Below are 72,089 nucleotides of genomic sequence, written 5' to 3' on the forward strand. Positions count from 1 at the left end.
ATGTTGGGGAGGGATTTAGATAGTTCCAGTGGTGGTGTGTATGTTGGGGAGGAATTTATATAGTTCCAGTAGTGGTGTGTATGTTGGGGAGGGATTTAGATAGTTCCAGTGGTGGTGTGTATGTTGGGGAGGGATTTAGATAGTTCCAGTTGTGGTGTGTATGTTGGGAAGGGATTTAGATAGTCCCAGTAGTTGTGTGTATGTTGGGGAGGGGTTTAGATAGTCCCAGTAGTGGTGTGTATGTTGGGGAGGGATTTAGATAGTTCCAGTGGTGGTTTGTATGTTGGGGAGGGATTTAGATAGTTCCAGTGGTGTTGTGTATGTTGGGGAGGGGTTTGGATAGTCCCAGTAGTGGTGTGTATGTTGGGGAGGGGTTTGGATAGTCCCAGTGGTGGTGTGTATGTTGGGGAGGGGTTTGGATAGTCCCAGTAGTGGGTATTGCAATGCAGAAAGTTTGCAGCATATTATGTATTTTATTTTACTGCATTTATCCAGAGATGCTGAGGACATGCAAGTGTCCAGTAAAAATACTGTTAGGTGCATTACCTATGAAGCTTTACTGAATGTGTATTAGTATTTATTTATTTTTTTATCATTATTTAATAATAGGCTGTATTTTTGGGTAGATCTATATGAGAGTTTTTGACTTTTGGATATGCTTTCCATATTTAACTCCCCTGTCATACATCCTTAAGGGGCCAATCTACACCTGAATTTTTATTGTTTAAAAAGATAGATAATCCCTTTATTACCCATTTCCCAGTTTTGCATAACCAACACAGTTACATAATTACACTTTTTTCCCTCTGTTATTACCTTGTATCTAAGCCTCTGCAGACTGCCCCCTTATTTCAGTTCTTTTGACAGACTCGCATTTTAGCCAATCAGTGCTGACTCCTAGGTAACTCCATGTGCGTGAGCATAATGTTATATGACACACATGAACTAACACCCTCTAGTTGTGAAAAACTGTAAAAATGCATTTAGATAAGAGGTGGCCTTCAAATTAGCATATGAGCCTACCTAGGTTTAGCTTTCAACTAAGAATACCAAGAGAACAAAGCACATTTGATGATAAAAGTAAACTGGAAGGTTGTTTAAAATTACATACCCTATCTGAATCATAAATGTTTATTTTTGACTAGACTGTCCATTTCAGCCCTCAAGGCTGCTTATTAGTCATATATGTTGTTATTGTTTTTTTGGGGGTTTAAAAGAAAAATCACAATTAAAGGGACACGGTACTCAAAAAAACAGAAAGTGCATTATTGTGTACAGCCGGGAACTCTACTACTCACTGGCTGATAGGGGCAACTCCCACAGAAAATGTTGGTTTATTCAACACAGGGACATCCATTTAAAAGTAAACTCACTGTAAATTAATTTTTAAACATTTTCTTTTAGGTGGAACAGTGAAGTATTTGAGCATCATGGGCGCTATCCGATATACGGCGTAGTTTGCGGCGCAAGCGAGGGAACCCGCGTCACCCGCAGTATCAGCTCGCATCTCGAGCTATCCAATATACGGCGCCGTCAGATGCTAACGTGCCGTAAGTCGGATAAACCAGCGATGTCCAGAAATCTGCGCAAGTACAAATTTCTGGCATCGCCAGTGACTTGCGCCACGTTAGAAACTGCCGGCGCCTACAAAACCTGACTAAAGTATGAAATCACCAGCACTGTCTAACACGCCTCCCTAACATAGCCCGACAAGTCTAACACGCCTCCCTAACATAGCCCGACACGTCTAACCCTCTATCTGCTATCCCCCCTCACTAGCCTAACAATAAAATATGTATTAACCCCTAAACCGCCGCTCCCAAACCCTGCCGCAACATAATAAAGTTATTAACCCCTAAACCGCCGCCAGCTATATTAAATCTATAACCCCCTAAAGTGAGCCCCTAACACCGCCGCCATCTACCTTACCTACCCCCTAAAGTGAGCCCCTACCCCGCCGCTATCTATTTTAAAATTATTAACTCCTAATCTAATCCCCCTACCCCGCCGCCATCTATATTAAATTATTTAACCCCTAAAATACTAAACTATCCCTACCACTAAACCTAAGTCTAACCCTACAAATAGCCCTGAAAAGGGCTTTTTGCGTGGCATTGCCCCAAAGTAACAGCTCTTTTGCCAGCCCTTAAAAGGGCTTTTTGTGGGGCATGCCCCAAAGAATTCAGCTCTTTTGCCAGCCCTTAAAAGGGCTTTTGGCGGGGCTTTGTCACAAAGTAAACTGCTCTTTTGCCTACAATCTACATCCCCCTACATCGCGGCCACCTATAATAAATGTATTAACCCCTAATCTAATCCCCCTACACCGCCGCCAGCTATTTTAACTATATTAACCCTAATTATATTAGGGTTAATATAGTTAATATCGTTATTATATTATATATATATATATATATATATATATATATATATATATATATATATATATATATATATTAAGTATAATAACCCTATCTAACTCTAACATCCTAACTAAACTCTTATTAAAATAAATCTAATATTAATATTATTAATTAAAATATTCCTATTTAAATCTAAATACTTACCTATAAAATAAACCCTAAGATAGCTACAATATAATTAATAATTACATTGTAGCTATGTTAGGGTTTATATTTATTTTACAGGTAAATTGTTAATTATTTTAACTAGGTATAATAGCTATTAAATAGTTATTAACTATTTAATAGCTACCTAGTTAAAATAATTACCCAATTACCTGTAAAATAAATCCTAACCTAAGTTACAAATACACCTACACTATCAATAAATTAAATAAACTACAAATATCTATCTAAAAATACAATTAAATAAACTAAACTAAATTACAAAAACAAACAAACACTAAATTACAAAAAATAAAAAAAAGATTACAAGATTTTTAAGCTAATTACACCTATTCTAAGCCCCCTAATAAAACAATAAAGCCCCCCAAAATAAAAAAAATTCCCTACCCTATTCTAAATTAAAAAAGTTCAAAGCTCTTTTACCTTACCAGCCCTTAAAAGGGCCTTTTGTGGGGGCATGCCCCAAAGAAAACTGCTCTTTTGCCAAAAAAAAACCACAATACCACCCCCCAACATTACAACCCACCACCCACATACCCCTAATCTAACCCAAACCCCCCTTAAATAAACCTAACACTACCCCCCTGAAGATCTCCCTACCTTATCTTCACCACGCCGGGCCGAACTCCTCATCCGATCCGGGTGATGTCTATCCAAGTGGTAAAGAAGAAATCTTCATCCGGGCGATGTTTTTATCCAAGAGGCAGCAAAGTCTTCTTCCATCCGCCAGCATCTTCCATCAAGCGGCATCTTCAATCTTCTCTCCACCGACGCGGAGCATCCATCCCGGCCGACGACTGAACGACGAATGAGGTACCTTTAAATGACGTCATCAAAGATGGCGTCCGTCGAATTCCGATTGGCTGATAGGATTCTATCAGCCAATCGGAATTAAGGTAGAAAAATCTGATTGGCTGATTGAATCAGCCAATCAAATTTAAGTTCAATCCGATTGGCTGAACCAATCAACCAATCAGATTGAGCTCGTATTCTATTGGCTGTTCCGATCAGCCAATAGAATGCGAGCTCAATCTGATTGGCTGATTGGTTCAGCCAATCGGATTGAACTTGAATCTGATTGGCTGATTCAATCAGCCAATCAGATTTTTCTACCTTAATTCCGATTGGCTGATAGAATCCTATCAGCCAATCGAAATTCGACGGGCGCCATTTTGGATGACGTCATTTAAAGGTACCTCATTCGTCGTTCAGTCGTCGGCCGGGATGGATGCTCCGCGTCGGTGGAGAGAAGATTGAAGATGCCGCTTGATGGAAGATGCTGGCGGATGGAAGAAGACTTTGCTGCCGCTTGGATAAAAACATCGCCCGGATGAAGATTTCTTCTTTACCACTTGGATAGACATCACCCGGATCGGATGAGGAGTTCGGCCCGGCGTGGTGAAGATAAGGTAGGGAGATCTTCAGGGGGGTAGTGTTAGGTTTATTTAAGGGGGGTTTGGGTTAGATTAGGGGTATGTGGGTGGTGGGTTGTAATGTTGGGGGGTGGTATTGTGGGTTTTTTTTTGGCAAAAGAGCAGTTTTCTTTGGGGCATGCCCCCACAAAAGGCCCTTTTAAGGGCTGGTAAGGTAAAAGAGCTTTGAACTTTTTTTAATTTAGAATAGGGTAGGGAAATTTTTTTATTTTGGGGGGCTTTATTATTTTATTAGGGGCTTAGAATAGGTGTAATTAGCTTAAAAATCTTATAATCTTTTTTTTATTTTTTGTAATTTAGTGTTTGTTTGTTTTTTGTAATTTAGTTTAGTTTATTTAATTGTATTTTAGATAGATATTTGTAGTTTATTTAATTTATTGATAGTGTAGGTGTATTTGTAACTTAGGTTAGGATTTATTTTACAGGTAATTGGGTAATTATTTTAACTAGGTAGCTATTAAATAGTTAATAACTATTTAATAGCTATTATAACTAGTTAAAATAATTAACAATTTACCTGTAAAATAAATATAAACCCTAACATAGCTACAATGTAATTATTAATTATATTGTAGCTATCTTAGGGTTTATTTTATAGGTAAGTATTTAGATTTAAATAGGAATATTTTAGTTTATAATATGAATTAGATTTATTTAATAAGAATTTAGTTAGGGGTCTTAGGGTTACCTAGAGTTAATATAGTTAATATAAATACTATAGTAACTATATTAACTATATTAACCCTAATATAATTAGGGTTAATATAGTTAATATATATAATGTAATAACTATATTAACTATAATATACTTAGGGTTAATATAGATAATATAGCTGGCGGCGGGGTAGGTAGATTAAATTAGGGGTTAATAATTTTAATATAGGTGGCAGCGGTGTAAGGGGCTTACATTAGGGGTTAATACTATTAATATAGATGGCGGCGGTGTAGGGAGGGCAGGTTATAGGGCAAAAAAGCTGTTTACTTTGGAGCAAAGCCCCGCAAAAGGCCCTTTTAAGGGCTGGTAATAGAGATAATTATTTTAGGGGGATTTAATTAGGGGTTAATAATATTAATATAGCTGGCGGCGGTATAGGGGGATTAGATTATGGGGTTAATAATTTTTATATAGGTGGCGGCGGTGTAAGGGGTCAGATTAGGGGATAGATAAGGTAGATGGCGGCGGTGTAAGGGGTTCACATTAGGGGATAGATCAGTTAGATGTGGCGGTTTTAAGGGTTCACATTAGGGGATAGATCAGTTAGATGGTGGCGGTTTTAGGGGCTCACAGTAGGGGGTTAGTTTATGTAGATGGCTGCGGTTTAGGGGTTAAATACTTTATTAGGGATTGCGGCAGGGGATCGCGGTTGAAAGGGAGATAGACATTGTGCATGCGTTAGGTGTTAGGTTTTATTTAGCAGATCGCGGTTGACAGGTAGATAGACATTGCGCATGCGTTAGGTGTTAGGTTTATTTAGCAGCCAGTTTAGGAAGTTACGGGGCTCCAATAGTCAGCGTAAGGCAGCTAGGCTTCTTACGGCTGCTTTTTGTGGCGAGGTGAAAATGGAGTAAGATTTCTCCATCTTCGCCACGTAAGTATATTGGATACCAAACTGCGCTGGTTTGGTATACCTGCCTATGGCCCAAAAAACTACGGGCGACGGCAGAAACATACGCGCGTAACTTCTAGGTTACGCCGTATATAGGATACCAAACCCGCGCAAATATTGGCGTTGCCAGCTTTTGCGGGCGACGATTTTTATCGTATCGACCCCCATGTCTCTTTAAGCATTTTCTTCCCATTTCAGAAAACCAAATGTAGAATTTAAAAAGCAGATGAACATTTTTATTGTGCTGATTTTCCTGATTTCATATCTTGGTAGTTCAACACAATATGTACTGCACAGAGAATACTGGTAACTGCCTGCCTTTTTAGTTCTACACAATATGTACTGCACAGAGAATACTGGTAACTGCCTGTCTTTTTAGTTCTACACAATATGTACTGCACAGAGAATACTGGTAACTGCCTGTCTTTTTAGTTCTACATAATATGTACTGCACAGAGAATACTGGTAACTGCCTGTCTTTTTAGTTCTACACAATATGTACTGCACAGAGAATACTGGTAACTGCCTGTCTTTTTAGTTCTACACAATATGTACTGCACAGAGAATACTGGTAACTGCCTGCCTTTTTAGTTCTACACAATATGTACTGCACAGAGAATACTGGTAACTGCCTGCCTTTTTAGTTCTACACAATATGTACTGCACAGAGAATACTGGTAACTGCCTGCCTTTTTAGTTCTACACTCACGGGACTTAAAATTGGAACATGCGCTTTGTTATGGCATTTTGTCTTATTTGAACCATGATGTCTTACTGTACTTTGTTGAATGAACATTTGTATTTAAGCATTTATATTGCGCGTTACCTTTCTTTTATTACTGATATAATTCAGTGCCTGACAACAAGCTGAGCTGCTGTTTTGTGATCCAAGTGAATGATTTAAATCCTTGTAGTATTTTAGCTATGAGGCCACAAGTGTAATTATTGGCAGCATCTCTATATTCTTTTCATATTTAGTGTGTAACCCTACATTCTAACTTCATGATTCATGGTGTCCAGAGATGTATTTGAGGTATAGGTCAGTAAAGACCGGTGCTAGAGAAGCAAATTGAAAGATCATCAGACAGTCGGTTAGTCTGCCTTGCTCTGTACAGTGTAAGGCGATGGGAGTGGTGAAGGAAAAGCAACAAACGAGTATAACAAAGAGACGAAGAAACAATTAACCCACTGTGAAACAAGATATCAATATGTTGTAGCCTGCTCTGGCAACTTGAACTTAGGAGTTAAAAAAGCATGCAGATTGAGGTGGGGAATAACACAAGAAAAGAGGATCATGGAGAGAACAGAAAAGAAATAATGCACAAGGAACAGTCCTTTTCACTGCCCTTAGAGAATCTGGAATACGTCCTGCAGACTGTAGATTACTTGACCCTGCAACATGTTACAGTTATTTAAACCTTTACTTAGATGGTCACAGCAAAAGAAATAAAATAATTACCAGTCAAAAGCTTTTCCAAGAGTATGTCCCTAGGCTACTCTGTAATAGTAAATTATGCAATTGTGGCTAACACAAAGACAGTTTTCAATGCTTTTAAACCATTTATATAGATCACAGGTCTTTTGCAATGTAGTGTTGAATTGTTTATATATACAATACACATATATAAAAATGAATTTAATGTTCCTTTTTTCTTAAACTTCACTTAAAGATTCTGTAAAGTTCTAACTTGTCATTTTATTTTATGTTTTTCTATTTTATGATTCATTTCATTATACTGTTTGCTATATAGGTACAGTGCTTATAAACTATAATTAAAAGGGCATTATTAGGTAACAATAAAAAGCTTATTTAAGAAACAAAACAAAAAGCTTCTTTATCATTGTAACTTTAACCCCAGCAGTCAGTCTAGAAATGGACATGAGTGACACATTTATGCCACTTCTGATTGGCTCACTAATCTTGTCTATCAGAAAATGTAGAGCTTGGCGACCGGGAACACAACTGTAACTAAGTAACAACGTTTCAAAAGTTAAACATATTGTAATAAACAACACAAATGAGAGCATTTTCTTTTTATTCTGGAATTTCACTTTAACTGGCAGAGGAGTTAAATAAACAAGGTGGCTGAATATAGTTCAAAAGCAGCAATAGTTGTTCTATAAATCTTGCCTGGTGCTCTTGATACAGCGTCTGACTTTATTTATATCCCCTACACATTACTGCTTGGCCTTTGCAAGTCCTGTAATGAACATTAATTGATTAGCTGGATTCAAGAGAAGCTTTAGCACTGGTAAGTACCATCCCAGTGGGTACACAGCTAAATACTTTATGAGGTAATTAGTATGGCAGTGCCTTTTCAAATGAATCATTTCAGTAAAGAATTCTCAGGGGCAAATCTTATTGGTCTATGTATATTTTTTCAGACACAACAGATAGGGAGTGTTGTTAAGAAATGGTACAGCAACAGTGTTTGATAAAGTAATGTTCCTAAATTTGCTTCTTCAGAGTGCTTTTTTCGCACCCTAAATAAATTTGATTAGTCTGGATTTTTTTTTTTTTAAACTAGGGAATTTATTTTATATTTCACAAGCTTTTTTTCTATATTGGTCATAAATTCAAGATTCCAGCAGTAGGTGATTCTAAACTGCATCAAATTCTGCTTATGTGATTTAGTTTTTTAAAGACAAAATTATAGGTTGACAACACCTGTTTGATTTTCTTTTTAGGTGGCCATGCAACGAAGTTGCAGGACAACCTATTGTTATTGTCAGGATTATTATTATTAGGTGGCCATGCAACGAAGTTGCAGGACAACCTATTGTTATTGTCAGGATTATTATTATTAGGTGGCCATGCAACGAAGTTGCAGGACAACCTATTGTTATTGTCAGGATTATTATTAGGTGGCCATGCAACGAAGTTGCAGGACAACCTATTGTTATTGTCAGGATTATTATTATTATTTTTTTTTTATTTTTTTTTATTATTATTATTATTATTATTATTATTATTATTATTATTCCGCCACTTTTTTCAAGTGCTTATAAAAACAACAGCATAACTCAAAAACTCATGAAACTTGGCACAATGCTAAAGATCTATGCTGTGCATAATCCTATGCAACATAAATCTCATAGGTCATGTGATCTAGCAGCCATATTGCTTTTTGCGACAAATTTCGACAACCGCTTGAAAATCTTCTTCTCCAGAACCGCTTATGTTACAGCTGTGAAACTTGCTGTGTGTACTGCTGTATTGACCTAGAATAAAGTTTGTTCAAGAGAAGTGATTTAGTCACATGACCTAGCTGCCATTTTGAAATGTGCGAAAATCTTTAAACATCTTCTTCTCTGCAACCGCTAAGTGCAATGACGTGCAATTTTGCACATGTGCTCCTTGCAAGGTCCTCTACCAAGTTTGTTCAAACTGTGAATTTTCCATAATCAACATAGCTGCTATGAGCCATTCGCCTTTTTATCGCCATTTAATTGCGTAAATTTGCACTTTATGCATTATGTTTACACTATTTAACTATATTACAGTGTAGCAGACACAAGAGTACACATAATCATGACCCCTAAAGGCAATATTGCAGTAAAAATTCGCACTGCGCAGTCGCCTTCGTGAAATAAAACATTTGCAAATTTTCATAAAACTTCTGCAAATTGTAGAGGTCTATAGTGAGCATTAGTATGTGCAATATGAAAGCCCTACAATGCATAGCTTGACGGCCATTTTATTTCGTATGCGCGGTTTTTAAAAACTACAAAAATCTTCTTCTCCGAAACCGCTTATGGCACAGACTTGAAATTTTGTTTATAGAGTTATCTTATGACTAACATTCAGATTTGTTCAAGAGAAGTTGATAGGTCATGTGGTTTGGCAGCCATTTTGAATTGTTCAAAAATGCTTAACGATATTTTTAAATTAATAATAAAACAAAAACCGTTTTACAAAAATGCTTTATTTTTGCCATGTTTATTGACATCTATGGTAAGAACAATTGTGCATAATATGGTGGCTGTATATCATATGATTAGGCAGCCATTTTGTTTTGCGCAAAATTTTTGAAAATCTATTTTCTCTGCAACCGCTTATGTTAGAACTGTGAAACTAGCTAAGTAACCTTATATTGTGACCTAGAATCACAGTTGTTCATGTTAAAGGAATTGGTCACAAGCTGTGGCAGCCATATTGGTTTACGCAAAAATTTAGAAAATGTGTTTTCTTTGCAACCGCTTATGTTAAAGCTGTGAAATTTCCTGTAAAACAATATCTTATGACCTAGAGTTACATCTGATCGTGATGAATGTATTGGTCATATGGCAGGGCAGCCATCTTGAAAAACGCAAAATTTTCGAAAATGTGTTTTTTTTTCCAAATGCTAATGTTAGAATTTTAAAAATTTCTATAAAGCTTTATTTTGTGACTTAGCTGCTTGTATGCCATTGCAAAGTCGATGCGCATGGCCACCTCTATCGCTGCTTGCAGCTATATTTATTATTATTATTTTTTTTTTTATTATTATTATTATTATTATTATTATTATTATTCCGCCACTTTTTCTATAGCCCATAACTTTTGAACTGCTAAAGCAAAGCTCTTGAAATCAGGTATGCTGGTACAGCCTATTGCTCTGCTACATCTCATGCAATATTGAACTCATAGGTCATAAGGTTACGCAGCCATATTGCTTTTTGCGACAAATTTAGAGAAACGCTTAATAATCTTTATCTCCGGAACTGCTAATGTTACAACTTTGAAACTTGCTGTGCTCAGTGCTGCTATGAAGTAGATTTGCCATTGCTCAACAGAAGTGCCTTGGTCACATGATGTAGCAGCCATCTTGCATTTTGCGAAAATCTTTAAACATCTTCTTCTCTTAAACCGCTTAGTGCAATAAAGCGCAATTTCGCAAAAAAGCTCCTTGCAAGGTCCTCTAACAAGTTTGCTAAAATTGCGATTTTTTCATAATCAACATGGCTGCTGTGAGACATTAACCTTTTTATCACCATTTAATAGCGTAATTTTGCACTTTATACATTAGTTTTACAATATTTAACAATATTACAGTGTAATAGACACATGATTACACATAGTCATAACCCTTAAAGACAATATTGCAGTTAAAATTCGCATTGCGCAATCGCCTTCGTGAAATAAAACATTTGCAAATTTTCATGAAACTTCTGCAAATTGTAGAGGTCTATAGTGAGCATTAGTATGTGCAATTTGAAAGCCATACATTGCATAGCTTGGCGGCCATTTTGTTTCATGTGCGCCATTTTTACAAACTATAAAAATCTTCTTCTCCGAAACCGCTTATGAGACAGACTTGAAATTTTGTTTATAGAGTTATCTTATGACTAACATTCAGATTTGTTCAAGAGAAGTTGATACGTCATGTGGTTTGGCAGCCATTTTAAATTGTTCAAAATTGCTTAGCGATATTTTTAAACTAATAATAAAACAAAAACCGTTTTAAAAAAATGCTTTATTTTTGCCATGTTTGTTGACATCTATAGTGAGCACTATTGTGCGTAATATGGAGGCTATATATCTTACGATCGGGCAGCCATCTTGGTTTACGCGAAAATATGGAAAGTCTATTTTCTCTGCAACCGCTTATGTAAGAACTGTGAAATTTGCTGTACAGTCTTATATTGTGACCTAGATTCACAATTGCTCATTAGGAGAGAATCAGTCACATGATGCGGCAGCAATATCGGTTTTATGTTTATCGTAATTATTTGTAATTCAATACTGCCTCTTTTGAGTCAATTGCTCACAAAACACAAATTACTTATGCTAAGCTCTTGAAATCAGGTATGCTGGTATAGCCTATTGCAATGCTTTATCTCATGCAATATTGAACTCATAGGTCATAAGGTTACGCAGCCAATTGTTTTTTGCGACAAATTTCGAGAACTGCTTAATAATCTTTAGCCCTGGAACTGCTTATGTTGCAACTTTGAAACTTGCTGTGCTTAGTGCTGCTATGACCTAGATTTGCCATTGCTCAACAGAAGTGCCTTGGTCACATGATGTAGCAGCCATCTTGCATTTTGTGAAAATCTTTAAACATCTTCTTCTCTTAAACCGCTTAGTGCAATAAAGCGCAATTTCGCAAAAAAGCTCCTTGCAAGGTCCTCTAACAAGTTTGCTAAAATTGCGATTTTTTCATAATCAACATGGCTGCTGTGAGACATTAACCTTTTTATCACCATTTAATAGCGTAATTTTGCACTTTATACATTAGTTTTACAATATTTAACAATATTACAGTGTAATAGACACATGATTACACATAGTCATAACCCTTAAAGACAATATTGCAGTTAAAATTCGCATTGCGCAATCGCCTTCGTGAAATAAAACATTTGCAAATTTTCATGAAACTTCTGCAAATTGTAGAGGTCTATAGTGAGCATTAGTATGTGCAATTTGAAAGCCATACATTGCATAGCTTGGCGGCCATTTTGTTTCATGTGCGCCATTTTTACAAACTATAAAAATCTTCTTCTCCGAAACCGCTTATGAGACAGACTTGAAATTTTGTTTATAGAGTTATCTTATGACTAACATTCAGATTTGTTCAAGAGAAGTTGATACGTCATGTGGTTTGGCAGCCATTTTAAATTGTTCAAAATTGCTTAGCGATATTTTTAAACTAATAATAAAACAAAAACCGTTTTAAAAAAATGCTTTATTTTTGCCATGTTTGTTGACATCTTCTGCTATGACCTAGATTTGCCATTGCAGAAGTGCCTTGGTCACATGATGTAGCAGCCATCTTGCATTTTGTGAAAATCTTTAAACATCTTCTTCTCTTAAACCGCTTTGTGCAATAAAGCGCAATTTTGCACATATGCTCCTTGCAATGTCCACTACCAAGTTTGATAAAATAGCGATTTTTCCATAATCAACATGGCTGCTGTGAGACATTAACCTTTTTATCGCCATTTAAAAGCGTAATTTTGCACTTTATACATTAGTTTTACAATATTTAACAATATTACAGTGTAATAGACACATGATTACACATAGTCATAACCCTCAAAGACAATATTGCAGTTAAAATTCGCACTGCGCAGTCGCCTTCGTGAAATAAAACATTTGCAAATTTTCATGAAACTTCTGAAAATTGTAGAGGTCTATAGTGAGCATTAGTATGTGCAATTTGAAAGCCATACATTGCATAGCTTGGCGGCCATTTTGTTTCGTATGCAATCTTTTTAAAAGCTACAAAAATCTTCTTCTCCTAAACCGCTTATCGCACAGACTTGAAATTTTGTTTACATAGTTATGTTATGACTAATATTCGGATTTCTTCAAGAGAAGTTGATAGGTCATGTGTTTGGCAGCCATTTTGAATTGTTCAAAAACGCTTAACGATATTTTTAAATTGTTAATAAAACAACAACCGTTTTACAAAAATGCTTTATTTTTGCCATGTGTATTGACATCTATAGTGAGAACTATTGTGCATAATATGGAGGCTTTATATTATATGATCTGGTAGCCATTTTATTTTACGTGAAAATTTCGAAAATCTATTTTCTCTGCAACCACTTATGTTAGAACTGTGAAACTTGCTGTATAACCTTATATTGTGACCTAGATACACAGTTGTTCATGTTGATGATAGAATTAGTCACAAGCTGTGGCAGCCATATTGATTTACGCGAAAATTTTGAAAATGTGATTTCTTTGCAACCGCTTATGTTAAATCTTTGAAATTTGCTGTATAGCTATATATTGTGACTTAGCAGCTTGTATGCCATTGCAAAGTTGATGCGCATGGCCACCTCTATCGCTGCTTGCAGCTATATTTATTATTATTATTATTCCGCCACTTTTTCTATTGCCCATAACTTTTGAACTGCTAAAGCAAAGCTCTTGAAATCAGGTATGCTGGTACAGCCTATTGCTCTGCTACATCTCATGCAATATTGAACTCATAGGTCATAAGGTTACGCAGCCATATTGCTTCTTGCAACAAATTTCGAGAAATGCTTAATAATCTTTATCTCTGGAACTGCTAATGTTACAACTTGCTGTGCTTAGTGCTGCTATGAACTAGATTTGCCATTGCTCAACAGAAGTGCCTTGGTCACATGATGTAGCAGCCATCTTGCATTTTGCGAAAATATTTAAACATCTTCTTCTCTTAAACCGCTTAGTGCAATAAAGCGCAATTTTGCACATATGCTCCTTGCAAGGTCCTCTACCAAGTTTGTTAAAATTGCGATTTTTCCATAATCAACATGGCTGCTGTGAGACATTAACCTTTTTATCGCCATTTAATTGCGTAATTTTGCACTTTATACATTAGTTTTACAATATTTAACAATATTACAGTGTAATAGACACATGATTACACATAGTCATAACACTTAAAGACAATATTGCAGTTAAAATTCGCATTGCGCAGTCGCCTTCGTGAAAGAAAACTTTTGCAAATTTTCATGAAACTTAGGCAAATTGTAGAGGTCTATAGTGAGCATTATTATGTGCAATTTGAAAGCCATACATTGCATAGCTTGGCGGCCATTTTGGATCATATGCGCAATTTAAAAAAACTATAAAAATCTTCTTCTCCGAAACCGCTTATAGGACAGACTTGAAATTTTGTTTATAGAGTTATCTTATGACTAACATTCAGATTTGTTCAAGAGAAGTTGATATGTCATGTGGTTTGGCAGCCATTTTGAATTGTTAAAAATTGCTTAACAATATATTTAAATGAATAATAAAACAAAAACCGTTTTACAAAAATGCTTTATTTTTGCCATGTTTACTGACATCTATAGTGAGCACTATTGTGCTTAATATGGAGGCTGTATATCTTATGATTGGGCAGCCATCTTGGTTTACGCGAAAATTTCGAAAGTCTATTTTCTCTGCAACTGCTTATTTTAGAACTGTGAAACTAGCTGTATAACCTTATATTGTGACCTAGCGTCACATTTGTTCATGTTGAAGGAATTGGTCACAGGCTATGGCAGCCATATTGGTTTACGTGAAAATTTCGAAAATGTGATTTCTTTGCAACTGCTTATTTTAAAGCTCTGAAATTTGCTGTGTAGCTATATATTGTGACTTTGCAGCTTGTATGCTTTGCAAAGGTGATGCGCATGGCCACCCCTATCGCTGCTTGCAGCTATATTTTATACTTTTTCTTGCAGCAAAGGTAATGGTTTTAAAGGGTCACAGAAGTGTGCAAATACATTTCTGTAATATAATTTAGCATTATATTGAATTATATTAAATTCATATTGTATGAAATAATATAAAATTAGCTTTTAAGGGGCATAGAAGTGTAAAAATAAAATACTCTTTTCAATTTAACTTTAAGGGACATGAAACCCAAACATTTTCTTACATGATTCAGATAGGGCATACCATTTTAAACAACCTTCCCATTTACTTCATTCTCTTTTAATCATTTATCAAAGGAACAGCAATGCCCTACTGGGAGATAGCTGAACACATCGGGTGAGCCAATGACAACAGGCATGTATGTGCAGCCACCAATCTGCAACTAGTTCCCAGCAGGGAATTGTTGCTCCTGAGCCTACCTAGGTATGCTGTTTAACAAAGGAGGCCAAGAGTTCTAAGTGAATTTGAAACAGAATTAAACTGGAAAGTTGTTTTAACTCACATGCTCTGTTTGAATAATGACACATTTTGCGTTTCATGTCCAATTCCCTTTAAAGGACCACTCAATGCAGTAGAATTACATAATTAACAAGTACATAATAAAAAGACAATGCAATAGCACTTACTCTGAATTTCAAATAAGCAGTAGATATTTTTCTGACAAATTAATTTTTTCTACCATTTTCAGCCTCCTGTATCATGTGACAGACATCAGCCAATCACAGACTAGTATACGAATACCCTACTTGTGCACATTCTCAGTAGGATCTTGTTCCCCAGAAAGTGTGAATATAAAAAGACTGTGCAATATTTGATAAAGGAAGTAAATTGGAAAGTTTCTTAAAACTGCATTATCTATCTGAATCATAAAAGTTTATTTTGACTTGAGTGTCCCTTTAATATTTCTTGATAGATCTAGTTCTGTGAAGTTGATGATTATTCGATTTGGCTGACTCCCTCTTTTGTCCAATGTATTCCCATTTACCGTGCCAAATCATTAGGGAGTGCAGACCTTTAATTTGTTTGCTTTTTAAGCACACTGTGGTCACTATCCACTATTTTTTATATTTTGTCTCTTTACAATGACACTGCTATTTCTGATGTTTTTACAGAAAATGTGCTTAACCTGGCAAGTTTCTTACCAAGATTTATAGCTAATGTCTAATTCAATCGGACCAATCTTCTAAGGCTAAGTGACCTATATTGTCAATTCTAGAATCTAGTTCAAAAATCTCACAGCAAAGCCAAAGTTGGAAAATTATTTCCGATAACCAGACCAACATCTTCCCTTTCCACGTTGCACCTCTTAAATTGCGCACGGTTTTATTTCAGCATGACACCGTGCTTTCATAGCAATCAATCTCAATGAACGACCTTTAGCTGAAATAGAACAGAAGCCTTCTTGGTAAAAGTTTAGTGTTTGTGCCTGGGTGAAGAAAAAAAAAATCAGTTTTATGTTTGAACCACAAAATGATTGAGTCCGCTTCACACATCATCACCAACAACTCATTAATTATATCTTGTTCCATGATGGATTTTGACTTGACAACGTCAAAAGAAAACACATTAAGAACATAATTAAGTATTTTAAAATGTTTTAGTGTAGTATGAACCTGCAGTTGTGCAATATGTTGCCATCTTAGTAATTAAAGAGACCAAGACTTATTTTTATTTTAATGTGCTACTTTATGGAGTAACTCATTTTCTATACAGTCAATATGTTTATTCTGTTCTACTCTTGTACTAAATCAAAAGTGAGCCAGTGGTTTCTCTGCAAAGTTAAAGAGACATTACATCTAAAAGACATTGATGGAAAAAAAAACTAGATAAAATAATATGTTTATGTGTGAAAAAGGTTATATTAAAGGGACATTAAAGTCAAAATTAAAGGGATACTAAACCCAATTTTGTTCTTCCATAATTCAGATAGAGCATGCAGTTTTAAACAACTTTCTAATGTACTCCTATTATTATTTTTTCTTCATTCTCTTGGTACCTTTATTTGAAAAAGCAGGAATGAAAGCTTAGGAGCCGGCCCATTTTAAGTTCAGCACCTAGGTGCGCTTGCGGATTGGTGGCTAAATGTAACCACCAATCGGCAGGCGCTATCCAGGGTGCTGCACCAAAAATGAGCCAGTTCCTAAGATTTAATTCCTCCCTTTTCAAATAAAGATACCAAGAGAACGAGGAATAAATGATAATAGTAGTAACTTATAAAGTTGCTTAAAATTGCATGCTCTGTCCGAATCATAAAACAAAGAAAAATGGGTTTAGTATCCCTTTAAACGTTCAATGTCCAGCATTCAACTTTAAGACAATTTCTTAAGAGCATGCAGTTTTAAAAGACTTATTTTTATTACCAAATTTACTTTGTTCTCTTGGTATACTTTGTTGAAAATCATACTTAGGAAGGTTTAGAAGCGGTGGTGCAGTACTGTGTGCTGGTGATTAGTGGTTGCACACATTGGCTTAACAGATGTGTTCAGCTAGATCCCAGTAGTGCATTGCTTTTTAGGGGCTGACTTTAACTATGCGTTTAGGTCCTTTGCATCAACAGATTAGAGTATTTTCTTTTTGCACTGTCCATTTAAAGCTATTTAAAGTATTATTTAAACAAACTGGCAATATATTTCTGCACAACACATCCCTAGTGATAGAATTACTAGCTGATAGAAGTACAGCTCTTTTGGTGGGCAAGAACATTAGTTTATAAGCATTTTTTTTTAAAAAAATGTAATAATTTTTTGTTGCAGCAAAGACAATAGCTTTAATGTTTCTTTAGGTCAATCAAGAGTGTAGAATTACAAATTCTACATACAATCAAAATAATTTTTCATGATTTTTGTCCAAAAGAAATAAATTTGATCAGTTTCTTCTATTATGTGTGAAAGAGATGATTTTATGGTACTGCTGTTTAATTATTTATTGTAATACAAGAGTTTATTTGTTTCCTAACAGCCAAAACAAAAAATGTAAACCCATATAAACTGTCCCACAACATTTATCAATATGTTTAGAGAAAAAAACAACAATATTTACTCTCTGATTTGGCCTAGATTACAAGTGGAGCACAAAATTGTGCTTTCGTGAGTGCAATATTTGCGCTCCACTCAGTAATACCAGCGCAATTAAATGTGCACTGGTATTCCAAGTTAGGCACAATGCAAGAACCTAGCGCAGTGCAGGTGGAAAGTCAATTAAAAATATATATGTGTATGAATATATACATAATATTTATGTGTTTATATGTGTATATACACATATTGACACAAATATATGTACAGTATATAAGCATATACATATATATTTCAAGTAAAAACACAGTCCCCATAGACTTCAATGTAAAGGTACTTTTCAGTGCTGTTTTCTTTTCAAACACCCCACACATCCCCTTACTTTAACCCCTTATATCTGATTTGTGTAGTTATTTAAAAAAATAAAATAAATATGCTCATATTTTTTTATTTTATAATAGGAACTGTACACTTTATTTTGGGTGCAATTGGGGAACATGTTAAAATAGTGCTCTACTTGTAATCTAGCCCTTTATGTGTGCATTGCTACATATTGTTTGTTACAAATGTAGGTTTCTTAATTTTAAAGGGCCATAATACCCAAATGTTTAAACACTTGAAAGTGATGCAGCATAGCTGTAAAAAGCTGACTAGAAAATGTCACCTGAGCATCTCTATGTAAAAAAGAAAGATATTTTACCTCAAAAGTTTCTCAGTAGCCACATCCCATTGTAAAGGACTTCTAAGCAGCATATCAGTATGTATGTGCCGGGACAGCCGAAGGGTTGAGCCTTGTGCACTCTCATGTTATTTCCCTATTCAGTGTAAGGAAGTTTACAATGAAATCTCATGAGAGTTAAGTGAAATCTCATGAGATCACAGTAAAAGAGTTCATGACCTCAGCACTGCTGATGCTGATTGGCTGCTGTTCATTTCTTCATTTTTTATTTTTTTTTACCTGCAGCTGAGCAGCTGCGAAGTATAACTTTTTACACAGAACTTACTCTGCTAAGCTGAGGAAATTGTGAGGTAAAATATCTTCCTTTTTTACATAGAGATGCTCAGGTGATATTTTCCTGTCAGCTTTTTACAGTTATACTGCATCAGTTTCAAGTGATTTAGCATATGAGTATTATGTCCCTTTAAATACATCTTGTGTTCTAATTTAATACATTGCGTTCTGCCCCTGTAAAGACACCTGAATATTTAGGAAACCTATTGTTAGTTATATATAAACAGAGTAATGTGCCATTGAAGGTCCATAAGGTAAATAAAATGCATTAGGAGGCAGCAAATGAGGGAGACAGGGGAAAATGTCTAAATAATAAAGAAACATAAACAGAATCTTATAGCAGTACTGGTGGGAGAATCTTAAAGGCACATGAGGAAAGGTCAAAGTCATTAAAAAAAAGTTCCATGCGCTAGGACTGTCTTTGCATTGTTTCCACCAGTGAGCATCATCCACTATAGCAGTAAACAAATCCATTCTCATGTAGACTTTATGGCAGTTTCTTTCTTAGAAAAGGCCAGTCCCAAGTATGTGTTTTACCTTCTTTGGTGTATAAACTACCCAGTAATGGATTGTGGTGATGAACCAGACCTTTATAGTCTACAGACCATAAAAACATTTTAAAGTCAAATTTTTTGATTGGCTATGGAGGCCAGTAAGGTAAAAACTTCCTTTATATAATTCCCCCATAATACTGGCAATATTCACTGTTTGCTATTGTTACTGCTAAGGTAACAAGCATTGTGTCAGGTTTATTGAAACATACATGCACCATATGTGCTTACCCTGAATTTTCTATATATGTACTGTAAATCATGCGTTCCTCGCATGGACCCTTTGTTTTCCTGTGAGGAAGTGGGATGGGATTTGGACTAAACAAGAGTTTTACCTTAAAATATTCTTGGAATTTGAGCTTTACAGGGAGATTTTGCCTTACAGAATCTGAGTTTCTTACCCTTTTCCTGCTGAAGGTACAGTATATTATAGGTATATAGTGCCTGATGATCTAAACCTCTCTGCTCTGGCGAGATGATCTAATACATTTTGTCAGTACCGTAAAGTCAATCAAACACTTTTAAAAAAGCAAAGTGCTGTTTATCTCTCTGTGCTGAGTTCTGGATGTGAAGGAGATACACCTACATTGCAAAATAATGCTCAAAGAAGGCCTCTAAGATTTGGCAAGATTTCTCTCCATACCGGTGAGTTTTTTTATCATCAGGCCCATAGCCAGGGCCGGATTTAAAGCCCAGGTGCTTGTAGGCGCCAAACTGTGAAGCGTCCCCAGCACTCCCTGCTTACCATTTATCGCTGTGTGAGCGACCTCAACGAAGGTTGCATACTCAGTGTAGTTTCACTGCTGGCTGTCATCTTAGTTAAGGTCACTGGCATTTATAATAGGCAGAGACAGGCACCCCTCTATGGAGGGTGGTTGTAGGCACTCGCCTACTCTGCCTTATTATTAATCCGGCCATGCCCATAGCCTCACTCCGTCAACATACAAAGTAAACAACTTGTAATTCATCTCACATGACATGACATTTAGATCTGCCTAAACTGGGTTTACCATGGAAGTGATGGCAAACATTTCAGACTATATAATCTGAATTAAATATTAATGTAGTGGTATGAAATCTATTATATTATTTTCACATTATTTCATATAAACATTTTACTTCATACACAATTCCCTTGTTTTTCCTATGTTTTGTATTACAGAATGTGTTTACTATCTGGCACCATTATGAATAAAAATAATAACACAAACGTATGTTATTTTTGTATCCTTTGCTACAGCTTTTAATTAAGGAAGATTCCTATCAGTGTTTTTGTATGATACTAGGATATAGTGAAAATACAAATAACAGAACCAAGATCTGGCACCTATCAGATGATTTGCTAAACCATTTAATAACTTTATTTGCCACACCCAAACTATACACAGCCTTTCAGTTTATTGTAACAGATGTCCTCCGGCACACAGAACAACTTATCCCACATCTGTGATGACACTAGGGGCCTGATATTCAAAATCTCACAGCTCAGGTGAAATGATCTAAGAAGCCTCTTTGGTACGGTGAGGCCCATACATTTTTTTAGAAAACTGTATAATGCCATAATTCTCATTTCAATACCTAACATATATACTTGCAGGCTCAACCCATTGTTATGGGTATGTCCTAGCTGAGGATTTTAATGAGAAAAAAAAAGCTATTTCAAATATAAAAATAAACATGAATGAACAATTTCCCATACATTGAATACCCTGCAGTAGGTATAACAAGTCATTTGAAACATATTAAGGGGAACCACATTTTATAGTAAAGTGTTCCTTTAATTAGCATTATTTTTTTTTAACGCATTGCAGGAAATGTTAATACATGTACTGTCCCTTGAAGCTTATCGGAGACATAGAAACATAGATTTGGACAGCATATAAACCAAAACCCAAATATTTCCTTCAAACATAACCTTATTTAATTCATAGGATAGCCTTATACAAGGAATTCTTGAATTCTCTTTGTCCTAACCATATCTATTAAAAACAATATTTAGGTTTTCTACACAACACAAAACCAGTTGGGACTTAAACATCACAGCTGCAAACATGTTGGAAAATTGCACAGTATTTTCGCCAAGAAAAACTAAAGTGAAAACCATAAACATTGGTCAATATGGTTAACAGTAGCAATAAACTTGTGTGATGTTGTGGTTAGAAATGCAAACCAGGAGACCTTGTGCAGGCAACTTTTTGTTCTATTTATAAAAAAAAAGAGATCTTTGTAGAATGATTTACAACATGTACGACAAGAAAAGCAACACTGTTAAAAACAATAAAACAAATCAATGTTTATTTTCTCTCAATTTATACAAGAAATGTATATTCAGGTAGTACACCTGCAAACCTGAAGATAAATTAGCTTTACCTAATGTGAACCTGGTCAGCCTTGTCTGATGAACTGCTTTAAACTTTATCATATAGTCTTTTGGAAGAAAAAACAAAAAACAAAGCATGGCTGTTGAAATCAGTTATCCTCACAATCGCCAGGAATGGATAAGGAGACATTTGTGCATATTGATAAGGATTGCTGCTCTCCCTGCAAGCTCAGCCCACTCAAATTAGATTGGGCTTCAATGAGCAAAAACAGATATTTAATGTACAAAAATAAGCAAATAGTAGTAATTTACCATGCATTTAATAATCTGAAGTTGTTGTAAACACATAAAGAGAAAAACTATTTTATAGTACAGTAATGAGGAGTAAGATATTCAGCACAATCTATATATCTATCTGTCTGTCTGTCTATCTGTCTGTCAGTCTATCTATCATGAATTTATCTATCTAGTTATCTCTGTCTCTCTGTCTGACTGTCTGGCTATCTATCTATCATCTATCTATGAGGGCGTTCTCTGTATAAGCTAGTCAGCATGTATACTGCAGTGTCTGTAATATACAAACATACTTCCCCTGTTACTTTAAATATAAGCTACTGTTACTTAAAGACACATGAAAGTCAAAATTAAAACTTTCATGGTTGACATAGATCATGGGATTTTAAGAGACTTGTCATTTTACTTCTGTTATCAAATTACTTTGTTCTCTTGCTATCCATTGCAGAAAAGCATACCTAGGTAGGCTTACTGGGAACTACCTGTGATTGATAACTACACACATGTGCCTCTTGTCATTGGCTCAGTAGATGTGTTCAGCTAGCTCCCAGTAGTACATTGCTGCTTTGGAGCTGACTATAACTTTATATGTTTAACCCTAAAGCTTTTTTTTTGTCCCATTTTTTGTCTTTTACTGCTGGTGTTTGTTAGCAGAGAAAAAGGAAAACTGCATTCCATTAAATAATATACATTGAAAGAACGACAGAATAGATTGGCCCATTTACCATTAGCTGTCAAAATCTGTGTTTCTAAAGAAATCATATTTAAAAACAAAATCTGTTGCTATTGCTATTAGATAACGATTCTCCTATTTACTTAAAGTTTGTTTCATAAATGTTAAGTTTCCTGATATCAGTGAGTATAAAAGTATTGGATAGTAATGTCGTTGTTAGGGGTTTACTGTATGTTTACTAGGTTGCTATGTAAATCTAATTCCCCACAAAGGGTTGAAGTGTTCAGTGAAACTGCCAGATTTTTCACAAGAAAAATACTTTTCCATGTTTCTGAAGTACAATCCAGTTGGCTATGAAGTTGGCTTGGAAGTCAGGCGTGACATCATTTTTGGCAGCTCTGTTAGATAACTGTTTATCTAACATTGGCAACACAAAATACTCAACCTCACCTATCAATAGAAAAGTCATCATTGTCAAATAATTGAGAACAATACATGTGGAGCTTTAAGATTATTTTATAAAGATTTGTCATTCCTCAGTATTCATTAGAAAACAATTATTGCCTTTAACCATGGCATATACCTATCAAGTGACACTTAAGTCAAAATGATTTAGAAAGACACTTTCCAATTTATTTCCCATATCAAATTTTGCACATTTTTTTTATTAGCACACCTTCTGGAGAACAAGATTCTACTGAGCATGTGCACAAGCTTACAGGATATATGCATACTAGTCTGTAATTTGTCAGAAAGAAAATCTACTGCTTATTTGAAATTCATAATTTGAGTGTTATTGCATTGTATTTTTATTATGCACATGTTGATTATGCAATTCTAGTGCATTGAGTGGTAATTCAGTTTATATCTAGTGTTGCAGATACATTTTATGATCATCAAAAAAAAAAAAAAAGTAAGATTAAAACTCTATTGAATTCTGGAAATTATGAGGAATATACAGTATATCATACAAGTAAATCCTATTAAAAGTCACAAAAATATTTATAGATTAGATTCAATGGATATTCTAATATAGATTATGATGCAGCTATGACAAACATGAATTGAAACGTGAAAGTATCAGTTGTATTCTTCAGATTAATGTTCATTGGCTGAAAGTTACTTCCTGCCAGAGCTGACTGGCTGATAAATACTAATCCTCATTGTACTTATCAGCTAATACAAATTAGTGGCCAATGAGTATGATAGGAAAGTTTGAATTTAAAATGAAAAAAAGTTACTTCACATTAATATTTCAAGCCATTTAGCAAGTATGTTTCTCTGCATGACAGAACATTTTTAGTACAAAGTAATTTTAAACTCCAAGATCTGCACCTTTTAGTGTTGCACTCAAATTATACGGAGAAACTGATTGGTGTTTATACAATTACATTTTAAAAACTCTGTCAAACAGAAAATATGCTGTGACCATTTTGATAAATATGGTGACAGAGAGTGTTGAAAGTACAGTTGGCCACGTATCACAAAAACAGGGGTAACTTTTAAAAGACACAGGTGCATTGCAAATACTATTCTAATCAAATTTGAAATATGCTCTTGTGATTCTATAAATTCAGCAGATTCAACATTCATGTCCCTTTAAATTTCATGGTGAAGATAGAGTGTACAATTTAAAGTAACTTTTACCTAGATTGTCACATCGAGGGTTTTCTCCCTGGAAAACTTAGCTCATTTCCATAAGAACATACTAAAGTACACTTAGGCATATGCTTATGTTCAAAGCCGTTTGTGCTTAACATTGTTACAAATATTGTTGCAAACACAGCGGCCATATTGTGTTCAAGACACGTTCATGCACTTGAGCGTGCTTCAGTGTGCTCTTGTGCATAGCAAATCAGTTTTAACAGAGGATACCAATAAAAAGAGGCAAATTTAATAACACATTTACATTGGAAAGTTTTTATTTTAATCTGAGTGCTATAGCTAAATCGTAAAAGTTTAAGTTTCATTTAAAGGAATTACACATAAGCAAAGCATCAAATACACAACAAATATGTATTTAGACACTAATCTGTATTTGCTTTTGCATACATGAGATGGGTATTATGGGAAAATATGGGATAATGCTTGCAAATGCATCCTTATCCATATAAAGCAATCATTAGTTATGCAAAAATAAACAAAATATGATTCAGAAAGGGAAACCATATAATTATTTTCATTTGCAGGGTTCTTTTATAAGAGTAAATAAGACAAAAAAGGATATATCCTCACATAATATATATTGCGGTTTTGCATTAAAAAATCATAAATCACAATTTAAAGGGACAGTCTAGTCAAAATTAAACTTTCATGATACCAATAGGACATGCAATTTTAAACAACTTTCCAATTTACTTTTAACATCAAATTTGCTTTGTTCTCTTGGAATTATTTGTTGAAAGCTAAACCTAGGTAGGCTCATATGCTAATTTCTAAGCCCTTGAAGGCCACCTCTTATCTCAGTGCATTTTGATAGTTTTCCATAGCTAGACAGCGCTAGTTCATGTGTGCTATATATATAAAATTGTGCTCACTCCCGTGGAGTTATTTATAAGTCAGTACTGATTGACTAAAATGCAAGTCTGACAAAAGAAATGAAATAAGAGGCTGCTGAGGCTTAGATACAAGGTGATCACAAAGGTAAAAAGTATATTAATATAACCATGTTGGTTGTGCAAAATGGTCGAATGGGTAATAAAGGGATTATCTATCTTTTTAAACAATAACATTTTTCAATTAGACTGTCCCTTTAAATAGACATGTCACATGACAACTTCTGATTTTATACCAAGTGCTCCCGTAAAGTGACATTACAGTCAAGATTATACTTTCACAATTCAGACATTTACTAAGTAATTTATATTATTGTATTTGAAATTAGCATGTAAGCCTATGAGCCCAGCTGTTTGTAGATCGCCTTCATAAGAGCCGACTACAACAGTGCAACTCTCGGCAGGGCCCTCTACCTATTTGATCCCTATAAATGATATCTTGTATACCGCCTATGTTTATAGCGCTTCAGAATCTGTTGGCGCTCTACAAATACCTGATAATAATAATTTAAAATACAGTGAGTCCTATGTTCTTTTTGTGACTGGATAATAAAAATGTTTCACTTTACTGCTTATTAGACTGCTTATTATTGGTCAGCCATGTGATTATTTTCTTTAGAAATATTGCAACATATTAATTTTTTATTGGGCTGCTTTTAATATAATAGTAAAAACTTGAATAGAAAAAGAAAAAAAAAACACTGTAACTGCCATAGAGTATTTTCTGTGTGTTATCGGTCAAATGATTTTAAAGCGACAGAAATGATGTGTGCGGTTTTTTTTACAGGAGAATGTGAAGCACCACTCAGTACTAATGCTCTGTGGAAGGGAACTATATTTTAATACAATTTTGTTGTAAAAATAGTATGTATTTTATAACAAATTTAACTAACATATCATTTATGTCCTTTTATCTCGTATCAGCACGAGGAAATTGGGTAGAAGGAAATAAGTAGTAAATCTTTTTAATGGTCAATGCAGATTGTGGTTAGTGATCATTGTAAACACACATACAAACACTGAGGTAAATATGATTTTTGTAATTGACCTTTTATCCAGTTGTTCAATTGCTAAAATATATTCAAAACCACATTCGTTCGTGCTTCACTACAGTATTGTGGTAGCTCATTGTGGGTAAACTACTTCATAATTCATGATATGTAATATGTTTGCCTCTAATAATACTTGTTTTAAAATCTGGTTAATTAGTCTCATACACAGGTTAACATAAAGGAAACATTTATAAACAAAACATACCTTATGGATAAAATTGCAGGTCATTTTTTTAATGTAATTGTATTTTTTTAAACCAGTCGTTACCAGTACCATACAATTTCATGTATCTCAGTTAGATCTTGCAGAAGACCAAACTGCAAATCTACTGATCTGTATTATTGTTTAACTTAAAGGGACAGTTTAGTCAAAATTAAACTTTTCATGATTTAGATAGGGCATGCAATTTTAAACAACTTTTCATTTCACTGTTATCATCAAATTTGCTTTGTTCTTTTGGTATTTTTAGTTGAAAGCTAAACCTAGGTTGGCTCATATGCCAATTTCTAAGCCCTTGAAGGCCACTTTTTTTCTCAATGCATTTGAAAGTTTTTTTCACTGATAGAGGGCGTTAGTTCATGTGTGCCATGTAGATAACATTGTGCTCATGCCTGTGGAGTGGCTTATGAAAGGGCACTTATTGGCTAAAATGCAAATCTGTCAAAAGAACTGAGATTAGGGTGCAGTCTGCAGAGGTAATCACAGAGGTAAAAAGTATATTAAAATAACCATGTTGGTTATGCAAATCTGGTGAATGGGTATTAAAGGGATTATCTATCTTTTTAAACAAAAACAATTCTGGAGTAGACTGTCCCTTTAAAAAAAACAAACGTAAATGAACATGAAACCCCAAAAAAGTCTTCCATTATTCAGACCATACAATTTTAAACAACTTTCTAATTTACTTCTAATAAATTTGCTTCATTCTTATTGTATTGCTTGTTGAAATGCTAGGTAGGCTCTGGAGCACCAATGCACTTTTGGAAGCTAGCTGCTAATTTGTGGCAGCACATATATGCCTCTTATAATTTGGTCACCTAATGTGTTCAGCTAGCTCCCAGCAGTTCGTTTGCTACTCCTTCAACAAAGAATACTAATATAATGAAGCAAATTTGATAACAGAAGTAAACTTGGAGAGTTGTTAAAATTGTATGATCTATCTGAATCATGAAAGACATTTTTGGGGTTATATGTCCCTTTAAAGTTATTGCCTTTGATGCAACAAAAATATATTACAGGTTTGTTTTTTGTTTTTTAAATGCTTGTTATGGAAGAATTTCTTTGTCCACTGATAAAGTTGTGTGAGAGATCTATTCACTAGGGATGAGTCGCACACAAACATGCACTTTTAGTTAGTTTTATAATAATCATTTAAACAGTGCAAAAAGAAAATGCGCTGATGTATATGACTATGGCCAGATTACAAGTGGAGCGCTAAATATCGCTTTAATTAGCATGCGCTGGTATTACAAGTTGACAGCAATGCAAACGCGAGCTCGCTTTGGCATTGCCGGGAAGCATTGCGCTCACAAGAGTGCGCATCCATAGGCTCCAATGTGAGCCTCGTTCTGATGCCGCCATACACGGAACAGAACCAAAGCGATGGCAGCACCTTGTAACTATATATGTATATGCTTATATACATATATATGTATGTGTTAATATGTGTATAAACACATATTAGCATATACAGTACATATATATTTACAGGGAACACACAGTTTCAATGCCGTTTTTTTTCCTAGTCAGCTTTTTACAGCTATGCTGCATTACTTTCATATGTGTCAACATTTGGGTATCATGTCCCTTTAAAACATGATAATCCATTTAAAGTGTAGATATTTTCTTTATATGATTCAGCTGCTTAAGTTGATTTACATGTTTCAAATAACGTTTTAAGATGGTTACCATTTGAAATTGAGCAAATGTGTCAAAGCCAATCAGAATAAAGTTAGATATTACCTTAGATAATCCCCCGTAAAGGTTAAACGCATAGGTAAATTCCTGCAAGCCTTGAAGTTCTCAAGCTGTGTGGTGCAATTACATAGTTATTTATGGTGAATAATGCAAAAATGCCATTCTCTAAGGAATTACATTATATAATTTTTGCATTGGAATATTCATTCAGCATAGGTTGGCTGACATGTTGGTTAAAGCTGAGTTGTTTCAAAGTCAATCCAGGTTTGCTTTAGAGTTGGGGGGGGGGGCATCACAAATTTGGGCTATTTTGCAGTGCTTTCTTTTGTCAACCTCATCCAACATTTAAAAAAAAAAAAGTTTACAAAAAAGAATAGATCCATGTATTTGTCTGTGTAAAAGAATATTTCATGTGCAATATAACATTTAATGAATCAAAACAATACAAAAACACAGATTTTACTTGAGTTTCTTAAATGATGTGGGAATCTATGGCAGACCATCCTGTGGCTGCTCATTGCATATGTTTCTACTAAACGTTTAATGCACAATTTTAATTCAGCTATTAATAACACAAATAGAAAAAATAACTATATTAATACTTGAGAATAAATCTTTAAGATCTTAAAGGGTTTATAGTATATGAGACTCCTTCCCTGATATTCATTCCACAAGCAGCCAATAAAATGTGATTAAATCTACAAAAACCTGTGAAACTCTCTACGTGGTACTGATGTGATGCACAGCAACATTTTACACGCTCCCACACACCTTTGCAAGAATTATGTCGCTTTTATTTCATCCAAGCGGCTAACTGTTCATGTTTATATGATTAAATGAAGGCTCTGTAAGCTATCGTCTACCACATCTGCATGAATAGTATCTTTGTGAGAGGATGAGGTCACTGCAGAAGGAGAATGAAGTAACAACGCAGCTGAATCTACAGGCTTCGCTTGTACATAGAGTGCTGTCTGCGAGCTGCAGCAGATACATAGGTAATCATTCATCAAAGTTTCTGGGCTGGTGCAAAACTGATGTCTTGAACAGCACCACATTTGACAAAGATATATAGAACTTAATTTGTTTTTAATTCTATTTGCTTTTTGTACTCCAACTATTCTATCATGGTGGATTTTTTTTAGGTACCCAGTATTTTAGTGGTTTCTATCTATTTAAAAATAAAATAGTTTGATTAAAAGACTATTTATTACCAGACTCAATAAGCTAGGGGGGATTCTAATTATGTCTGTTGTTGTATTGTCATGTGTGTTGTGTGAGACTTTGCCTTCACAAAAGTCAACACTCACCGTTCAGTTGCCTTTATGAAAACACAATAAACTTTTACTTTAACATTTCGGGGCCCTAGTGTTTGTTATATGGAACCTTCACTTTTTTCATATATGACAAATTAACATACTTTTATATTCTCTTTAGAATAGTAAAAACCCTTACTGAAAGGTTAAGCTTGTTGTAAAATTACCCTAGCTCTGCTTTTTATCTCAAATGTTCAGTTTCATTCAACATAGCAAACATATTTTTTCAGGTTGATATGTTTTGAGGTAGATCACTTGGCAACTCTAAAATATAAAATCAACAACAGATCTAAATCTACTAAACAGCATAAGAAGCTGAAAAATCTCACAAATCCCACTACTACAAATAATAGATTTTGGCAGTAAAAAAAAAAAACACTTTTCCATGTAATTCAATAGCAAATAATGAAAATGTGTACTTTTTTCATAGTGTACTCAACAGTTATGTAGCCAATAGAATAGTGTGAAATATGTCTGGTTTTAAACCCTTTGTTTGACAGAGAGACTAATATATCCTTAGTAGTTAAGCGGATAATGAACAAAATATCAAATTATAAGCACAAAAGTGTTTGCTCACCATATCCTCTAAACAAAAATTCTAAAAAAAAAGGGACAGTAAAGTCAAATCTAAACTTTCATGATTCAGATAGAGCATGCAATTTTAAATAGGTTACCAATTTACTTCTGTTATCAAATTTGCTTCATTCTCTTGGAATCTTTTATTAAAGAGTAAAACCAGGTGGGCTCATAAGAGCTCAGGAGTGTGCACGTGTCTTTAGTACTCTATGGCAGCAGTGTTTTGCAACATTATTTGTAGCTTTGTTAAACAATATTGCAAAACATTTTACATTACGTTTGAATATTTTTATTTTATGTAGATACATCTTAACCAGTTTAATACAAATGGTAGTACATAGCATTTCTGTGACATACCTTGAGTTGCTAGGCATTGCTATACAGAAAAACTGTCTGGGTTACTGAGGGAGTGCAGTAGATGAGGTGGTATTCAGATCTCATACAAAATGTGTCACATGATTTTTGCTATTTATATGACAACTTCAGACCTTAGATTAGATCCATGTCCCTGAAAGATATAAGTTCAGACCCATGGACTTGTAGTCCTATCAAATATATATGTCCACATAAGACCTAATATCATGCCACATGGATATATATACCCTGTCAAAATGCACTACAAACATACGTACGCACACACATTACACACACACACATTGGGCACTATGCACTACAAACACACACACACACTACAGACACACACATTGGGCACTATGCACTATAAACATACATACACACACACATTACACACTATACACACACACACATTACACACACAGACACTACAGACATATACACACTCTACACACTATACACACTAGGCACTGCAAACATAAACACACACACATTGCACACTACACACTCACACACAAACGACAGACATACACATTTCAAACTACACACACTAGCACTAGCAGGAAAAATAAAACAGTTATAGGAAACGTACATACTACACACGCAACATTTTCTAAATGTGTGTAGTATGTATTTTATACTAGCTTTGTTTATTATACAGGTGTACCTTATTGGCACTGTATTTAGGGAGACACTTACCTTTCAGTTGTATGATTAGTTTTTGGTGTGCAGCTAAACTTAAACTTGTGCAAGTTAGTCTTATATTATGTGTGGAAACAAAAAAGATATCATTTGCAAAAATAGAACAAAGTGACTTCAAAGTGTCCTTGTTCAAGAGAACAAAAGCTGCACAAATCCCTGTTAAAATGATGTGCTCTGCATAAAAGTCACGACGGCTGTGTTCACATCCAACCATGGAGAATTTAGCCATGAATTACTGCTTAAGAGGATATTAGCAGGGCAGCAGACTGTGCTATAAAACATGCTAGCACATTTGAACTTTGGTTAGTAATTATATACATACAGCCATGTGTCTGACAACTTCTGTACCAATTTTGTTATTTCAACAATGCTTTTTTATAACGCATTTGACACACAACACAATGGAATAATCAATAACCTCATGAAGAACTTTCAGCCTATACATTTGAGCTTTTGATGACGTTAGAACACCTTAATGAGTTATCAGTTTTGCTTGTAAAATTCACTGACTCTAGAACCTTAATGTAAAAATAAACTAAATTATAACCACACAAAAAAAGTTGCTTTATTCATCGAATTATTGTGTAAAGTACAGATATTGTAGATCTGGGACATAAGCCAAACGCAATCTTTTTTTACAAGCTGCTTTGAACTTGGTAAGTCTTTTTTATAAGGATAATATTTTGTACCAAGCAAAGTTTTTAATTAGTGGTCTTCGAAGGCAATTTGGCATTAAACTGAAGGCCCCTCAATCGATTTAGTTGCTGATTCCCAGGTTTAACTACTCACCTACAAATATTAGACATGGACACATTTGACTTATGTAAAGAAAGGCAATGCACTGACTTTTTAAATATGTCAACCATTTAACTTTCTGCTATCCAAAGGGTTAAAAGCTATGGACAGTTTCCAACAGCAGAGGATAGACATTTTCCAGTAAGAGAAATCTTTCAAATTAAACTTGTTCAATTGAAATTATTAACAAGTATTGAAATCTTGCTCCATATATTGAATATATTTCCTTTAAATAAACTTCATTAAGAGTCGTAATAACATTCATCTTGTAAATTATATGCAAACTGATAATTAAAAAAAAACGCATTTTCTCACAATTTTAATTTATCAAGAAAAGACCTATTAGACGGCAGTTGGGTGATGCACTACTGTCTCCTGATTGGCAGCTGACAGGTGTGGACCCTGCTGAGCTCAGTACAAAACTCCACTAAGCAGACACACGCCTTGTGCAGATCTCAGACCAGCATCATATTAACATTCTTGAAAACAGGTCATATCAGGTCACCCATAGCATGAAGAGGAAAATGCTATAAGTTTGGGTTTTATGTATTTTAAAAGATACTGGTTCAAACCCAGGGATATCCTAAAACCAATCAAGAAAAAAGTATTTGGTTGAATTTCCACAGTAGGTTTATATATTTATATATTACTAATTACTCTGGCACTATAGTTCACAATATGTGCTTCAGAAATTGAATTGCCTTGCTATTTTCTTATCCTTGTGCTCTGGGCCCTGTATAAAACTTTAACTGAGTATAAAACAATAAACTCCTTGAGGTTTTAACATAAAGAGAAAGATCTATCAAGCAATCTCTCCTATGTTTGCACCTAAAATTGGGCACACAATCTCATCCTCATATTTATCAACCTTACATGCTCCTAAAAAGATTGTATATGGATAGTTAAATCATACTTTACCTGCCACATTGCATTCGACTAGGCGCATCAATACACCCAAAAAATAGGTTAAATTAGATATCTTTAGTCGCATTTTCAATAGTACGACTGGTTTATTCAACTGGTATTTTTTTGCGCCCAACACATTCTTCACATTCTCCTTCATCTATGCACAAGAAAGTTCTCCATAGAGACTGTGATGCGTAAAAGATACGCTATGTGTTCTGTTGTCAAGTCAGCACTGGAAGTTAAAAAATACTCAATGGCTTCTAACCCCATGTTGTGGGGTATGCTGGAGTACAGCGAGACCACATCTATGGTGAGCCAGCTGTAGTGTGCATGCCACTCTATGCCCTCCAGCATACCCAACACATGCGTTGTGTCACGGATATAGCTTGGCAAGGCCAAAACGTATGGCTGGAGTATTCCATCCAACCAATCACACAAAGGCTCAAGAAGTGAGCCTATCCCTGAAACAATGGGACGACCCTTGACATTAGTAAGGCTCTTGTGAACCTTAGGCAGATGATGGAAGATGGGGATAATTGGATGTTTCACATATAAGGAATCTGCTGTTTGTTGGTCCAATATTCCTAATTCTACCCCATCATCCAGCATCTGCCCAAGCTCATGTTGAAAACGTTTGGTGGGATTCTGATCTATAATTGAGTGTGTACAAGGATCAGTTAATTGTCGTAAAGCCTTGTTGACATAGTCTACACGATCAAGTACCACCACACTGCCTCCCTTATCAGATTGTCTTATGACAATATTGTCATTATTCTGTATTGAAATGATCGCTTCTTTTTCTGATTTAGAGAGATTGTGCGTGGTTGATGTAGTAAACATACTAAGTTGTTTCAGATCCAAATTTTGGAATTGAGCTTTTTTATTAAATAATATCCATAAACTTTCTTTGTGAGCCGAATTACAACAAAAACACAAGTAATTAAATAACTATACATGCAACATCAAAAGTTTTAACTTTAATATAAGGTACATTAAATCCAATGCATATTAGATTCTTAAGTGTAAACATAAATACATCATAGTTACAGGTCTTATCTAGGCAGTATGTTGAACTATGTCGAAACCGGCTTGGAAGAAAGCTGCCTGATTGGAGTCACTGCAGGAGCAGTACGTTGTCGGCGGCGGCCGTAAGTTTCTGTTCCTGTTGAGTATCAAAATACAAGTAGTTGGAGCATCTGATAGCTTCATTTCCGCGCAATGTGGATACTCGTGAAAATCTACCACGGGTGAGTCTTTACGCTTGATAGCGTTTTTACACAAGAAAAAAGTTTAAAGTTTTGCATCGACATTAAACCATTTGTGCTCACAATATTGCTCTGATACCTATAGTGCTTATGCTCACGACTACAGAATACTAGGGGCTGTTGACTGCCTTTCTTTATATACTATACGGCCATTCACGGGTTAACCACAGAAAAACTTTTGTTATTTATCCCTATCTTATAATAAATGTAAACTTACCTTTAGAATTAAAATAAACTATATAAAACTATTAATTAACCTACCCTAACTATTATCCTTCAATTAAATTAAACTATATTAAACTATTAATTAACCTACCCTAACTATTATACTAAAAATACATTAAACTACCAATTAAATTAACTATATTACATATTTAAAAACCTAACCCTACTCAAATTATTTAAAAAGTGTCAAATAGTGCCGAATGTGTATTCGGAACATCTGTAATGACGTAAGCATTGATCTGTGTCGGATTGAGACCGGCGGATCATATGTTACGTCACAGACTTCAAATTTTGCCGGTCTGTAGGCTTTGATAACTAGGTCGAATCAAGCTCGCCACAATTACGTTGCGGAATTCCAGCATATTTCAGGTTGACGGCTTGATAAATATGCCCCAATGAATACATTCAAGGAAGCTGAGTACCACAGATGATTCTATCCAAGTCTGGGCTGTTTTGCAGCTCCACAGGTAGCTAACACTCAATAGCCTGGTATCTAACATCTCTTGCAAGGTACCACCTCAATTATAAAAGACCAAATAACAAATAGGTTAATTATACGTAAAAAAATCTTAGTCCATTAAATAAAAACTTTATTATGAGCACAGCAAACTGGAAGACTTGTACACACATACAGCTCCCTCTCCCCTTATTAACACCTTCATTTCTACCCTTATATTAAATCTTGCCCCATTCATGTACCCTATACATGCTCTGCTACTGCAGAAATGCCCCTTCGCCAACACTGCAGACATACCCCTGCCCTAACACGGATGACTGCGCTCAACGGAGGCCCTTGGTGCTAAACATTTTTTGGGAATCCCAAAGGTAACTCATTAGTAAGCAATAGTAATAACCTGCATGCTCCTTTGTATAATGATTTTGATGTTAGATAAATGATAGATAAATAGATAGATAGATAGATAGATAGATAGATAGATAGATAGACTGTCAGACTGCACTGATAAAAGGCTCACCTCGATGGTACACATTCTGCACATGCCTATGTCTAGATTAGCTGCTATGGGCCACCCAACACTTGGACCCTGGTGCCACAGCACCTACTTGAAATAGCATTGTTCTTCACTTAGAAGAAAATGTTATTTTATGTATATATATATATATATAAATACTGTATATATATATCCATATAGATGTATAGCTATATACATACATATTTTAAATATACATATATAAATATAGATACATATATGGAAATACAGATATATATTTAAAATAAAAATAACATTTTGTTCTGCTATTTCAAGTATTTCTTAATACACCTTTGGCTTACACACACTTGGATTAGCGCACCTTCAGGTTATCGCGAAAGCAAAAACCAGAGCATAGTTTTGTGGCACACCCCATAGAAGACTATGGGGAGAGGGACTTAGCATGACCATGTTGTCTGACTTTCAGATGTTAGAGCGCATGTGGCTTTTGCTCAAGTGAAAAAGTTTTCATGTGAGTGCAAGAATAAGAAAAGAGTGCTGTTGATTTAACTTAAAGAGTATTAGCGCTCAATAGCACTAATATTTTTTAGCTCCACTTGTAATCTAGGCTCAAAAGAAACTGATATGCTAACCTTCGTGTACGGGAGACACATATTTTTTACTGGGTAATCAAAATCACATATTGTTGTTAAACCTGAACTAAGATAAACAAAATATATAAACATATACTTACCCACAAGTCATTTCTGTGCTATGTGTGCACTTTCAAAAATATATACTTAACAGAAGAATAACATAGAATAAATGCATTACTGATGCTGCCTGCAAATACAAAACATGTATAAAATATGTTGCTTAGCATCACCTGTGCATTGAATGTTACATGGGAGAAAATGTTTCTGTAGATCACTCTTTGATCTTTTGGTAGATGAGGGGCTACTGGCAGAAAATTACCTCCAGAGTGTTTGCAATATGTGACCTTCTAAAACGTACATCCTCTTCATCCATACATACGGCGTCATTGGAAATATGATAAAATTTTAGAATCTGTTTGCAAGAGAAAACAAAAACTAGGCCATGGTAGCTGAAAAATAAGATTGGGGTGTCCTGCTAAAAATAGCCTCTGTAGATGTAGGTAACTGAGTACTGAGTCCATTTCCCCATATATGTAGGCTTTAAATCAATCAGCTGGTTGTTTTATAGTTGGTATATCTTATTACCAGGGAGGGTCCTAAATCTATCAAGGATATCAACATGTGACCTTGGTACTGTTTCCGGAACTCAGATCCTGAGGGTGAGCCAGTTCCTGAGGAAGAACCTTCAAATACTTGAATACATATAATGCCTGCTGTTTCACTGTGGAATGCAAAATAATCCCTAATTTTATGCTGGCTATTAAAGGGATACTGAACCCAATTTTTTTATTTTTTTTTATTTCATTTTCTTTCAGATAGAGCATGCAATTTTTTTATTTTTTTATTTTTTTTATTGGAAATCCAATTTGGGGTGCAGAAAAAATAAAAAAATAAGGTATTATCACATTATTTACATATTTGGGGATAAATTACATGTTGTTAGTTTTTATAAAACAACGATACAAATGTAACTCAAAAGTTTTTAAGCATATATTACATGACTAAAAATCAGCCGTGAGCTAGTATCCCCATTAAAGACCAATGAATGAAAAACAAAAACCAACATTGTTCATACTATTTTATCCAGATGGTCACCATAATGTCTACTTTGACCCCGAGTGGATACCATTTTCTAACACTCACGCAAAAAAAAAGGGAAGAAAAAAGGAGAAAACGAGAAAAAAAATGTAAAAAAAATGGGGGGTGACTCAGTCGTAAGACCATAGGCGAGGAAAAAGTAGATCAACTTCTTCCGGTATGTCCTGCTATATTACCAAATATCCAGTAAAACTAATTCAGAATTCCTAAATGGGAAAATAATATAGTCTATTTCCGTAGCCGGAAATGTTTTAATAAATACAGACTATTTGTTAAAAAGTTGTCTAATATGCATTTCATTATCTATATTAGTGTCTTTTTGTTCCAGTATACACTGCTTCTTTAATATGTTCTTAATCTCCGGAATACTTGGAGTGGTTCTCATTTTCCATTTTTTAAAAGTTAAGTACCTAGCTGCTAATATGGATAGAATTATTATTTTTTCATTATGCTGATTGCCTAAACTATTCTTCAGGCAAAATATAATCTGCATTGGTGTAAGAACCAGAGGGGGGATTTTAAGTGAATTATTCAACCAGTATTCTAATTTACACCAAAAAGGTCTAATTTTTGGACACTTCCATAGCATGTGTAAAAGGTCTGCCGCAGGAAAGGAACATTTGGGGCATTTATTAAAACTTAGATTGCAAAGTTTGAAACCTTTTTCAGGAGTGAAATATGTTCTATGTAAAAGTTTAACATGAGATTCTCTCCAAGTAGCAGATAAAGTGGTCTGTGCTATTTTATCAATCGATACTTGGAGAGATTTTGAGTCGATGTTATTCTGAGGTAATAGCAGATTCAAATCTAAAGCAATCTTATCTAGAGTTGGAGCTCCTTTACTAGCACCAGGAAGGTGATAACATGGAGTAATTGACATATATCCATTCTTGACTAACGTGAGCCAGCTAACTAGCTTGCCCAAAGCCCAGCTCCAGCCTACATCCTTAGTTAATTCTAAAATATAATGTCTTATTTGCAATTATGCAAAGAAGTCTTTATTAGTGATGCTGAATTCACTCTTCAGTTCTTCAAAGGTTTTTACGCATTTTTTTCCCCCTATCGATAAGATGGGATAAGATGGGATGGGATAAGATGTTTAAACCTAAGATGTGCCATTTTTTGAAAACTGCTGAATTTAGGCGTGCTTGAAATTTTGGATTCCCTATTAAAGATAGATATTTGGAGGCCTTACAATTAATTGAAAAGAGACTACATACTTTCCACCAAGCCTTTAATGGGTTGAAAATAGTTTTAAGTCTCTTAATTTCCGTTGGCAGCTCTTTTATATCGCAGTGGGTTAGTGCTATTGGGAGAAATGGGTTACAAATGTTTTCTTCCATCGCGTTATTAAGAACATAGTTACTCAAAAAAAAACAGATTATACTGTCTGCCACTATGCGTGCTAAAAAAAACAGATTATACTGCCTAACATTCGGCAGAGCAAGGCCCCCATATTCTTTTGAAAGAGAAAGTTTAGTTAGGAATATCCTGGATCTTTTCCCCTGCCATATGAACCGTCTAATCGCAGTATTAAGTAATCAAAAGTATTTTTCAAAAAGAAGTATTGGAGTGTTCTGTAAAACATAAAGCAATTTTGGGAGAAGAATTATCTTGAATAATGCTACCCACCCAGAGATAGATAGTGGCAGGTTTTGCCATATTTTTAATTTCTCCCTTATGCTTGTAATACTTGGATGGATGTTAAGATTATATAAATCGCCTGGATTGACCGGGATCCAAATCCCTAAGTATTTAAAAGCGTTGTTTACTGATCTAAAGGGGATGTTAGGGATAGAATCATGGTTTTTCCACATTAATTCAGATTTTGCAGCATTCAGAGAAGTTCAGGTATACTAGTTTTAGTATTTGCTAGAAGAATGTCATCCGCGTATAACGCAATTTTCAAGTTGTATTTGCCTATTTTAATGCCCTCTAGACAATGTCTGACCATGATGGCTAAAGGTTCTATAGCGATATCAAAAAGGAGAGGGGAAAGAGGGCATCCCTGGCGCGTCCCTCTTTTGAGTGTAATCTCTGAAGAAAGGATGTTATTCACTATTAACCTCGTACGAGGTTCAGTGTATAAATTACCAATGAATTTAAGGAACTTCCCTCTAATCCCGAACTTATCTAGAGAGGTGGTTATGTGATCAAAATACACAGAATCAAAGGCTTTTTCAGCATCTATTGAAACAATAGCAAGATCAGGGAGGTCCTTCGCCCCCTCCGATCCCCTCAAATTCGCAAAAAACTCCATTGTGATCAGTACCTCTCTTATTTTCGCTGAGGAATTTCATTTGTGCAGAAACCCTGCTTGGTCTGTGTGTATAATATTTGAGAGGATTGTCTGAAACCTGTCTGCTAAAATAGAAGATAGTATCTTGTAGTCTGAAATTAAGAGGGCTATAGGTCTATAGGACTCCTTTTGGGTAGGATCTTTCCCTCCTTTAAGAACCAACATTGTATAAGAAGCGGAAAAAGAGGATGGTACTGATTTACCATTGACCTACATGTCATTGTAAAATTTACATAGGTATGGAGCAATCTCTGAAGAGAGGACCTTAAAGAACTCATTGGGTAGCCCATCTGGGCCTGCTGCTTTATTTAAAGACAGAGCAATAATAGCGTTTTTAATTTCCGTTTTGCGGATATTTGTGAAGACAAAGCATCAGAGATATTAGCAACTAAATTTTGAATGTTTACTGTTTCACTCGCGGATGCTAAATTTAAAGGGGCTGGATCTATATCTGCAGAGATATCAAGATTGCCTTTGATTTTTCTATCCCTGTGCCTGGCCGCCATAGCTGGAGAGGGAGTCCTAGTGGGGGTGTGAAGAAATTTGTCCATATACTGTGCACTTACTTGGGGGGGGGGGCGGGGAAAGAAAATTCAATTTTGTTCAGTAGAGAATCCTCCTTGGTGAGATTAAAAAAAGTGAAGATTGAGGGAAGTGATAGGAAGCCTCCCGAAAGGGAAAAAAAAAGCTGTGAGCATAAGTGTTGGAAGTGATAAGTGAAGAAAATGTGTGTGTGGGGGGGGGTAACACCTATACATTATTTTTAAAGCTTTGAAATGAAGATTTTAAATGCTAAACAGCATTATAAACCTAATAAAATAATCACACAACACTGAATATATAATTAAACTAAGTTAAATGAACAAAAACATTTGCTAAACAGCATTATAAACCTAATAAAATAACCACACAACACAGACTTTACTTGCATTTTTCTGCAAACAGTTCTTTCTATGCATTCCAATCTGGACTGATTTATAGACAGGAAGATATTGTTCCTTTGAAATCTGCTTGATAGCTCAGGTCTGGTTAAACTGATTAATTTAAGCTTGCTTCGCTTTGCTGCAACACACAGCTCCACCTACTGGCTATTTTAATAAATGCACTGCTTCTCAATGCTTTTCAATAGCAGTCACATGACTGGAAAAAAAGGTTGTTATTCTGAAACGGTGTAAATTGAACCGTTGTAAAACGAGGGCCACCTGTACTAATTAAGTGAGGCAAAATCCTAAAGATAATTTCACGCCTGTAACTGGTCGGAAATACAATCAAACCATTTTAACCATGTATAGCACAGACTTTTGAGTGTGTTCAATCACTAGGTTCTTGTACCAAAAATAAGACAGACACTCTAACAATACTTAGATATTTCGCCTGTAGACTAGGTTAGCCTATGCCTATATCTACTGAATAATCAATTTAAAAAGATAGAGTATTCTACTGCAGCTTTTATCTCTAAGATAATTGAGAGATCTAGTCCTAAGTATATAGGACACTTAATATGGCACAGTATATATATTTCTAGTCTAAAGATAGAGCAAAACCCAGTTTTAGTTTAAATGACAAAAGCAAACAACAGTTAAAAGCTACAATGCATACCAATGAATACAGATTTTTAACAATTGCAGCCAATTAGTGATATTATGTTGCAGCTTCTCAGCAGAGTTTACTGATTATACACGAAGCTAAGAGTGTAACTTGCAAAAAAAGAAAAGAAAAAAGAAAAGGAGAAACAAACAAGTTACTTTTCCTTTACAGTCAATCTATTTTTGTGGCCCTATTTTCCCCCCTTTACTTTCCCTCTCTTAATGGGTCAGTTTGCAATTTTAGGGATGGGCAGTTCCTGTAGCTTAAAGTGAATGTACATTTTGATGCTAAAGTGCCCGGTTATTAAAACTTTGATTAAAAACAGGGGCACTTTAATTCATCAAAATTTACATTTCACTCCTGTTGTGAAAAAATACTTACCTTTTAAACTTCACAGCAGCTCCAGCTTCCTCCGGTCTCACAAGCCATTTCTGATGTCAGAAATGATTGATAGGTCATCCTCCAATCACAGCTTCCCCCCCGGGGAATCAGTGTCTGTTTCAATGCTGTGATTGGAGGAAGCCGGATGCCTCATTTTTGAAACGGGTGGAGGAAGCTGGAGCTGCTGTGAAGATTAAAAGGTAAGTTTTTTTTCACAACAGGAGTGAAATGTAAATTTTGATGAATTAAAGTGCCCCTGTTTTTAATCGAAGTTTGAAAAACCGGGCACTTTAGCATAAAAATTTACATTCACTTTAAGAAAGTTCAGCCATATGGGGCTGGGTCCTGTAGATATTGATTTGGTAGCAATAACAGAAACAAAGGAGTAACAAAACGTCACAGTACCTTCTGTTAAAAGTAACGACCAGCACACAGCCTGCTTCCGTTGTGCATAAGAAAGTTCCCTATGATTCGTGAAGAGCCAGGCTGCTGTTGTTTAATACCAGTGGATTTCTGTTTGCCGGAACAAAGGGAACAATTCAGGTGCAAACCTGCCGTGACTCCTTCTATAGCCCACAGTTCATACAGCCAAAGGGGAGGGGAGACGGAGAGATCCTCAAGTGCCAGCACCAGTCTAGCTCCATTAGCTGGATCGTCACCTGATGCGATGACCTCCGGACTTAAAGATTCAGCAGGTGAGAGCTCCACCAGACGGCTTCAATGTGCAGCCCAGCACAGATAAAGGAGGAAGCAGTAATACCTTCGCAAGGATCCCAGTGCGACGCTCTCCTAGGATACACGGCGGTCTCTTCAGTGTGCTCCTCTGCCACCCAGCCTCTTAGAGAGCTGGCGCTCTGCGGGTAGTGTACTTTTGTGAAGGGCTTGGTGAGGATCGAGTAAATAACCCTCAGGGTTTAAGAAGGATCTTACTACTTTTTCCTTTTAGGATAATGAGCAAGTGTATTAACAGTTCTCTGGACACAGCACCAATATAGCAAATGTCCCTACCCTCCTCCCGCGCAGCACCGGTGGGAGAGGAGGGAGATAAATTAGGTACCATTATTGTTTAATGCCGCCAGATATTGTAAAAAAACAAGCAAAGTACAGGTCCTTCAAGCTGGTGTCTTGCCAGCGCAGCGGGGTGAATTTCCGCTGATGCAGTTCCAGTAGCGTTGTATCAAGCTGTCCAGATAGCTACCCCAGGTCCAGGGATAGGGTGGGAATAAAAACCCTGCCAATAGCCTTTGGATAGGAGTTCTCTGAGCAAGCACTCCACTACCTGTAATTAGCTCCTCCTCCAGAACCAGAGCATCTAGAGCATGCAATTTTAATCAACTTTCTAATTTATTCCTATTATCAATTTTTTTTCATTCTCTTGGTATCTTTATTTGAAAAAGCAGGAATAAAAAACGTAGGAGCCAGTGTTCTGTCGAGAACTGCAATTCATCAAAAACTGCAATCTGACGTCACTTCCGGTGAGTCTTCTTTTTTAATATCTGTTTTGCCTCTGTCTGGGGGGCGCACCGCCGATCCTCTGGCATACACTCCAAGTAAATCCCTTGAACCCCCCAGGTGGAGGCAAAATAGATAGTGAAGATAGGCTATTACAGTGCCATCTGATTGGTTGTGAATCCTGTCACTCACTGGACACGGACCAATCAGATGTATGGAATCACCGGAAGTATCGTCAGATTGCAGTTTTCGATGGATTGCAGTTCTCGACAGAACAACAGACCATTTTTGGTTCAGACCCTGGATAGCACTTGCTGATTGGTGGCTGCATTTAGCTACCAATCAGGTGCTAAACCAAAGATGGGCCGGCTTGTAAGCTTACATTCCTTGTAAGCTTGTAAGCTTACATTCCTGTTTTACATTCAGTTTTTAACCCTTTGAGTGCTACGCACTTTCCCAACTGGGTGCTAATATTTACCAAGGTTTTTTTGATTTTTTTTTAGTTTTTTATTTTTTTTTTGAACTTTTTTTTTATTTTTTACAGACCCCCAAGACTTGCACTGTTGGAAAGGCGATTACCTTTCCAACAGTGGGTCTTGGGTGTCTGTAGATGCTTAGATGCCTGAGATACAGGCTTCTAAGCAGCATGCCCCCTCCTCCTATACTTAACATTGTTAAGTATAAATAAAGTTGCGTGGTGACACCATCACTTCATTGCGCGTGACGTCACCGTGCATCATGTGAATCCCCGGCGATGCCTGTCACTCTACAGGCACGATCGCCGGGGTAGGAGCAGTTAGGAGCCCCCAGATCTCCCTCAAGGTGGGAGAGTGCTCATGACGGCTCTGAGCCGTCATTAGCACCAGAGTGAGAAACTCTGTGATGGCTCAGAGCCGTCATTAGCACTCAAAAGGTTAAAGGGACACTGAACCCACATTTTTTTCTTTCGTGATTCAGATAGAGCATGCAGTTTTAAGCAACTTTCTAATTTACTCCTATTATCATTTTCTTCGTTCTCTTGCTATCTTTATTTGAAAAAGAAGTTATCTAAGCTAAGGAGCCAGGCAATTTTTGGTTCAGACTCTGGACAGCACTTGTTTATTGGTGGGTGAATTTATCCACCAATCAGCAAGAACAACCCAGGTTGTTCACCAAAAATAGGCCGGCATCTAAACTTACATTCTTGCATTTTAAATAAATATACCAAGAGAATGAAGAACATTTGATAATATGAGTAAATTAGAAAGTTGCTTAAAATTGCATACTCTCAGAATCGCGAAAGAAAAAAATTTGGGTTCACTGTCCCTTTAAGAACAACATTGCAAAAAATCTGTATAGAAACAAAAATTGTCTAAACTGCGATTTCATTAGTAAAAATAAGGGCAAAATGTATAAGTTACTGAACATGGTTGGGCTGTAACATGTAACAGGGTTAGGCTTCTGAAGTCTGGAATATACAATTTAGGGGGGAAACACAATTACTTAAGTTAAATTACAATAAAATTATGAGACATAAATAATGAAAGTACATTGCAAAGTTTTTGTTAGTTTTTTCTTTACTATAATTTAATATTTATATGAGGAGTTGTGCTTGAGATTTATGAGGGAACTTGTTTTTTTATAAATTTTCTTGAATGATGAAACTACCACAAATACATGTTTGGATGCTTATAGATGCACTGGAAACCAAATATGCCATTGGCTGTCAGTTACAACTTAAAAAGCTAATTTTCTGATTATTTGTTGAAAGATACAAGTCATACAGCTGTACCCAAGTTGTTCACCAAAAATGGGCCGGCATCTAAACTTACATTCTTGCATTTCAAATAAAGAGACAAAGAGAATGAAGAAAATTTGATAATAGGAGTAAATTAGAAAGTTTCTTAAAATTGCATGCTCTATCTGAATCACAAATGAAAAAATTTGGGTTCAGTGTCCCTTTAACTTGAGCAGTGAACATATATTGATGCTGATTGGCTGACAGCTCTGACAAAAGTTCTTTATTTGTATTATTTTAATTGTTATATATTTCTACATAGCCTTTTTAAAAATGCTACAAGTAAATAGTGATTTTATGGGATTTTTTTTAAAACTAATAAGCAGTAAACTAAAACTATATACCAAGAAGACATACTTAGGTTAAACAGTAAATATAATAGTGCACATAGGTCCTTTGGATGATGTTATGAGAGCTGTATTGCCTGATGCTCAAAATATCTTGTGTGCAGAGCTCTATATTCAACAGCTCACTGCTTAGCAGCCACATCACAAAATAAATGACAATTTGGTGCCGGCTAAATGACACTGAAGCTTCCTGTGTGAACACATGTTTAATCTGCATAGTCTTCCTTGTTAGGTCAGTAGATCCCAATAAATGACAGGTTTAGCCAGGGCTAAAGGTTTCTGATTACACTTCAATTTACTTGACTGAATAAGCTGTCAGCTTGATCACATCCTCACTCAGCAATCAGAAATTATAAGATCAGCTTTTCTGGCACAACCATGTCATAGTTATTCTTACATTGCACTGTATGTATCAGATGAGACTAGGGAACTATTTATCACCCAAACATAAAAATACAAGTTAGTAAACATATTCCAATAAACTATTTGAAAGAGAGAGTTGTAGGTTAAATATCAAAGTGATTGGAGATTTATCTAGAAACCACTGGGCTCGGGGGTACAGCCTGTTATGTCGTTCTCAGTGAATGTCTGTGTGTGTGTATATATATATATATATATATATATACATACATTGTAGAAAGAAAAAGGTGGCATACATACATATTTTATATATATATATATATATATATATATATATATATATATATATATATATATATATATATATATATATATATAATATCTCACAGAAGTGAGTACACCCCTCACAGTTTTGTAAATATTTTATTATATCTTTTCATGTGACAACACTGAAGAAATTATAATTTGCTACAATGTAAAGTAGTGAGTGTACAGCCTGTAAAACAGTGTAAATTTGCTGTTCCCTTTAAAATAACTCAACACACAGCAATTAATGTCTAAACCGTTGGCAACAAAAGTAAGTACACCCTTAAGTGGAAATGTACAAATTGGGTCCAATTAGCCATTTTCCCTCCCTGGTGTCATGTGACTCGTTAGTGTTACAAGTTCTCAAGTGTGAATGGGGAGCAGGTATGTTAAATTTGGTGTTATCGCTATCACACTCTCTCATATTGGTCACTGGAAGTTTAACATGGCACCTCGTGGCAAAGAACTCTCTAAAGATCTGAAGAAAAGAATTGCTGCTCTACATAAAGATAGCCTATGCTATAAGAAGATTGCCAAGACCCTGAAACTGAGCTGCAGCATGGTGGGCAAGACCATACAGCGGTTTCACAGGACAGGTTCCACTCAGAACAGGCCTCGCCATGGCCGACCAAATAAGTTGAGTGCACATGCTCAGCGTCATATCCAGATGTTGTCTTTGGGAAATAGACATATGAGTGCTGCCAGCATTGCTGCAGAGGTTGAAGGGGTGGGGGGTCAGCCTGTAAGTGCTCAGACCATACGCCGTACCCTGCATCAAATTGGTCTGCATGGCTGTCGTCCCAGAAGGAAGCCTCTTATAAAGATGATGCACAAGAAAGCCTGCAAACAGTTTGCTGAAGACAAGCAGACTAAGGACATGGATTACTGGAACCATGTCCTGTGGGCCGATGAGACCAAGATAAACTTATTTGGTTCGGATAGTGTCAAGCGTGTGTGGTGGCAACCAGGTGAGGAGTACAAATACAAGTGTGTCTTGCCTACAGTCAAGCATGGTGGCGGGAGTGTCATGGTCTGGGCCTGCATGAGTGCTGCCGGCACTGGGGAGCTACAGTTCATTGAGGGACCATGAATGCCAACATGTACTGTGACACACTGAAGCAGAGCATGATCCCCTCCCTTCAGAGACTGGACCGCAGGGCAGTATTCCAACATGATAATGACCCCAAACACACCTCCAAGACGACCACTGCCTTGGTAAAGAAGCTGTGGGTAAAGGTGATGGACTGGCCAAGCATGTCTCCAGACCTAAACCCTATTGAGCATCTGTGGGGCATCCTCAAATGGAAGGTGGGGGAGCGCAAGGTCTCTAACATCCACCAGCTCTGTGATGTCATCATGGAGGAGTGGAAGAGGACTCCAGTGGCAACCTATGAAGCTCTGGTGAACTCCATGCCCAAGAGGGTTAAGGCAGTGCTGGAAAATAATGGTGGCCACACAAAATATTGCAACTTTGGGCCCAATTTGGACATTTCCACTTAGGGGTGTACTCACTTTTGTTGCCAATGGTTTAGACATTAATGGCTGTGTGTTGAGTTATTTTGAGGGGACAGCAAATTTACAGTGTTATACAGGCTGTACACTCACTACTTTACATTGTAGCAAAGTGTCATTTCTTCAGTGTTGTCATATGAAAAGATATAATAAAATATTTACAAAAATGTGAGGGTGTACTCACTTTTGTGAGATACTGTTTATATATATATATATTTATAGCAACAAGTAGAAGAGCTCGACCAGGCACAAACAAAAGCTTAATAGCTTGTTTTATGGCAGAGTATCACCCATGAGCAGCATCTTTTTTTTGCCCAAACATGCTTTTCACAGAAAAGATCTATCCTGAAGTATATTAGTCTGATCCCACCTATACAGGTCAGTCCAGCACCAACATACCAGGCAATTCTCTTCTGAACAAGGAACACGGCAGCCCCAGAGGATCCACATACATATATATATATATATATATATATATATATATATATATATATATATATATATGTATGTATGTGGATCTATATATATATATGTGTGTGTGTGTAAAAGAAAGAAAAGTTAGTAGACTGGCACAATTGAGAATGGTATCAGATCCAATCTGGTACAAATGTACACTAATATCCACAAATTTACAATAAGCATCTGTATTGGGTTATTTTGCATTAGGGAGTATTTATATCTGCAACCAAAATCTTTTCATAGATAATTATCAGTGTGTACAGCGCCCACGCTTTATATATATATATATATATATATATATATAAAAATCAATGTAAATATTTGCATAGGAAATTAGTACATCTAAGCAAGTATCCCCGCTTGCCCCCAGAAATTCTTAATATGCAATGCACAAGAGAATTGTGGGTAAGATATGCAAATTAGGTATGCAAATTCTCAGTTTTTTTGCTTCAAAATACTGTTTTAACACAGCGATCCTTTTAAACAGGAATATGACAGCAAACCAGAAATTTAGTGAGTGATTTCTGGTTTGCTGTCATATTCCTGTTTAAAAGGATTGCTGTGTTAAAACAGTATTTTGAAGCAAAAAAACTGAGAATTTGCATACCTAATTTGCATATCTTACCCACAATTCTCTTGTGCATTGCATATTAAGAATTTCTGGGGACAAGCGGGGATACTTGCTTAGATGTACTAATTTCCTATGCAAATATTTACATTGATTTAATTTTGAGACATGGAGGATTTTAATTTCAGTTTTTTATCTCCCCCCCCATAATTTTAATTAATTTATATATATATATATATATATATATATATATATATATATATATGTGTGTGTGTATGTGTGTGTGTATGTGTGTGTGTATGTGTGTGTGTATGTGTGTGTGTGTGTGTGTGTGTGTTTGTATGGGCCAACAGGGCCGAATGCTACCCTAGCTGATATGTCTGTAAAAGACATGTGACATTCAGAAGCATGAACTTTGTTAATATCTACTTTCTATTTTTGCAACATTTATAGAGTAATATGTATTACTGTTGTATAATTTAATCACTGTGGGATCATTATTGTTGTTGGCTAAAGTTTGTATATTTTCTTACTGAAATAACCAAATTTCAATGTTTCTATTGCTGCATATTGATGAAAAATTAAAGGGATAGGAACATCAAAATTAAACTTGCATGATTCAGATAGAGCATGTAATTTTAAGACACTTTTAAATTCACATCTATTTTCAAATGTGCTTTGTTCTCTTGGTATCCCTTGTTGAAAAAGAATACGCACATATCCTACACTAGTGGGAGTTATCTGCTGATTGGTGTCTGCATACATTTGTCTCTGGTGATTGGCTAACTAGATGTGTTCAGCTAGCTGCCAGTTGTGCAATGCTGTTCCTTCAGCAAAGGATAACAAGAGAATGAAGCAAATGTAATAGAAGAAAATTGTTTAAAATTGTATTTTCTATCCAAATCATGAAAGAACATTTTGGGGGTTTCTGTCCCTTTAACGTTATTATTATACCTTTCTTTTATCCTTTATGCCTGAAGCAAGGGTTGCCATAATAATTTGTATAAAATATACCAACTTATAACAGGCGGTCAAAGAGTTGTGTTCCAAGGCCCACTCAAAATTGACATAAAGGGGCCAATTTATCAAGCTCCGAACTGAGCTTGTGGGCCCGTGTTTCTAGCGAGTTTTCAGACTTGCCAGAAACACAAGTTATGGAGCAGTGGTCTAAAGACCGCTGCTCCATAACCCTGTCTGCCTGCTCTGATGAGGCGGACAGGAATCGCCGGAAATCAACCCGATCGAGTACGATCGGGTTGATTGACACCAGTCTGCAGGGGGCGGCGTTGCACCACAGCACTTGAGAGCTGCTGGTGCAATGCTGAATACGGAGAGCGTTTTGCTCTCCGCATTCAGTGATGTCTGTCGCACCTGATCCGCAGTGTCGGATCAGGTCTAACAGACATATGATAAATAGGCCCCAAATAGTTTAATGTTATTGAGATGTATGCTCTTAATCCAAAAATAGGTTATGTGGTTAAGTATATAAGTATTAGCGATATAAGTCTGAGAGCTGTAAATAAAAGGAAAGCATAAAAAAGTTACATCTCCCAAACTAAGGCCTAGTTTCTATTTCAGTTGTAAACTAGTGAGTAACAAGTATTCTCTATTAAAGTGTTCAGAGATGCTTTAAGTTACTTACCACTAGTTTACACAGTTTACAAGAACAATGAAAATTAGGCCTAAATGTTCAAATATCGTCTCTAATTTCTATGCCAAAAATGTCTCAATTGTTTCTCACACTGTTTCAGATAATTATGTATTGCTGGAAATGTGTTCTTTTTAAGCATAAATTGCAGTAACAGCCGATATGGTGGATCAGTGTTAAAAAACATTATATTATGTGGTCTAGCTATTCTGGGGAATGCCAATGGTTAAGGTTATTTTTGATGGTATATTTTAATGTTTACCTGAAATTTTGCTGGTTATTTGGGTATTGGGGAAAACTGCTTTTGGTTGGTGAGGCTACTTCCTGGTACTTCTGGATGGTTACTGTTGAAGGGACACTCATTTTTATAATAAGTTGTAATAAAAAACATTTGCTATATACTTTTATTATTTATTTTATCCTCAAGCTAAACTTTGCTCTCAGTATGTCATTGTCTCTTATATTTATTTTGTGTTTTATGTCACTTAAAATGCAGGTGACATTCCACCAGCGACACACATTCTATTGCTCCTTACATCCATGCCAACACTATTTTGTTTTCTCACACTTTTTAAACAAAGTCATAGCAAATGATATTTACACTACAGAGTAGTAGAATGTTCCTCTGTACAGCGTTAGAAAATTGCAACTTTAGCATTCAGAACTTTTCTATTCAATAGAGTGAGCTTACTTTGTGTTGGTGTTATCATGGAGTATCCTTGTCTAATAGCTACAATGTGCTAGTACACGAGTGTCCACCACATTGGCAGACTGACCCATCAATATACATCGCTCACATTCTGCAAGGCTTGAGTGTGGCTTTGAATGAACTCAGTGACAACTTTGTGGTTTTATTTTGTTATGTTTATTAAGCCTCAATGACTTCATGTAGCAAGGAAATACTTTTTTGGATCCTTTTTTAGTCAACAACATGGTCATCCGGCAGTTATTTAAACTTGGCAGATATAGTGACATTTTTCCAATGACCTTCAAAAAGCAAAACACTGTGTATGTGAATTAGACAAACACATATTTAATTTGCGTACATTTACTATCTTTGCTGAAGCTGAAAAAAATGCTGAATATGCTATATCTGCTGACTTGTTCTAATGCATTTTTAAAACACTAATGTTAATTGCAGTGTGCAGCAAAAAATAATTAACCTTCTTATAACATAAGGGCAGGAATAATCTGTGCCAGGGCAGATGTACTCATGAAGAATCTTTGCTACAAGCTATGTTTGCTTAAAGGTCTTATTGCAACCCACTAAAGTCAAAAAATAAAAATATACCTGTATAAAGATTGTCATTTATTCATAATAGAATTTGGGAAACATTGGAGCATAAATCAGCTTGACATGTGATGTGGATTATTGATACAGTTTGGGCACAATTACTTAATCCTTTATTTAATTAAAGAAATCACCATAGAAACAGTATCAACAAGTGGAGTTAGCTAGCTAGATCATGTAACATATTTGTATGTGTATTTTCTTGTACTTATTTTATAACTTAGAGAAACAGTTTCAAATATTTTATTAAGCTGTTCTTTATACTTTTGACCTGTCAGTATTTTTCTTTTCTTCTTTTTTTTTAAGATTATGATGATTGAAAATACAACTAATGATGAAATGTACTAACCTATACTCACATGATCATGTATTAAAGGGACAGTCAACTCAAATGTTTTTATTGCTTAAAAAGATAGATAATCCCTTTATTACCCATTCCCCAGTTTTGCACAGAAAACATGGTTATATTAAAGGGACACTGAACCCAAATTTTTTATTTCGTGATTCAGATAGAGCATGCAATATTAAACAACTTTCTAATTTACTCCTATTATCAATTTTTCTTCGTTCTCTTGCTTTCTTTATTTGAAAAAGAAGGCATTTAAGCTATTTTTTTGGTTCAGACCATGGAAAGCACTTGTTTATTGGTGGATGAATTTACCCACCAATCAGCAAGAACAACACAGTGTGTTCACCAAAAATGGTCCGGCATCTAAACTTACATTCTTGCTTTTCAAATAAAGTTAGCAAGAGACTGAATACAAATTGATAATAGGAGTAAATTAGAAAGTTGCTTAAAATTGCATGCTCTATCTGAATCACGATAGAAAAAATTTGGGTTCAGTGTACCTTTAATAAACTTTTTATCTCTGTGACTACCTTATATCTAAGCCTCTGATGACAGCTCCCTACCCTGATCACATGACTTTTTATTTATTATCTATTGACTTGCATTTAAGCCAGTTGTGCAGAACCCACAGGCATGAGCACAATGTTATCTATATGGCTCACATGAACTAGTGTTCCCCTGTTGTGAAAAGCTAATAAAAAAGCATGTGATCATGGGGCTGTTTTTTTGTTTTGTTTGTTTTTTAAAGAGAGAGTATACAGTAGTTTAAGTATTTCTGCGTTTAAGTGGAAACTTAAATACAGACATTAAACTAAGGGCCCCATTACATATGCGGCGTTGCCCGCAAAACCCGGTATCGCCGTTTTTTGTGTGGTTTTGGTATCCCATATACAGCGCTGCATATAAATGCGGCACATATATTTCAATCCCATGAGTTAACATGGGACTGCATCGCAAATCGGTATCCAATATTTAGCGCAAGGACTTACGTGGAGAAAATGGAGAAATCCTACTCCATTTTCACCTCGCCACACAAAGGCAGCCGCAGAAGGCCTTGCGCTGAGTATGGGAACACCGTAACTCCCGAAACTGCCTTAAAAAATAAACTAACACCTAATGCATGTGCAATATCTATCTAACTGTCAACCGCTAACCCCCACCGCAATAACTAATAAAGAGTTTTAACCCCTATATCCGCCATCAAAAGCACACCGCAACTACAAATAAAGTATTAACCCCTATATCCGCTAACCCCAACATCGCAAACTGCCTAATAAAACTATTAACCCCTAATCTGCCATTAACCCACAACGCAAACTACTTATTAAAGTATTAACCCCTAACCTAACACCCCCTTAATGAACCCAAATTACCTAAATTACATAATACTAAAGTTATTATTAAAATAAAAATAACTAACACTACTTTAAAAATAAAAAGGGATAGTCTATTCAAAATTAACATTCTGGTGTAGACTGTCCCTTTAAGCTACAATTACAGAAAATAAAAAAAATCTAAAATTACAGAAAATAAAAAACAAAATGATCAAATTTAAAAAAATTATACCTAATCCCTATGAAAATAAAAAAGCCCCCCCAAAATAAAAACACCCCCTAATCTAAGAATAAACTACCAGTAGCTCTTGAAATGGCTTTTTGCAGGGCATTGCCCCAAGATAAACAGCTCTTTTACATTAAAAATACACAAAGTCTCCCCTAACAGTAACCCCCCCACCTACCAAACCCCCTAAAATAAAAGAACCTAACACTAAAAAAACCTAAACTACCCATTGCCCTGAAAAGGGCATTTAGCTATTTTACAGTGTGCCCACTTTAATTAAAAAAAAATATATATATAAAAAAAACCTAAGTCTAACCCTCAGGTTTATACTCACCATTCCTGAGGTCCGGCGGAGAAGGTCCTGTCCCATGCGGTGAAGTCTTCTTCCAAGCGGCGACCTCTTCTTTCTTCTCCCAGAAACAATCCGGCGCGGAGCGGAGGGCAGAGCTGAAGACCGGAGATCCTGGAACTGAAGACCAGTGACCCTGGAACTGAAGACCGGCGACCGCAGAGCCATGGAGCGTGGAGGATCCTCTTTGTACGATCGCCGCCGATAGTGGATAGTGAATTCAAGGGACACGATTAAAAAGGGCGTCCCTTGAATTCCTATTGGCTGATTTGATTCTTCAAATTCAAATCAGCCAATAGGATGAGAGCTACTCAAATCCTATTGGCTGTTCAAATCAGCCAATAGGATGAGAGCTACTGAAATTCTATTGGCTATTCAAATCAGCCAATCGAATTTCAGTAGCTCTCATCCTATTGGCTGATTTGAACAGCCAATAGGATTTGAGTAGCTCTCATCCTATTGACTGATTTCAATTTAAAGAATCATATCAGCCAATAGGAATTCAAGGGACGCCATTTTTAATCACATCCCTTGAATTCCCTATCCAGTGTACGGCGGCGATCGTACGAAGAGGATCCTCCATGGCTCTGCAGTCGCCGGTCTTCAGTTCCAGGATCGCAGGTCTTCAGTTCCAAGGTCGCCGATCTTCAGTTCCAGGATTGCCGGTCTTCAGCTCCGCAGTCATTGGTCTTCAACTCCGCCCTCCGCTCTGCGCCGGATTGTTCCTGGAAGAAGAAAAAAGAGGTCGCCACTTGGAAGAAGACTTCACCGCATGGGATAGGACCTTCTATGACCGACTTCAGGAATGATGAGTATCAACCTGGGGGTTAGCCCAAGGTTTTTTTTTTTCCAAAAAAAAAATTAAATTAGGGTGGACACTTTGTAAAATAGCTAAATGCCCTTTTAAGGGCAATGCCCAAACAAATGCCCTTTTCAGGGCAATAGGTAGTTTAGGTTTTTTAGTGTTAGGGGTGACTTTGTGTATTTTTAATGTAAAAGGGCTGTTTATCGTGGGGCAATGCCCTGCAAAAAGTCCTTTTAAGGGCTACTAATAGTTTATTCTTAGATTAGGGGGTGTTTTTATTTTGGAGGGGCTTTTTTATTTTCATAGGGATTAGGTATAATTTTTTTTAAATTTGATAATTTTGTTTTTTATTTTCTGTAATCTTAGATTTTTTATTTTCTGTAATTGTAGCTTTAAAGGGACAGTCTACACCAGAATTTTAATTTTGAATAGACTGTCCCTTTAATTAATACTTGGTTTTTATTTAAAGCAGTGTTAAAAAATTTTATGTTAATAGTAACTTTAGTATTTTGTAATTTAGGTAATTTGGGTTCATTTAGGGGGTGTTAGGTTAGGGGGCTTAGTAATTTAATTATTTATTTGCATTGTGGGCTTTGGTGGTTTAGGGGTTAATACTTAGGTAGTTTGCGTTGTGGGTTAATGGCGGATTAGGGGTTAATAGTTTTATTAGGTAGTTTGCGATGTTGGGGTTGGCGGATTTAGGGGTTAATACTTTAATAGGTTTATTGCGGTGTGGGTTTGATGGCGGATATAGGGGTTAATAGTTTAATTAGACAATTAGTTTAATTGCGTTGTGGGGGGTTGTTGGTTTAGAGGTTAATACTTTTATTTGTTCCGATGTGGGTTTGATGGCGGATATAGGGGTTTTACGTGTTGGGCTTATTTTTGGGAGGCGTGTTAGACTTTTACGGGAGATTTGATATTTTTTTACTTTTCTTAGGTGCCAGCAGTTTCTAAAGTGCCGTAAGTCACTAGCGACTCCAGAAATTTGTATTTACTCTCATTTCTGGACATCGCTAGTTTTTCAGACTTACGGCACTTTATGAACTGCCGGCGGGGTTTATTGGATACCCCGATGTGCAAGGTAAAATTACGGGTAGCGCGAGTTGCAGCGCTTGCGCTGAAGCCTGCGCTGTATATGTAATCTCGCCCTAGGTTTTTATCAGTTGATTTACTAACCAAACATGGAAGTCAACTCTTGGCTATCACATATTTTTGTGTAACCTAAGGGTTTAAAGGTGCTAAAGGTGTTCAAACAGGGGGGTCGATCCGATAAAAATCGTCGCCCGCAAAAGTCGGCAACGCCAATACCAATATTTGCGCGGGTTTGGTATCCTATATACGGCGTAACCTAGAAGTTACGTGCGTATATTTCTGCCGTCGCCCGTAGTTTTTTGGGCCATAGGCAGGTATACCAAACCCACGCAATTTGGTATCCAATATACAGCGTAAGGACTTACGTGGCGAAAATGGAGAAATCTTACTCCATTTTCACCTCGCCACAAAAAGCAGCCGTAAGAAGCCTTACGCTGACTATTGGAGCCCCGTAACTCCCTAAACTGGCTGCTAAAATAAACCTAACACCTAACGCATGCGCAATGTCTATCTCCCTGTCAACCGCGATCTTCTAAAATAAACCTAACACCGAACGCATGCGCAATGTCTATCTCCCTGTCAACCGCGATCTGCTAAAATAAACCTAACACCTAACGCATGCGCAATGTCTATCTCCCTGTCAACCGCGATCCCCCGCCGCAATCCCTAATAAAGTATTTAACCCCTAAACCGCCGCCATCTACATAAACTAACCCCCTACTGTGAGCCCCTAAAACCGCCACCATCTAACTGATCTATCCCCTAATGTGAACCCCTAAAACCGCCACCATCTAACTGATCTATCCCCTAATGTGAACCCCTTACACCGCCGCCATCTATATTAAAATTATTAACCCCTAATTTAATCTACCTACCCCGCCGCCAGCTTTATTATCTATATTAACCCTAAGTATATTATAGTTAATATAGTTATTACATTATATATATTAACTATATTAACCCTAATTATATTAAGGTTAATATAGTTAATATAGTTACTATAGTATTTATATAAACTATATTAACTCTATCTAACCCTAACACCCCTAACTAAATTCTTATTAAATAAATCTAATTCATATTATAAACTAAAATATTCCTATTTAAATCTAAATACTTACCTATAAAATAAACCCTAAGATAGCTACAATGTAATTAATAATTACATTATAGCTATGTTAGGGTTTATATTTATTTTACAGGTAAATTGTTAATTATTTTAACTAGGTATAATAGCTATTAAATAGTTATTACCTATTTAATAGCTACCTAGTTAAAATAATTACCCAATTACCTGTAAAATAAATCCTAACCTAAGTTACAAATACACCTACACTATCAATAAATTAAATAAACTACAAATATCTATCTAAAAATACAATTAAATAAACTAAACTAAATTACAAAAAAAAACAAACACTAAATTAAAAAAAATTAAAAAAAGATTACAAGATTTTTAAGCTAATTACACCTATTCTAAGCCCCCTAATAAAATAATAAAGCCCCCCAAAATAAAAAAATTCCCTACCCTATTCAAAATTAAAACAAGTTCAAAGCTCTTTTACCTTACCAGCCCTTAAAAGGGCCTTTTGTGGGGGCATGCCCCAAAGAAAACTGCTCTTTTGCCTGCAAAAAAAAAACACAATACCACCCCCCAACATTACAACCCACCACCCACATACCCCTAATCTAACACAAACCCCCCTTAAATAAACCTAACACTACCCCCCCTGAAGATCTCCCTACCTTGTATTCACCCCGCAGGGCAGAACTCATGATCCGATCCGGGCGATGTGTTCCAGCAAGCGGCAGTGAAGTCTTCTTAACTATATTAACTATATTAACCCTAATATAATTAGGGTTAATATAGCTGGCGGCGGTGTAGGGGGATTAGATTAAGGGTTAATACATTTATTATAGGTGGCCGCGGTGTAGGGGGATGTAGATTGTAGGCAAAAGAGCAGTTTACTTTGTGACAAAGCCCCGCCAAAAGCCCTTTTAAGGGCTGGCAAAAGAGCTGTTACTTTGGGGCATGCCCCGCAAAAAGCCCTTTTAAGGGCTGGCAAAAGAGCTGTTACTTTGGGGCAATGCCACGCAAAAAGCCCTTTTCAGGGCTATTTGTAGGGTTAGACTTAGGTTTATTGGTAGGGATAGTTTAGTATTTTAGGGGTTAAATAATTTAATATAGATGGGAAGGGGGATTAGATTAGGGGTTAATAATTTTAAAATAGCGGTGGGGTAGGGGCTCACTTTAGGGGGTAGGTAAGGTAGATGGCGGCGGTGTTAGGGGCTCACTTTAGGGGGTTATAGATTTAATATAGCTGGCGGCGGTTTAGGGGTTAATAACTTTATTAGGTAGCGGCGGTTTAGGGGTTAATACATATTTTATTGTTAGGATAGTGAGGGGGGATAGCGGATAGAGGGTTAGACGTGTCGGGCTATGTTAGGGAGGCGTGTTAGACGTGTCGGGCTATGTTAGGGAGGCGTGTTAGACAGTGCGGGTGATTTAGACTTTAGTCAGGTTTTGTAGGCGCCGGCAGTTTCTAACGTGCCGCAAGTCACTGGCAACGCCAGAAATTTGTACTTGCGCAGATTTCTGGACATCGCTGGTTTGTCTGACTTACGGCACGTTAGCATCTGACGGCGACATATATGGGATAGCTCGAGTTGCGAGCTGAAAGTGCGGGCGACGCGGGTTCCCTCGCTTGCGCCGCAAACTACGATCTATATCGGATCGCGCCCCAGGAATATTTCTGGTATGAGACATGCACATAAATACTTAAAGGGATATGAAACCCAAACATGTTCTTTCATAGCTCAGATAGAACATTCAATTTTAAACACATTTCTAATTAGTTCTATTATCAAATTTGCTTCATTCTCTTGGTATCCTCTTTAAAGGAACAGCAATGCTGATCACATCTGGTGAGCCAATGACAAGAGGCATTTAGTGGAGTCACCAATCATTAGCTAGCTCCCAGTAGTGCAATGTTGCCAATGAGCCTACCTAGGTATGCTTTTCAGAAAGGATACCAAGAGAATGAAGCAAATTAGATAATATAAATAAATTGGAAAGTTGTTTAACACCCTGTACGTCAGTGGAGCTGTGTGTTCCCTGTAAATATATATATGTATAAGCATTTACATATGTATTTATATTTGCAGCCCATCGCTGAGTGACTTACCATACCCTTCGATGACTATTTATCATGCCATGTCTGACTGCATGAGAACAAGCCTCCCATTGGAGCCTATGGAAGCGAGCTCTCGGGAACGCAATTCTTTTGTGCAATTGCACCTCACTTGTAATACCAGCTCACATTTGCATGCACTGGTATTACTCAGTGGAGTACAAATATCACTTTAGCGAAAGCGATATTTTGCCTTCCATTTATATTCTGGTCCTATTTTAGTTATCTCTTATCACAACCAGGTATTATGTTCTCTTGAAAATCCACATTAACTAGAAAGATTATTGACCTCAGTAGAATTTTCCAGTAAAATATAATACATTAAATTAAAATGAAAGTCAAAATGTATATCAAAACAAATATGAATTACACATTAAAACAGATCAGTTTTTGTTTTGTATGAACTCCAAGCTAATATTGCACATTGGATTGGGTTTCTTTTATTCTGCTGTATAATTAGCTAAAAAGGTTTCAAAATTAGGCTTTTTCCCCTGGAGCCAATAAAATGCTGATGCTGTTTTCACATTTCTGTTGTCAGCTAAAAAATTATTTCTATACTTAGGGTAATGAAATTTTGTGAAGCCATTTGTGAGTTGTTAGATAAATCAAATCAGCCCTCTTGTGTAAATAGGACTATCATGTAGATTTCACCTTTCACCTGATAAGCAAACATTCAAGCTTTACTTCATATTATGATTTAGCTTGTGCCCTGTAATATGTAAATATCATGTAGTAACACATAAGTATCTATACAGAGAAAAAATTAAGGCAGATTGTGATCAGTTTTTATATCTAAAGATAAACTGTACTCAGGCAAGCAGTTAATTAGAGGTCATTGTATTTAGCTGCAGGACACCCTTTCAAATGGACTGGGCTCTCTTTCTGTCCCTCCCCCACTGAGAGATTTCTGCCACTTCCTCTATAGCCAATACTACTGTACTTAAATATTCAGTATGTGTCAGTTTCAACAGGCAAAATCAGCAATTTAATACACTCCAACTCTTACACGTAAAATTATATAAAGGGGTCTTATGACATATTTCTTAAGAAGTAAGGTGTTTATTTCAAGTGGCAGGCCCATACCCTACCTCTCACAGAAATCTGGAGATAAAGGTCTTTTAATTTGAAATTAATTCAAATAAAGGACCAGTAAATACAGTAGATTTGCATAATCAACAAATGCATGATAAAAAGACAATGCAATAGCACTTAGGGGTCAATTTATTAAATGGCGTGCGGGCGGGCATGATACGCTGGAAGGTAATCATGTCTGCCCGACATCGCTAAATGCAGAGAGCATACGCTGTCTGCATTTAACATTGCGCAAGCATTTCTTGTGAAATGCTTGTGCAATGCTGTCACCTGCACATTCGGGGCCAATCGGCCCCTAGCAGGGGCTGTCAATCATCCCGATTGTATCTGATCGGGATGATTACAGTCCGCCGCCCATGTAATGGCTGTGTTTATATTGTATGCACCCTTTAGAGGGAGTGATTCCACTGCAGCCCCTATTGCAATTGACAACAGGCTCTTCTTCTTTTAAGAAATTGATCTAATGCCCATCTCTTCTGGTTATGGAGATGTTACAAGCTCTTAATATTAAGCCCCTTTGTGCTACTTGTTTGAGAAGTATTGGACCAATCATTAAATAAACATATCCCTCTTTTTCCATGAAGAAGTCTGACAGAAGTCAGTGTTTCTCAGTTCAGTCCTCATGACAAACAACAGACCAGATTTTCAAAATTATCTGGAGTGAGAGTCGGTTAATATACATGGTAAATGATTACCTGATTATCTGTGCTCTGGTTCAGATATCATGAAAATCTGACCTGTAAGTGTGACCTGAGGGCTGGAATAGAGAAACAGTGCTCTAGGTAATACACAGGTGCACTAACACCTCACAAATATCTAGCAGTAAGTAGTGCAGATAATGATCATTTCCTTCACGTGAAAGCCTAAACCTTCCAATCTCTCAAATATCTCATCCCCCTAAGTAATGGGCAAGAGATTCAATAAGAACCAATTAATTGTTTACCTGGTACAAGTGATCACTATTTGAACAGCAATTACAGGAATTATAGAGATTAAATAGGGTTTCCCCTTCTTCATATAATGGGTCACATGCTACCCTAAGTGATGCAGTGATATAAGGATACAGCATGATGGCTTTGAGGGAGGAATAAATCACACCACTTTTGCAGAGGCAATTATAAAAATAGCTAAAAAATAAATAAAAAATAAGGTGCCCTCTAATGTTTTTGTTTTTTAAATATTTTATAGGTAATTTAAAGTTGTGTTAAATTATTATACTTTTAGAGCTAGAGAAGAATACACAAAAACAGTTTTATATTACGGAAAAAAAATATTTTAACATAACATCTGAAAATATACATAATTTATGCAATAACATATTTAAAGGGACAGTAAGCACCTTGTGATTACAAGACATTTGTATTGCTTTGCTATAGAATAACGTATCAGCCAAGTCTAAACATTTTTAAAACAAACTAACATCCTTTTTATGGCAATTATTTATCACTAGCCAAACTCCGCCCACCATTTGCCTTTTTTTGTAGGAGCCAATCTGGGCTTTAGTCTGCAGACAACAAGGCTAGTACCGGCTATAATCTTAGTATAGAGTATTTTGTTTTGCAGTTGTTATCAGTTAAAACCAATTATAATAATAATAACTAGTATTTATATAGCGCCTTTCTCCCAGTGGGACTCAAAGCGCTTTTTCAGTGCTCGCTCTTGGAATTAACCAAATCGGCAGCTGAATAGTAATAGTTTTTATTATTACCCAATTTAATGGTACTCATTTTATCGACCTCGGAAGGATGAAGGGCTGAGTTAGCCCTGCCGGCATTTGAACCTGTGACCTTGGATCTTTTAAACAGGCTTTTTTGTAGTCAGGGCATTTACCAACTGATTAGGACAGATATATTGGAGGGTTAGCATTAAGACACAGCAGGGTACAGTTTATGTTCTGGAAATTAAAAACTGTTCACTTTTCAGAGCTATATTATGTGAAAAGGGGGCACAGTAAAAAAGGAAAGTATATTGAATTGGAGAACTGTTACCTCCATCAAATATTGTATTTATCTACACTCATTCCATGTGTAATCCCATCAAATCTAAAAAAATAAATGACTAAGTACCTATCTATCTATATACACACCCCTCTAACAAATGTAGGATCATTTGCAAGAAATGTATAACTACTCTTGGATATTTGTAAATGAACAGATTAGAAGTAAATATCCCTTTCATATTTTTTTTAAAGTAGACATGGGCAGCCCCTTGTTGACTTAGCTCTTTTAAGAGCTAGATTTATGCTTGTGAAATATCACCACAATAAAGTCTGTGCAAATCCATATCTTAGAGTGGTGATTTTTCACAAGCATAAATCCGGCTCGTAAAAGAGATCAGAAGTCAACGAGGGGCCGCCTAGTTCCACATTCAGCAGCTAACGGAGCTGCTTCATGCCTATGTCTACTTTAAAGTATACGACTTGCACTCATTGTACTCAGAACTGTCAGATATCACTGCTTGATCAATCATATTTCCAAACAACTAATGCAATATGACAGCTATCATCACACCTGCATGTATATACATGTCTTGCGTCATGTTTCATGTTAAAGGAACGTTGGAGTCATGTTGGAGAGCATTTCAAAATGCATGTTTTTATCTGATGTTCCTATTTTAAATAAATAATTGTTGTTAGGAATTATTTATCATATTATCCCTTTAAACACTTCACTTGGTAGCTGAAAGATCAATTGATACGAAAAACGAATATTGAAGCTACTATGTGGAGCCATCTTTGATTGGGTTCCAAAAACACAGCTATATATTTTGTGCCTGAGGATCTTATCTCAAATCAAAGGTGTGGTCATTCTTATTCTATAACCCTTTTCTGCTAGACTTCTTATTCTGTAGCCCTCTTCTGCTAGTCTTCTTATGCTGTAACCCTCTTCTGCTAGACTTCTTATTCTATAACCCTTTTCTGCTAGACTTCTTATTCTGTAGCCCTCTTCTACTAGACTTCTTATTCTATAACCCTCTTCTGCTAGACTTCTTAGTCTATAACCCTCTTCTGCTAGACTTCTTATTCTGTAACCCTTTTCTGCTAGATTTCTTATTCTCTAACCCTCTTCTGCTAGACTTCTTATTCTATAGCCATCTTCTGCTAGACTTCTTATTCTGTAACCCTTTTCTGCTAGTCTTCTTATTCTGTAGCCCTCTTCTACTAGACTTCTTATTCTGTAGCCCTCTTCTGCTAGACTTCTTATTCTATAACCCTCTTTTGCTAGACTTCTTATTCTATAACCATCTTCTGCTAGACATCTTATTCTAAAACCCTCTTATGCTAGACTTCTTATTCTATAACCCTCTTCTGCTACTTTTTCTATAACACCCTTTACTAAAATTATTTTTCTATGAAGGAATGTACGCAAAGGGTAGAAGGTTGGAAAAATTTACCTATTTCTTTGTTGGCTAGAGCGACTCTTACAAAAAACATTCTCTTTCCTAAAATATTTTACCTTATGCAAAATATTCCGATTCCTATTAAAAAGTCTGATATAACGAAATATAATAAGGCTTGTGCAAATTTACTTTGGAAGGGCGCTAGAACTCGTATTTCGGCTATGAGGCTAACTTGCAACAAAGATGCGGCTGGGTTATCCTTTTCGGCTGGATGCTATTCTCCACTGTCCAATGACTGATTTACCCTCTTCACTCTTTGCTCTTTTAACCTTCAGAAATATAATAGCTGCCTGGCAAAAATTTTGTGTGTCTTCAGATAGTTCAAAGAAAGACGATCCCAGCTGCATTAAAACAATCCTTTATTCTTTATTCGGTTAAAACTTGGTGATACACAGCAAACAGGGTGGAAGGTGCTGAGGGCGCAGCACTGTATGGCTTACATGTTTCGGAAATGATCCGTAGTCATAGCCTACAGTGTTGAGCCCCACACCTGTTTAAAACAGATTCAAACAAATGTGATTCGCTAAAAGTAAAACACGCCCTCAGACTAAACCTGAGCACACCTGTTGAATACATTGATAGTCTCTGGGTAACATGCACGGTAATACAATATGAAAGGAATGGATAATTACTGTGTGTATAATGAATGAAACTGTGTCAATATTTACCAAACGGACACTAACATTATTCAAGCAAAAAAATATATATATATATATACACACTCTGGATCCGCATACAAAAAGGGGGCAATTATAGAAAACCTATGTTAAAATGTTAAAGGTAGCAAATTACTGCGCTCATCTAATTAAAGGGGCAGTATCCACAGAGATCCGTGCACAAATATGGATAAATCTCTATTTCCTATATGCAAAAGCATTCTAATTCACAATGCTAGCAATGCAAACAATAAAACAATTTAACCATGGTAATAAAAAAGGAAACCTGATTAATATACTACACATACATCCACTTTGTTTAGATATGAGAATGGTAGTTATTAAACAACTGATTAAATTACTTAGAGTTATAACTTTAGTGTATAGTTCCATGCTGCTATAATAAAAGACCTGGGCTCGATTGGCTATTAAGCCGCCCTTGCTAAGTGTAGCTTACTAATACTATGAGTGTAAGGAACAAGGTAAAAACCTTATGCATAGTTATTATCTCAGAGCGAGTAATATGTTACCATAAAGAACCTAATAGAAAATGTAAAATGGATATCAATGAGTAGAAGTACAAAATATTAAATGTAAACAAAAATGGATGTAAGAAAAATAATAATAATAACTATGAAAAAATAAATAAAAATAAGTTAGAGATATTCATGTAGGAAATTGTTTGGTGTAAAAAATTGTTTGCTGTTCTGCATAAAGGTAACAATAATTAAATTTATAAATAAGTGCATATGGACTTGTATACAAGTGTCTGCTATTTGGTACCTTTATTATGCATAAGAGCGAACATATAGATATCCCAAACTTGGTATTGGGGGTATTATATCAAGAGGTAAAAAAAGGGGGGGGGGCGGGGGTTGGGGGGGTAGTAGTGAGAGGTCATAATGATGGTAATAATGAAACTACATAGGGATAAATGGGAAGCGGAAGGCTAAAACCATAATTGGTTCAATAAATAAATAAATGAAGCAATGGGAGCTATATATATTATAGCATAGTGAACACTGCATAAATCTCTCGAAAAGTTGTGATTACTCCCAGAGATTTAAGACATCGTATCTGGCATTTAATCCATCTGGCACCCGGGTGCCCATTGTGAAAATCCAGAAAGCTTCACGTCTAGCGAGAAGTATGTCAACATCTCCTCCTCTAGTAGGTCTATTCACCTTCTCAATAGCACACCAGGCAAAGCCCTGAAGATTATTATCATGAAAAACCCTGAAGTGTTGAACTATAGGGGTTGATGCTCTTTTCGTGTTAAATGAAGACAAATGTTCTCTTATCCTAGTATTTAGGTCACGAGAGGTGAGTCCTATATACTGGATCTTGCACAAAGTGCACTCAATCAAGTAGACCGCTGACTCTGTCTTGCAATTCATGCAAGATCTGATCTGATATTGTTTTTTTGTTGTCTCACTGGTAAACTCTTTTGTGATGTTCACAAACTCACAGGGTTTACACTTCCGATGCCCACACTTGTACATGCCAGTGTGTTTAAGCCAGGAGCTTTGTTTGGGTTTGTCAGACTTAAGTAGTGTAGGTGAGAGGATAGAGCCTAAAGTAGGGCTCTTTCTATAGGCACATCTCAATCCCATTTTCACAGTCTCCACTAATTTGTCCTCTGCCAACAGCAATGGAAAATGTTTACGAATAATATCACATACCTGGGGATATTTGACACTGTGTGTAGTTACAAAAGTTACTCCCTGTCTAGCTTGTCTTGTGTGCTGTTTAGTTCCCAAAAGTTTCTCCCTGGGAATGGTAAGAACCTGTTCCCTTGCTTTTTTAATGGCCTTGGGAGGATAGTTCCTATCCTTTAGTCTCCTTTCAAGGGCCCTAGATTCATTTAGAAAATCAGTGTGCAAAGTGCAATTTCTCTTGAGCCTGGTATATTCACCTTTCGCTATGGCAAAGGGGACATGTTTCGGATGGCAGCTGGTACCCAAAAGTAGGGAGTTGCCCGAAATGGGCTTTCTATAAATAGTAGATTTCACCGTGCCCATAGAGGTGGCCTCCAATGTGAGGTCAAGATAGTTAATAGACCTGTCATTAAGTTCAAAAGTGAACTTAAGGCCAATCTCATTAGAATTGAGATAATTCATGAACAGGGGAATATCGGTATGGTCACCAGTCCACACAAAAAGGAGTTCATCAATGTACCTCCTATAAAAGGAGATACAATCCTTATAAGGATTACTATCTCCAAAGATGTGGTAAAATTCCCACCACCCAAGAAATAAATTGGCAAATGACGGAGCAAATTTTGCTCCCATGGCGGTACCACATCTTTGGAGATAGTAGTCTTCCTCAAACTTAAAAAAATTGTGCGTAAGTAAAAAAGTGGTGACTCTTAAGATGTACTCAGTAAAGATATCACTGTACTCCAACCCCTGTTCAAGGAAAAAAGCTATGGCTTGTACTCCTACTTAATGCGGAATACTAGAATATAGTGAAACAGCATCCACAGTAAGCCATTTGGACCCTTCGGTCCATTCAATCCTCTCAATCAAATTCAGAATGTGTTTTGTGTCTTTCACATATGAGTGGAGAGACATTACAATTGGTTGAAGAATTGAGTCTAACCATTCTGAAAGATTGCCTAAGAGGGAATCAATCCCACTCACGATTGGTCTCCCCTGAACGTTGTTTAGGGTTTTGTGGGTCTTAGGTAGGTGATGGAAATATGGGGTCTTGGGAAAGTCCACTGACAAAAATTCTAAAGTGGTCTTGTCCAGAATACCCAATTCAACACCATCGTCAAGAAGCTGTTTTAATTCTTTCTGGAACTCAAAGGTAGGGTCCCTACTTAAAATAAAATAGTCTGTCTCTTGTTGTAATTAAGGTACCAAATAGCAGACACTTGTATACAAGTCCATATGCACTTATTTATAAATGTAATTATTGTTACCTTTATGCAGAACAGCAAACAATTTTTTACACCAAACAATTTCCTACATGAATATCTCTAACTTATTTTTATCTATTTTTTCATAGTTATTATTATTATTTTTCTTACATCCATTTTTGTTTACATTTAATATTTTGTACTTCTACTCATTGATATCCATTTTACATTTTCTATTAGGTTCTTTATGGTAACATATTACTCGCTCTGAGATTATAACTATGCATAAGGTTTTTACCTTGTTCCTTACACTCATAGTATTAGTAAGCTACACTTAGCAAGGGCGGCTTAATAGCCAATCGAGCCCAGGTCTTTTATTATAGCAGCATGGAACTATACACTAAAGTTATAACTCTAAGTAATTTAATCAGTTGTTTAATAACTACCATTCTCATATCTAAACAAAGTGGATGTATGTGTAGTATATTAATCAGGTTTCCTTTTTTATTACCATGGTTAAATTGTTTTATTGTTTGCATTGCTAGCATTGTGAATTAGAATGCTTTTGCATATAGGAAATAGAGATTTATCCATATTTGTGCACGGATCTCTGTGAATACTGCCCCTTTAATTAGATGAGCGCAGTAATTTGCTACCTTTAACATTTTAACATAGGTTTTCTATAATTGCCCCCTTTTTGTATGCGGATCCAGAGTGTGTATATATATATATATATATTTTTTTGCTTGAATAATGTTAGTGTCCGTTTGGTAAATATTGACACCGTTTCATTCATTATACACACAGTAATCATCCATTCCTTTCATATTGTATTACCGTGCATGTTACCCAGAGACTATCAATGTATTCAACAGGTGTGCTCAGGTTTAGTCTGAGGGCGTGTTTTACTTTTAGCGAATCACATTTGTTTGAATCTGTTTTAAACAGGTGTGGGGCTCAACACTGTAGGCTATGACTACGGATCATTTCCGAAACATGTAAGCCATACAGTGCTGCGCCCTCAGCACCTTCCACCCTGTTTGCTGTGTATCACCAAGTTTTAACCGAATAAAGAATAAAGGATTGTTTTAATGCAGCTGGGATCGTCTTTCTTTGAACTTTTCTGCCTTCCAGTAAACCGGCTGCACTTTTGCTGTTTATGGGCCATTTAGGAGCATGTGTGATGATCGTTTGTATATAGCAATTCACAGCTAACGGCTAACAGTAGCACCCCCAAGTCTCACAGTGTTATGGAGCGGAGCAGACTTAAGACTCAGGAAGACAGTGGCTGGGATAAGTTGAGGCGGTTGAGGAGTTCACCGCTTCGTCCCGTTGTGTTTCTTTCTTTCCACAGAGTGAGATATTTCCTTTATGGAGCCCTTCAAGAGGACATAGGCATTGGTACTGCCTGAAGCACCCCCACTCCATGGCACACTGGTGAGTGAAGTATATCGTTGGTTTCTGTGTGCACTATCAGCTGTTAGCATATTGACTTACTTTCAGTCTGCCTGTTTGTGTGCAGCTGTTTGCGGCTGTTTCCGGCCAATTGATTTCTCATATGTTATTTGCATTGCTAATACACACATACGTTCTCACACATTTTGGACTTTGTTTTCTGGATTGCTGGTACAGTACTAAGGGTTTCGCTTTGACTTTCTCTTCAGATAGTTCCCCATATGCTTCTAAATACCTGCCGATTACAGGAAATCCAAATTTTGTTCCAGGGTTATCATCAGCAGTCTTTAAAGCATGGTCTTCTAGAGGTTTGATTTATGTTGCGCAATTAGTAAATCCAGACTCAACAATCCTATCCTTCGCCGAATTAAGACAGCAATTTGGTCTTCCTAATAAAGAATTTTATGCATACTTACAGTTAAGGCATTTCATATTTGAGCTTAATCAAAAATATGGAAATGACTGGACATTTTTATTTCAACCACAAATTAACAATTTTAAAATGGGAATATATACAATAGCCCCGTTTTATGCTCATCTCAATCATAGACCTTCTAATTAGCAGAGGGAATACATTGTAGCTAAATGGAGTAAAGTTTTACCAGAAGTAAATAGTCAAACTATAATGAATGCTTTAAAAATTATGGAAAAAAGTTGGGTATTGTACCTCATGGAGGGAAACACAGGTTAAGATAGTTTTTATGTCTTATCTGACCCCTGCTAGACTGTCAAAGTGGTATAAAATAATGAGCGTATGCCCTAAATGTTCCTCCTCTAAGGCTGATCTTCTACATTGTTTTTGGGCTTGTCCTAAAATTATTCAATTTTGGCTGAAAGTAGCATACTGGATGCGTTCAACTCTTAACCCCTTAATGACCGGACCATTTTTCAATTTTCTTACCCTTAATGACAATGGCTATTTTTACATTTCTGCAGTGTTTGTGTTTAGCTGTAATTTTCCTCTTACTCATTTACTGTACCCACACATATTATATACCGTTTTTCTCGCCATAAAATGGACTTTCTAAAGATACCATTATTTTCATCATATCTTATAATTTACTAAAAAAAAAAAAGATAAAATATGAGGAAAAAATGGAAAAAAACACGCTTTTTCTAACTTTGACCCCCAAAATCTGTTACATATCTACAACCACCAAAAAAACACCCATGCTAAATAGTTTCTAAATTTTGTCCTGAGTTTAGAAATACCCAATGTTTACACATTCTTTGCTTTTTTTGCAATTTATGGAGCAATAAATACAAGTAGCACTTTGCTATTTCCAAACCACTTTTTTTCAAAATTAGCGCTAGTTACATTGGAACCCTGATATCTGTCAGGAATACCTGAATATCCCGTGACATGTATATATTTTTTTTAGAAGACAACCCAAAGTATTGATCTAGGCCCATTTTGGTATATTTCATGCCACCATTTCACCGCCAAATGCGATCAAAAAAAAAAAAAAAGTTAACTATTTCATAAATTTTGTCACAAACTTTAGGTTTCCCACTGAAATTATTTACAAACAGCTTCTGCAATTATGGCACAAATGGTTGTAAATGCTTCTCTGGGATCCCCTTTTTTCAGAAATAACAGACTTATATGGCTTTGGGGTTGCTTTTTGGTAATTAGAAGGCAGCTAAATGCCGCTGCGCACCACACGTGTTTTATGCCCAGGAGTGAAGGGGTTAATTAGGGAGCTTGTAGGGAGCTTGTAGGGTTAATTTTAGCTTTAGCTTTAGTGTAGTAGACAACCCCAAGTATTGATCTAGGCCCATTTTGGTATATTTTATGCTACCATTTCACCGCCAAATGGGAGCAAATAAAAAAAAACTTTAAATTTTTCACAATTTTAGGTTTCTCACTGAAATAATTTACAAACAGCTTGTGCTATTATGGCAGAAATTGTTGTAAAAGCTTCTCTGGGATCCCCTTTGTTCAGAAATAGCAGACTTATATGGCTTTGGCGTTGCTTTTTGGTAATTAGAAGGCCGCTAAATGCTGCTGCGCACCACACGTGAATTATGCTCAGCAGTGAAGGGGTTAAATTAGGTAGCTTTTAGGGAGCTTGCAGGGTTATTTTTAGAGATCAGCCTCCCACCTTACACATCCCACCCCCTGATCCCTCCCAAACAGCTCTCTTCCCTCCCCCACCCCACAATTGTTACCGCCATCTTAAGTACTGGCAGAAAGTCTGCCAGTACTAAATAAGAGGGGTTTTGTTTTTTTTTTGAATAAAAATAATAAAATATTTTAGCTGGGATGGACCCCTGCCTTAGCCCCAACCTCCCTGATCCCCCCTCCAGCTCTCTAACCCTCTCCCCTACCTAATTACCGCCATCTTGGGTACTGGCAGCTGTCTGCCAGTACCCACTTTGGCCCCAAAAAACAAAGTATTTTTATTTTATTTTTAAATTAACTCTTTCTGTAGTGTAGTAGCCCCTCCACAATACCCCCACAATAAACCCACCCCCCTCCCCCTCCCAGATCCATTTATATTTTTAAAAAAAAAATTTTACCTTTTCCTGGCTTTTTGCCCTCATTGGTGTCAGTGTGGCTTATGCGCCTCGTGCACACGCACCGTGCACGCACACTATGTTCACGTGCTCGCGCGCACGTCTCGTGCACGCGCGCGCACGCTCCCTCCCACCCGGAAAACGGCACCATCACTACCGGTGCAGAGAGGGCCACAAAGTGGCTCTCTCTGCATCGGAGGCTTGTAAAGGGGTATTGCAGGATGCCTCCATATTGAGGCATCACTGCAATACCCTCAGAGCTGCTGGAAGCGATTGTGATCACTTCCAGCACTCTGTTAGACAACTGACGTACCAGGTAGGTCCATTGTCATTAACTGCTTGTTAATGCATGACGTACCTGGTACGTCAGTTGTCATTAAGGGGTTAAATTAGATTTTCATATACAAGCGATTGATATATTCTTTCTGGTACAATCCCAGATAATCCCAAAAAATTTTAAATTAATTAATATGATCATATTGCTGGGACACAATATGTTACTGAGAGCATGGAAAGCTAAAACTTCCCCTAACTTGAAAGAACTTAAGAACGCCTTGATTATACAACTTATTCATGAGCAGATAAACCTTCCAAACCCGACAGATATACGATTAGCTGAGTTCTTTAAGCAATGGAAAATATTTATTTTATCACTCCCATTAGAAACTCAAATTAGGTTGATCAGACCATTTAATGATACGGTATATGTCCAATTACAAATATTGGCTGGTAATTTTCCTAGTGCTTGGCGGGACGAAGTCAGAGGTTTGTCGGAGACTGGGCGGTGTCGAATCCCTTTTTTTGGGGTTTTTTTTTTGTTTGTTTTATGAATCTTCAGAGCTTAGATAGTTTAGATAGAAGCTGAATAGAAGATAGAATTCTAAAGGAATATGGTTTTCTGTCAATTATTGAGAAATGTATGCTTTTTTGTTTTGTTTTTTTGTTAGTTACTTTATTGTGTTATGTGCAATGTAAAACTCAATAAAAATAATAATTAAAAAAAAAATATATATATTTTTCTATAACTCTCTTCTGCCATACTTCTTATTGAGTAACTGTCTTCTGCTAGATTTCTTATTCTATAACCCACCCTCTTCTTATAGACTTATAAGCGTATTCTGTTAGTCTTCTTATTCTCTAACCCTCTTCTGCTAGACATTTTATTCTATAACCCTCTTCTGCTAGACTTCTTATTCTGTAACTCTCTTCTGCTAGTCTTCTTATTGTATAACCCTCTTCTTCTAGACTTCTTATTCTATAACCCTCTTCTACCAGACTTCTTATTCTGTAACCTTCTTCTGCTAGTCTTTTTATTCTATAACCCTCTTCTGCTAGTCTTCTTATTCTATAACCCTCTTCTGCTAGACTTCTTATTCTGTAACTCTCTTCTTGCTAGTCTTCTTATTGTATAACCCTCTTCTTCTAGACTTCTTATTCTATAACCCTATTCTGCCAGACTTCTTATTCTGTAACCTTCTTCTGCTAGTCGTTTTATTCTATAACCTTCTTCTGCTAGTCTTCTTATTCTATAACCCTCTTCTGCTAGACTTCTTATTCTATAACCCTGTTCTGCTAGATATTTTATTCTATAACCCTGTTCTGCTAGATATTTTATTCTATAACCCTCTTCTGCTAGAAATTTTATTCTATAACCCTCTTCTGCTAGACTTCTTATTCTGTAACTCTCTTCTGCTAGTCTTCCTATTGTTTAACCCTCTTCTTGTAGACTTCTTATTCTATAACCCTCTTCTACCAGACTTCTTATTCTGTAACCTTCTTCTGCTAGTCTTTTTATTCTATAACCCTCTTCT

Source organism: Bombina bombina, chromosome 5 (genome assembly GCF_027579735.1).
Source record: "Bombina bombina isolate aBomBom1 chromosome 5, aBomBom1.pri, whole genome shotgun sequence".
In the NCBI taxonomy this organism is placed as follows: Eukaryota; Metazoa; Chordata; class Amphibia; order Anura; family Bombinatoridae; genus Bombina; species Bombina bombina.